The sequence below is a fragment of the Peromyscus maniculatus genome, chromosome 5, assembly GCF_049852395.1.
Source record: "Peromyscus maniculatus bairdii isolate BWxNUB_F1_BW_parent chromosome 5, HU_Pman_BW_mat_3.1, whole genome shotgun sequence".
Classification (NCBI taxonomy): domain Eukaryota; kingdom Metazoa; phylum Chordata; class Mammalia; order Rodentia; family Cricetidae; genus Peromyscus; species Peromyscus maniculatus.
This window is the reverse complement of record NC_134856.1, coordinates 64,060,447-64,132,535: the sequence shown is the minus strand read 5'-3', so window position 1 is coordinate 64,132,535 and position 72,089 is coordinate 64,060,447.

The following is a 72,089-nucleotide window of genomic DNA, read 5'->3' as shown; positions in this document are numbered from 1 at the left end:
GGAAGCTTGCAGTGAGATTTGCCTTTTAGAAACATCAAAGGGTCTGTTCCCATGAAATCTCATCAACATGGCTGCCTAAACAAGACCAGAACAATGATGACTTCAATGGACATGCTAATGTGAAAGGGAGAAATCTCTCAGGGGTATCTACCCTAGATAAAGACAAGTAACTGGAGAATTCTGAGATGAGAAAACCGTTCTTCCTCAGGGAAGAGTGCCCCCTTCAATTGGTTGTCCAATACCAAGAGATCAGCTCTGAGATCATATGCATTCAGGTAACATTATATGGATGAAGCAAGTTATATTTGTGTATTTTGAAGTGTGTGTGTGTGTGTGTGTGTGTGTGTGTGTAACAACAGTTAAAGAAAAAGAGGCTATGAATTTGAGAGAAAGGCAGGTAGGTCATGGGAGGGGTTGGAGGCAGGATAAGAAAGATAGGAAATGATATAATTATATTGTTATAACTCTTAATATTAAAATAAAATAAAAGGTCTCTTAATTTATGAGTATGTTTGTGGGTAGGTATGTGTGTTTGTGCAGATGCTTATGGAAGCCAACAAGAGGACAACAGATCCTCTAGAGTTACAGACAGTTGTGAGCTTTCTGACTTGGGAACTCAGGTCCCTTGGAAGAGAAACCAGTTCTCTTAACCACTGAGTGAACTCGCCAGCTGCAAAAACCTGCTTTTTTAACCCTTGAGAAGCACTGGGGTAAGGGAAACTCCTCACCCACTATTGCATTTCTGTATCAGATTTGAAGGTGAAGGAAAGGGATTTGGAGGTACCAATTCTCAACTATTTTCTTGGGAGAGCTTTTGAAATAGATCGAGTTTTTTCAGGGCTTAGAGAATGACATGGAAACATCAACAACAAAAAGCAAAAACAAACAAACAACAAAAACAAAAACAAAAAAAACAAAACAAAAAAAAAAAACACTGAGCTCTCCAAGGCTGAAGGGAATGAAATGTCCTGACCTGGGCAAAGCTCAGAGATAAAAACCAATGAATAAACAGAGAAGTCAATTTCATTTTCTCTCAGTTGGGTTCAGAACTAAACACAAACACCTTTGTTTGAGTCTGCAAACTCTATTTCATGACAAAGTCCTGACCCTTACCACAGTTTGCCACAAACTGTTTCTCTCCTTACAACAAGCTATAGTATCCAGAACATCAGAGTGGCCTGGGTTTTCTACTAACCTGTCAGTGTTCATCCAGGTCATATTTCTCCTCTAAGATTGAAATGGAAGATGGCAGTTACAGACACTTGGGAGAATTTCAAGGACATGTTTCTGAAAGAAACTCTGACAATGGAAGAAACTAATTCATAGTAAAAGTGTAGGCTCTCTCAGGAACAAGAATCATCATCTACTATATCTTCCTCCCATGGAAGCGCCAATCTGCCAACATCAGCCCACCTAAGGGGTGATCATGGGATGTCAGGAGACTCTGCTCCAGGCTGCTACAAGCCCTTGATCTTTCAAGTAAGGAACCAAGGGTCCAGACCCAGACTGCATTTCCTAAGAGTAAATCAGAGACTCCAGAGCATCTGAGCCAACCTGTGACTCAGGTCTTCCAAGCTCAGTGACCTTGGTTTGAGCCCACAGATGACCCCCAGGCAGAACTCGTGCCCAACTGATATCGGCAGGACACTTCTTAAACCAATAGAGTTTAACCCAAACAGAAGCAGCTTTACCCAATAAATCTACCTGGGAAAGCACTGCGGTTCGTTTAAGCAAAATAAGTACAAATGTGAAGCAAAGTTCATTTTTATCCTCTTAACCAAACCATACTGGTATCTTTCACTGGAATTCATGAGGTTGTGACCACTTCCTGCCAAAGTTACAGTGCAGCCGACGCTCAACACTTAACTCCATTATTTTACTGCTTCCTGCAATAACTTCCCGTGTGCAAACTCTGCCATCCATGGCTTAAAGTTTGCCTTTGATGCTCTGCCTTTGCCTTACAACTTGCCCAGCTAAGCAGTAAATGAAGGGGGTATAAATGTGTGCTGAGGAATTCTGGGGATGAAAAGAGGAGGGACGTTTTGTCCTGATGGCTTCTGCATGTTGGAATTGTGGTTTCTGAACAAATATTTATGAAAACCTAATCCAAACCCTTTCAATCTTCACGCTTCCTCTTAAGCATTCTCGTCCAAGGTCTTAATAAGCTTAGTATTACATTCATTTTTCCAGCTCAGTTACCATTTAACAACCATACAATTAGACATAAAACAAAATCAGATTCTTAGTTTTGATTGTTTTTATATAGATTTTGAGTTTTTTAACAATCATTTCAAGAAAAACTGGAAGATTTGGACATTTTCTATGATTTAATTATGGAAATGTAAAACAACACAAATAAAGTCTGGGCAAATTATTCAGATTGTTATTATACAAAAGATCTACCATTAAGTCCAGAAGTTGACACACATTAAGACAACAAAAGATAAATATTAAGAGAAGCAAGAATCTTCTATCTCCTTTTAATCCGGAAAATATTTCTGGATTAATAGCAGATCTGTAATGACAGGGAGACACCATGGTTTTGTTAGTGTACAGCACAAATCCTTCCCGACTTCGGTCAGAAGTCTTTTCCCTGCCCCTATGTTTATACTTCTCAGCTCTGCCATCTGACTTCCTCTGTGTCCTTATTAAAAGGGAGAGAAGGGATTCGAGAAATAGCTGAGTTAGTAAAGGCTTGCCACTCACACATGAGGACCTGAGATGAGACTCCGAATTCCCCCAGGTACAGTGGCTCATACTCATGGTGCCAGCACTGGGTGCCGGAAGAGGCATGAAAGAGATGGCCAAATGTCAGGAGCCCAGTGGACAGTCAGTCTAGCAGAATGGGTGAGCTCCAGAGCATTGTAAGACATGACCTCGAGGAATAAAACAACAATGGTTCACACTCCTGAGGACGGTCACTCGAGGTTGTCCTATAGCCTGCCCACATGTGCACGTAAATAATGTGCCATTATTCCCAAACGCATGTGCACACACATGCATGAACTTATAAACACACATTCACATCCATTTAAAAAAAAGGAAGAAGAAATGAATGGAACCTAAGCATAAAAGAGAGGAAATCACAGGAGGGAAATTCCTAAAATAAGTGACGGTATAGTCAGCCTTCAAGCTAACTATCTCAGCTATTATGACAGCAAAATATCCCACGTGGTCCCCTAAAACTGTGATGATCCTAGGACTAGATGATTTGATTGACCATGCACATTGCCCTAGGGGGAAATGTCCAGTGATCTAAGGAACTTTGAGCTTACATGCTTAGAAGCCCACATGGAATACCCAGTTTCACTTGGCAATATTAAATGGAAAAATAACCTTATTAAGATAGTCAATCATTGAACAACTGAATGCTTCGAATTTTGACTTTACTTGGCAATCACTTAACTCATTCTTTCCCTTCACAGATACAGAAATTTTATCCAAAATAAGCAGGAGGAGTGAGTTTGGAGCTATTCCATCAGTGAGTACTTTCCATGCAAGCACGAAAACTTGAATTTGATCCCTGGCACCCACATAAAAGGCAGGCAAGGTGCACATCTGTAACCCCAGCACTGAGGAGGCAGACAGGAGGATCTGGAACTTGCTGGCCAGACAGTCTAGCTGGAACAAAGAACTCCAGGTTCACTGAGAGATCCCGCCCCCAAAGTTAAGGCAATAAAGCCAGGCATGATGGTGTGAGCTTTTAATCCCAGCATTCTGGAGGCAGAGGTTGGTGGTTCTCTGTGAGTTTGAGACTAGCCAAGGATACACAGCAAGATGTTGTCTAGAAGAAAAAAACGGTGAAGAGCAATCAAAGAAGATACCTAATGTTGACTTCTGTCCTAGATGGGGGTGAGGGAGAGACAGACAGGCAGGCAGGCAGACAGACAGACAGAAGGACAGAAGTCAGCTGGCCCTTGGGGACATTGCCCCTTAAAGGGTATTTTGGTACCAGCTGTACCCCATAGAACAAGTTCCTCTAGAAGATTCATTGTTCTATCTAGAGAGTATAGTTGAATTGTTCCTGAGCTGTTGTATGTTTCAGTGAAGTTTTTATAGTGATCATTGTAATGATTTAATGTCTATCATTAAATGCATCTATAAGAAATAATATAACATAACTCTGTGTCTTTCCTCAGTTTCTCCAAGTGCTAACATTTTACAAAATTTATAGCATATTACACCCAGGATACACTCCACCAACCTTATTCCAGGGCCAAAGCTTTGTGTCTCTGCATGTATGCACATATGCACTCTACACAATTCTATCACATGTGGATACAATGCACCAACTTTACTTGGATGACCCAGCCATTTGTATCTGCATATGTACATGTATATGCACTCTACACCATTCTATCATTTGTGGATCTGCATAAACACAACCGCAATCCAAATACTGACCAGCTCCAACCAAGCAAGAACGCCTGTTGATTCCCTCTATAATCATACCCATCTCCAGAACATTCTGTGTAATTTCATGTGTCAACGTGAGAGATCACAGAACCCCCAGGCATCTGGTTGCCTTTCATTGGTGTGTTGTGGGGAGCTGACATTGGAATAGATGAACCAAGCAAGCTGGGTGGTCATCATCCACTCCTCAGAGTGACCGAGGAGGCAAAAATGTGGACAGTATGCCCTCCCTCCTTTCATAACTGCTGGACCTGGGAAATGAATTGTCTCCCAACTTTTGTGTCTCTAGTTCACAGGCCTTCAGTTCTGTGCCAGAATCTCTATCATCTCTATGATATGTGGAAGGTGGGGCAGGGGCTGGTGGGTGGGTACAAGAGTACATCTCCCCCTGGATTTGTTTCTCTAGTGGTTCTCAACCTGTAGGTTTCGACCCCTTTGGGGAATGATCCTTTCACAGGGTTGCCTAAGACCATCAGAAAACATGGACATTTGCATTATAATTCATAACAGTAGCAAAATTATAATTATGGAGTAGCAATGAAAATAGTTGTATGGTTGGGGGTCACCCCAATGTGAGGAATGCTATTAAAGAATTGTAGCATTAGGAAGGTTGAGAACCACTGCTCTAGAGACTCCTGATTAATTAACATTAATGAATGAGTGTACACACTCCCTAATTGACACCACTAATTGGTTCTCCATTTCTAAAATTTCCATATTGAAAAAGTTTTGTATTAGTAAAACCTTAAAAATGTGAGAAATAAGCTATCTATCACAGAGCATAATTCCCCAAAGGATGATCCAAGCTGCAGTGTATACAAATAACTTGTCCTTTTTATTGCTGAGCAATATTCTGTTGTACGGACATACCACCATCCATTTAACCATTTGCCTATTAAAGTGCATCAGAACTGTTTCTAGCTATTTGGGGCTCTAACAGAGCTGCTGTGGACACTGGTATATATGTTTTTATATAAACATACATGTTTGTTTTGGAATCACATCTTTAGATTTTCAAGAACTTCCGCGATGTTTTCCAGAATGTCTGTGGATCACTTTACACCCCACAGCAACTTCCACAGCAGTGCAGACACTCAGTGCCATCACTGTTTTGTTTTATCCATTCTGGAGAGAGAATTACTGCTCTGGGTTCACTGTTTCCATGACAAACACCCCAATAAAAAGCAGCTTAGAAGAGAAAGGTCTTGTCTGACTTAAAGTTCCAGGTTCCTGTTACATTGGGGAGAAATCAAGGCAGGAACTCAAGAAGCAGCTAGTCATCACATTCGGGAGCAGAGAGAACAAAAGCATCTTTGTTTGCTGACTGGCTGATTGCCACTCAGGCAGCTTTCCCTATTGTTACATAGTTCGGATGTTTCAGTTCAAGCAGGTACTGGGGTGCTATAGCAAGGTTCTATGTGCTGACAGGCAGAAGCATTATTCCCTTACATGAAACAGTCACACACACACACACCAGCCTTCATCTTGAAATAAGAGATAGTTTATTCTGGAGCCATTTTAAATGACCATGGCCCAAAAATATGAATTTAGATTACCCCAAATTCCATGTTCCAGCATGGAAGCAGTTTAATGACATTTCATAGTTTTACCGAACAAAGAAAGTCATGAATCAAGTTTAAAATATTAAAATACATTAGTGGATTATAATACATCAGAGGGGCAGGTTCAGCAAGATGAGGGAAGCTGTTTTATAGATCCAAGATGCTATCTGATGACATTCTTAGTTTGGGATTTGGTGGAAGTCAGTGGATCTGCTAAGTTAAAAATTCTAAAAGTGTTATGTATTAATCACAGGGTGTCAATTCTGACACAGAGGAACAGCATGGAAAGGCTATTCTGGAGGGCTGGAACTAGCCTGAGATGAGATAATTAGCCTTTGGACCTGTAACAACATCCCAATCTCCCTACTGTACTACAATTCTAACCAGTCAGTCCCTGCAGACACAGCTCCTTCCAAGAAGTCCTCCTTAACAGGGACAACCATAACATGCTAGGAAGCACCATGGCAGAATCACCCAAGGGCACAGGTCCCTTTAGTGAGCAGCCCTATCACACCCTCAGGTACAGCCTCCTCTATATGGTACAGCCTCCTCTACATGGTATGGCTGACTTGCAACACTGAGTCCATGTTCCAACCTCAGGGAAGGAAGGAGAGCCTCAATCCAAGTAGCTTCTCCTCTGGGGAGAGATTTGAAATTGCTCTTGTTAGACCCCTCCCCAGGCTTGTACATTGTCAGATGGCTTCCCTGACGGATGCACAGGGCTGTGAAATGTGACCTCCACTGAGAGGTTGTGTCCCACTGTAGCCAAAGGCTTCTGTTGCTGAAAGGAAAAGTGCGAGAGGCATGCTGGGGACAGGAAGTAGTCTCTGCCCTCCTCACCTCCCAGTGTTCTCTGCAGAGGCCAAAGCTCCTCAGGTATCATATTTTTTAAGGGACATCTGTTGCTCTACCAACTTTCCTTCCTAAGAACACGTGAATTTTTTTCATCTTTAACAAAGTGTTCAGTGGGATCTCTAGGAAAGTCTCCCTTCATTAATTTTACTGAAATGATTTCAATTTAACTTATGTTAGCAATCGGAATTGAACCCAGTACTTTGTGCATGCTAAGCCCATGTGCTCTACACCCCCTGCATGAACATTTTTTGTTGCAGATTTCCTTTAAGACAAGAATGTTTTCTTTAAAACTGGGCCTTTAAAATTCTCCACCATGAAATGAGGAGAGACCCAAGAGACCCACCCTTCCCTGGGGATTAATAGTTGCTGGGAAGAGACATTTTCTCCAGTGGAGTAGCCACTGGGAAGGTGCCCATGCTCCTGACATAAACTGTCACCATATTCTTGTAAGTGACCCTAATGAAACTTCACAAAAAAAGGGGAGGGCAGGAAAATGGGGAGAAACTTGCCAAGAAGAAAAAGGAAATAAACAAGTGAAGGTGGGTGACTATGGGCAAAATGCATTATATACATATGAAAATGTCATAATGAAACTCATTATTTATGCCTAACAAACGCTAATTTTAAATTTTTCTTTTTTAAACAAAATCTTTTCTTCGAAAAAATTCTAAATGTTTTCACCCTACAGAAGTGGTAAATGTTTAAGAATGTCGTCCTAGTTAGCTTTAATTGTCAACTTGAGGTCATCTGAAAAGTGAGTCCCAACGGAAAAATTGTTTAGATCAGATTGGCCTGTAGGCATGTCCGTGGGCAACTGTCTTGATGGTTACTGATGCAACAGGGCCTGGCCCACTGTGAGTGGCGCCATCCCTGGGCAGGTGTGCCTGGGCTGTATAAGAAAGCTGGTTGAGCAATTGAGAGAGCATAAGCCAGAAAGCAGCCTTCTCCATGGTTTCTGCTACAGGTTCCTGCCTTGCGTTCCTGCCCTGACCTCTCTGTATGATGACTGTGGCCTGGAAGTGTAAGCCAACTAAACCCTTCCCTCCTCTGAGTGGCTTTTGGTCAGAGTGTTTCACAGTAACAGCAAGAAAACTAGGAAACATGCCTATCATGATTTGGACACTGAGATGCAGATGTGCTAGAACATCACAAGTCTGCATAAATATGGCAATCTAATTTGTCAAGTAAACGATAAAATAATAAAAGATTGTAAAAGGAGCATTGTGTTTGTTGCTGCCGCTGTTTTTAATCTTGGTTAAACTGTCCCTGTCTCAGCAGCGAGCTGCCACTCTCTCGCTGACTGCATGCAGGGTGAAGGTGCCTAATACCATCTCTATTTGTATTCCTTTACCGTTTCCCTTTTCCTTCCCCACACATTCTTCAGGGGGCTATGTGCTGGGCTGCTGGCTTGATTCTCTTCAGTTACAGTCCTGTGGCTCCATGACTCCACTCACTATGCTCTGTCTTTTCTTTTTCTCTTCTTTCTTTGGTTTTTCCAGACAGGGTTTCTCTGTGTAGCTTTGGCACCTTTCCTGGAACTCACTCTGTAGACCAGGCTGGCCTTGAACTCACAGAGATCCGCCTGCCTCTGCCTCCGCCTCCCGAATGCTGGGATTAAAGGGGTGTGCCTCCACCAGCCAGCCACTATACTGTTTCTTAAATTAACTTTTTCTTTTAATGAATGCAACCATTTTACATTGTTGTTTTTTAATGCATAGCTATAGGCTTTTTCATGTTACCTCCATTCTAGGGATAGCATACCGAGTAGTATTGTCCAATAGTTTGCAAGCTTGCCTCTGCCTCAGATTCCCAGAGGAGAAGAACAAAGACATGAGCTGGTACAAACTGGGTTTAATTTATGGGTTGCTGTTTGGTTGTTGGTTGTCGTTGCTGCTGCTGCTGCAATTTTGGTGACAGAACCAGACACTCATCTACCTACCAACTGATTTTGCTTGAGGAAGATCACTGCTCCTTCATGTTCTCCTTTGTCTTCAGCTGTGGTTCAGAAGATGGGTGTCTCCTGTTTCCCCTGCTGAGCCCTGGCAAGGCTCGCTGTGGACTATGGACTGCTGAAACCCTAACTGCAACAGGGAATCCCCTGCAGGAAGACCCCCTCCCTACATCCAGGTCAAGAAAAGAAAACAGCGGGAACAAACAAGAACACCCAACTGCTACTGGCTCACAGGAGACAGGAAAAGCCCAGGTCCCACTAACCCATCACCACATGCTTCCTGGTATCTGAATGCAGACCTTCATGGGTGTGCCTTTCAGGGCCAGGGGTTGTCTATCAGCTGGGATACATGGTTCCCTCAAGATTGCTATCATGATTTTACTCTTTTTTTTTTTTTAATGTGGTTTGATTTTATTTTGTTCTAATCTTATTGGCAGATATTTGGCTGGAGTTTCTCAAAGCCTTTAGCATGTAGATGAATCACAGACTGAGAAAAAGAGAGAGGAAGAGAGGGAGGGGAGAAGGGAGGGGGAGAAAAAGAGGTGTTTTAGGTTTGTCTGTCTTTTTCTCTCTTTTTCCCTTTCTCTCTCTTTCTTTCTTGTCTTCCTCCCCAACCCCAAATCCTGCAAGACTTGCTGAAATCCACAATGTAGTTGATGGTTTTGAACTTCCAGTCTTCTTGCCCTTACCTCCCAATGCTGAGCTCACAGACATGTACCACCCACCACGTGTTTATACAGTGCTCGAGGCTGAGGCAGGGCCTCCAGCATGTTACCTTAGCACTCTACCAATGCAGCTACAGGAGTTAGTTATTTTATAAAGTCTTTCTAGGTAAGGGAGTAACATCTGTGTTCCTACACTCCCAATTTGCCCAAGTGTCCTGTCCTGCCCTGCTTATAAAATGCCCTAGAGTGCAGTATACAAATGGTCATCTAGAGCTCCACCAACCATTGCCATTTCAGTTTCACCCCACGGCTCTCGTCCCTTCACCCCCACTTTACTTTGTAGTTCCCAGTCCCCACGACTCCAAAACATACAACCTGTGTGCCCTGGGAGCACATGCAGTGTGGCTCCCAGTCAGCCGCTACTGTCCCCCGGGCTCAGCCTGAGTTGGGCTGCGGGCACTCCAGACTGCAATAGGACACCTTGTCTGGCTCCTATGTAGCAGATGTGGGGTGGTTTTGCTCTTTAATGGCAAAACCAGGTCCAGAAATGGTCCAAAGTAAGCAATTTGCCATCATTAGCTATTTCCCTCATACCACAGAAAAGTGTTCACACGGCAGACCTGCAGTCAGGAATCCAGAAACACGGCTCTTTCCACACAAACCACCAGCTGCTCTTATGCTCACTCAGCACCTTCAGGTCACACTCGGGTGTCCTTAGTTATTTGGAAATTGAACTTCCTTCAGACCCAAGGCCCTATTAGAGCACAGAGCCAAGCATTGTGTTTCCACTGCAGAAATTAATCACAGCAATTAGGCGGGAAAGGGAAGTGTCCAGCTCAGGGTAGCCTGAGGCTTCCGGGAGCAGAGCTGGGTTACCACACATATGCATGGCACCCAGCAGGGGGAAGGCAAAAATGAGATCTTGGATGCTCACAGTTTTATTCAGGAGGCTTTCTAAGCCCTGGGCCACTGTTCTCTAAATAGAAATATACCGTCTGAATGTGCATTGAGGACACCTAGACCCCCTCTACGCTGCATTTGTTGATGAAGACAGCCTTACACTGGTCATTTTCAGTTATGCAAAATACACACTGGACTCCAAATATCCCAGTCCCCAGTGTCCTTAATCCCTTAACAATGTGCAGAAGAAGGCTTTTGCCTGAGCTCACTCTCTTCTTTCGCATCTACAAAGGCGCAAGCTGTGTGACCAGGTGCTAAACTATTCAGGAAGTGCAAGAGAAGTTCAGCGAAGGAAGAGGTCCCCAGGGCAGCAAGGCTTTATGAAGAGTTCAGGCCCTGAGTGAGACTCTGGAAAATCAGTGGGAAAATGAGAGGGCTGGGGAAAGTCCAACAGAGGGAGAAACGATATATATGAAGGATGGGAATTGAGCAATCACATAAAATAGACACAAGGCACTGCTCTGGGCTCTGCAGAGTAAACAGTAAAATATGGCCCTGAGGAGTACGGCATGCAGTTGATAAATAGACACAAGTCAGCCAGCAGCATGCAGCAGAATGTGGAGCGGTCAGGAAAGGCATTGACGATGATGGCAAGACAGGATGGCTGGAACCAGAGGTGTGGCTGCAAGAGGAACTGAAGCCAGAGAGGTTCTCACACAGTCTGGTGAGAAACAGAATGGAAGAGGAAGGTTAAGACCGAGCTCAAGGAACCAGGGGTCAGTCAGCATGTGGTGGGGAGAGAAATGATGATGGATCAGCACACTCTCTTCATATTCTTGGTCTAAGACTCTCCATCCGGGAGGCAGAGCTAACTACTACACCGTACCACATGCAGACAATGATTTCATCTCTGTATTCTCGTTGGCTCCCTACAACCACACTGTAAAGAAGGGGGGACAGATATTAAAATGACTTAAATCTAGGGAAATGAAGACACAGGGCACAGCAACTGGTCTAGGGAGATGGCTCAGTCAGTGAATGACGTAAGTGCTTGTCTTGCAAGCACAGAAACCTGAATTCCATCCCATCGCTCACATGAGAAAGTCATGTGTGGTAGCACACACTCAGAATCCCAGCGCTAAGGAGGCAAATTCCGCCAAATCCCTGGGGTTCTGTGGCCAGACAACCTAGCCTACAGGGTGAGCTTAAGGCCAGTGAGAAGTCCTACCTCTCAACATAACAAGTTGGATGACTCCTGGCCAGCAAGGCTGTCCTCTGGCCTCCAGATGTACGTTCACTCACATGTGTGCACACACAAGTGTGCCCTCACACACATGAACACACCACACACACGAGAATACAGCCTCTGTTCTTTTGACTTCAGGTCCAACCTCCTTTCCACTCTTACTTGTTCCTTTGAGGCCGAATTAGATACACTTAGCTTTTAGACATCTAACTGGCTCGCCTTTATTAATTCTTTAGAGCTCCAAAGGCACGTGGAAGTATATTGAGAAGTGATGCAAGGAGATGCTGCGGTGAGGGGCCACAGAAAAAAAGACTGGTGGGGAGAAGGATTCCCACAGCAGAGGAGGCAACAACTGGAGGATGACCGGTCACAGAGGGCTTGGCATCTCTACCTTCACACGCTCCCTCATCCATACACAGAAAGAAGCCCATCTTATTACCATGTTTGCTATAAATGCGGATATATTAATGTTATACATCCCCCCCAAAAAAAGATGTAAAGTTTTTCCTTCCTATTTTAGAAGAAATTAAAACACGTTCTTGGGCTGCTGAAATTACACAAGCCCCAGGCATTATTCTTGCTGTACCCAGTAGCTAAATCATCCCAAACTGAGAGGCTAGAAGAAAGATAAGAATTGTAAATGATTGCAACGCTCCCTGCCAGGAGAACCTGGAAGGATGACATCACTTCTGAAAGGACAACGGAAGTTAAGATGAGACATCAATTTGAAGAAGTAGATAAGCCTGACTGTGGACCTGGGAAATTTGGCATAATTTTTTTTTTTTAAGACCCAGGTAAAGAAGGCCAGTACATCATTTGCAATGTAGCACCAAGCTTTAGGCTATCTGGAAGTCAATAGCATAGACATGTTATTGAAACCATAGGACTTGGGTAGCAGCTGAGGGGTAGAGCAGTTACATAACATCGGTGACTCCTGGGATTCTGTTCCCTGCAATGTCAAGAGAAAAAGAAAACCGTGAGAGTAAGTGACCTTCTGAACAACCTGAATTCTGGAAAGAGGCCCTGCGCATTGTTGTCCAGGCTTATCAGACGGCCACAGGTCAGGAGAGAAGAGGCGGTCACAGCCCCTCCAGAGATAGTAATCCCCTGGGCTCCTGAGCGGGATTGCAGATGGCAAGATCAGATTGTGTGTGTGTTTTCAGTGTCTGCAAAATCCAAAAGGCACAGCCTCACTCTCCAACACTCCCAGCCAAATGCATTGGCTGAATAAAGACGTGCAGATTTGACTGAAGGAAATACCCAAGTGACTCAGCGACCTGAGGCAAGCACAGCAACTCCACAAAGCAAAGACTACAGAAACTACGCTTCTGCTTGGCGTGAGCGGTGGGAAGTGTGGAGTCCACCAAGTTGTCCTCTGGCTTTGGCACACATGTGCTGTAGCATACACACATGCACTAATGATAATAATTAATACATACATTTTTAATTTATTTAAAATTTTTATTTCACTATTTTCAATTTTTAATCTTCAGGCAAATGCCTGGTTCCAGGACATGCAGTTGAAACAGCCATAAAAGCATTGTCACTGTTTTTGCTGAGGGAGGTATGGAAATGGCAATCACATTGCAGCTGGTTGTGAAAACCTTGTTTTCTGTCCTGACATTTCCTGAGAGAAAATTACCACTGATGAGGATTGCAGCATGCTCCCTGTGAGATTGGCCACTGGGTATTTTGAGGCAATTGTAGTAACCTTCGTGGAAACAGATGGGTCTGTGGATGAACAGGGAGGTGTCGCTGAAAGTCAGTCATGTGGATCGTGTCCTGAGAGGGTTCTGAGGGGCTGCACAGGATGGAGAGATCTGGGCTAGCGTTCACATGCCTGGATACTGAAGTAAGAACAGCTGTGTGTGTTTCCACATTCCCAGCCTCACACATGTACTCATGCCAGGGAAACTCGCAGATTTCAGTGGAAGGAAGAAATCACAAGATCACGAGACACAGAGCCGAAAAAAGTGAATCTCCTAGAAATTTAACCCTGTCCCTCAGATCCATGTGAATAAATGACTCTGACAGAGCAAAGACAAGAACGGGACACAGTAAAAGTGATGGAGGGTAACACCAGACGGTCGGCCTGGGGGTCTCATCAGAGTCTAGGAAGGAGTGATGCACAGAGAGCAGGAGATGTAAGTGGTTTTCTAGAATTCAAGTCATGAATCTATAAGTAAAAGAAAGACAGTATAGTGAGCAGGTAAAAAGGAGGGATACAATAACTTCTCGTTCTGAAATTAAGCAACGGTGTTAGTTAGAATGAGAAAGACCTTAGAAGCACCAGATGAGAAAACCTAGAGGACCAGCCAGAGAGCCGTCAGAGAGCAGATTCTCAGTGCCGTAGTAGGAGGAAGAGCGGGTCGTCTTCACACAGTGGGACATTTTCTATTACTCTAGAGCGCACTATTGAGAAAACCCTCCAGAAATGAAATGATAATCAAAGCATTCTTAAACTAGGCATGAAGGTACATGCTTACAATCAAGAAAGAAAGGTGTGGACGCAGCAACTAAATAAATTAATAGATGAAATTCAAAGTGTGATGAGCAACAGTTAAGACATGAAATGTTCACGCTGTCTTTAGACAGGTTCTGATCACGGGAGGGGGTGCAGGGTGGGGGATATTGGAAACACTTCAGGTGGAGTGACCCTTGTATAAAATGCATGAGTTCAGAAACGTCTCTGATGCCTAGTGCTTGCAAATGCCTTACTGTTTGCATATAATGAGATGTCTTGGGGAATGAGAACCAAATCTAAACATGAAACTCATATATGTTTCCTATTCATCTGCATATACATCCCGATAGTAATTCCAAGCAGTATTTTTGGTGTGTCCGCATTTGGCTGTGATGGTCACGGGAGATCAGGTGTGGAACTTTCCACTTGTGGCACCATGTCAGTGTTCCAAAATTGTCACATACTGAAGCATTTTAGGTTACCGACTTAGAAAGGCTCAGTCTGCTTTGCTGAAAATGAAAACACACATCTCTATACAGAGGGCAAACCTGTGCAGAGGGGAAGGGAGGGGAGGCAGGGTGGTGAGAAACTGTATGCAGAGGGGAAGTGTGCTGATCAGTTTTTGTCAACTTGACACACACCTAGACAAATCTAGGAAGAGGGAATATCAATTGACAGATTGCCTCTAACAGATTGGCCTGCAGGCAAGTGGGGGAGGGGTGCATTTTCTTGATTAATAATTGATGTGGAGAGCTCAACCCACTGTGGGTGGTGAAGTCCCTGGGAAGTGGTCCTGGATGGTATACAAGAGCAAACTAAGAAGACATGGGGAGCAAGCCAGCAAGTAGCCTTCCTCCTTAGCCTCTGAATCAGTTCCTACCTCCAGGCAGCTTCCCTGACTTCTCTTCATGGTGGACTCTATGCTGGAGGAAACCCTGTCCTCCTCAGTTTGATTTTGGTTAATGTATTTGTCAGAGCAATAGAAAACAAACTAATACAGGAGGGAAGGCCGGGGAATGCTGTGGCAGGAGATGCAGCCTGGGCTGAAACGTCATGTTCTACTCCGTACTCTATGAGCTTAGGCCAAGAGTTCACCTAAACGTCATTTTCTACAGCAATCCCATTGAGACAATAGCAGCAGAGAGTGGGGAGACAGCTCAGTCAGTGCAGTGCCTGGCCTGCAAGCATGAAGTCCTGAGTTCGGATCCCCAGCTTCCATGTTAGAGCTGGGCATTGCAACACAGGTCTGCAACATTAGCATTGTGGTCGTGAAGAGAGGCAGGGTCCTTGGACCTCACTGGCCACCCAGCCAGCTAGCTGAGTCCATGAGTTCCAGGTTTATCAAGAGACCTGGTCTCAAAATATAGGATGGAAGAGATGGGGGAAGACACCCAACAACTTCATCTGTCCTCTACACTCATGTACACACACCCAAATGAATACGTACATACATATACCACACACACAACTGAGAGATCAAGAAAATAATAATAATAATAATAATAATAATAATAATAATAATAATCACACCTCTTTTGTAGCCTCATGAGATCTCTTGAGAAAACACAGGCAAAGTACTTGATACACAGGCTTTGTACTCTACTGGACACAGAGAAACTGTAGACTTTTGCACAGGGATTGTGCACAGATTTTATCTAGAGAAAGCCCTTAAACTTGAAGAGTCAAGGGAATTGTAGCAGGGGGACATAAAATATTACAAAAGACAGAAAATAAAGAGCCATGACCTGAGGACAAGAGACAAAGCCATGCAGATGATGTGTGATTGGCCTAGGACTGGACAGGGGCAGGCTGACTAGGGACAGTTCCTGCTTCCTTTGTATCCCATTTCCTCTTCACCCCTTGTCTCTCCAGGATGTCTAGCTGGAAGTCGATGGCCACCAAGAGAAAACACCTGTACCTTAAAACAGCTGTGTGCGCATTCGTCTCGTTAAAAATTCTTTCTCAGGGTTTGGATATTAATGCTGTGTTCCCAGCAGTGACATGAGGAATCAGGGAAGAAAAATACAGCCCGTGCAGTCAGGAGCCCCAGGCTACAGAGCTTCTACTTCTCAGCAAGATCAGGGAAGCTCAGTCTGTTGTCAGAGAAGCTGTGTGCATGCACAAATACCACGCACACACACATGCATCCATGCATGCAGGCCTAGGCCTAATGCACACAGATGTGCATACACATATACAATGCTCTCTACACCCTCACAGGACACACTCATTACAAGCACAGTTCACATACACATACACACACATACACACAACTGTGTGCATATACATGAACAAGAACACCTCCTAATAAGATAATTATGTGAGGATTAAAATTAATAACAAGTAAATGGCCTGTCTCTTGCTTTGTTTAGATTCTATACTTATATTCCTTGCATTATTCTCAAAATTTGAAAAATGAAAACAATCCCTATCAATACTAAACTTATTTTAGGATTAATTAAATATATCCTTAAGGGCTTGCATTATTCAAGTAGTATTCTGTGCTTGTATCTGCCCCGAGTAATGAATTTATTTTTATACCTTGAGAATAGAAGGGGGATTGTAACTTAATAGCTATAAAATTCTCTCTAAATGGACAGTAAAATGTTCTATTACATTACTATATTATGTTCATGGTCAAATTATAGCTATATAATAGAAAACATATTTCTGTATAGACTATGGATTCAATACTATTAAATTTGAGCAGGAAATCTTCAGCACAGAAGAATCCAGCACTAATGGAACACACCACAACAATCTGAGTTTCTGCTTCTCTTTATGTTAATATACAATTCTCTGTCTTTTCTAGAATTTTCTCACCTCAAGTATGAATCTAAAATATCTGAACATACCACCCATTCCCTTTGGTAGGACAGTAGGAAGCAAGCTACTTGAGATCTGAAAGTAATTGCCCCCCCAAACTTTGGGGGTTACTTGTTCAACTTGTGTATATGCACATGTGTCTCTATATGAACTGAGGAGCGTGTGCATAGTGTGTGTACTTAAATATTGGAATGTTTCATGTAGATATACATTGGGTATATGGTAGGTGCATGTTGGTGTATGTCTTGGTATATGTGTTAGTATGTGTGCATGTATATGTTGGTGTGTTTGTTGAGCTACTGGTCACTCACATATGTGTGAATGTGCTCATTTGTGGGGGAGTGTGGATGCAATGAAAAAAATGGCTTCTCAATGAGTCAGCTAGCTCAAGAAAGTACACAACCTTGACAACTATGTGTGGATTTTTACACTACAGACTGTATATAATTCATGCACATGAGATAACATCCTTTGTCAAAAGCCTTGCAAAGAGGTTTATATTTAATTGACAAATTTATGTTACATGAAATAAGAAGTTGCTCAACAAAAACATAATGGAATTCAAGAGTTTAACACATGTCATTCCATTTTGAGGGTTTTTTTTTTAAACTTATTTTTTTTCTTTTATTTTACAATAGTATTCAGTTCTACATAACAGCCACAGATTCCCTTATTCTCCCCCTTCCTGCCCCCCTCCCCTTCCCCCCAGCCCATCCCCCATTCCCATCACCTCCAGATCAAGGCCACCCCCGAGGACTGAGATCGACCTGATAGACTCAGTCCAGGCAGGTCCAGTCCCCTCCTCCCAGATTGAGCCAAGCGTCCCTGCATAAGTCCCAGGTTTCAAACAGCTATCTCATGCAGCGAGCCCAGGACCTGGTACCACTGCCTAGATGCCTCCCAAACAGATCAAGCCAATCAACTGTCTCAACTATTCAGAGGGCCTGACCCAGGTGGGGGCCCCTCAGCCTTTGGTTCATAGTTCATGAGTTTCCATTCGTTTGGCTATTTGTCCCTGTGCTTTATCCAACCTTGGTTTCAACAATTCTCGTTCATATAAACCCTCCTCTTTCTCGCTAATTAGACTCCCAGTGCTCCACTCGGGGCCTAGCCGTGGATGTCTGCATCCAGATTCCTCAGTCCTTGGATGGGGTTTATGGCACAACTATTAGGGTGTTTGGCCATCCCATCACCAGAGTAGGTCAGTCCCGGCTGTCTCTCGGCCATTGCCAGCAGTCTTTTTGTGGGGGTATCTTTGTGGATTTCTGTGGGCCTCTTTAGCACTTTGTTTCTTCCTTTTCTCATGTGGTCTTCATTTACCATGGTCTCCTATTCCTTGTTCTCCCTCTCTGTTCTTGATCCAGGTGGGATCTCCCGCTCTCTTTCCCTCGACCCTCGCCGTTCATTGCTCCCACTCATGTCCAGGCTGTTCATGTAGATCTCATCCATTTCTCCGTCATTAGCCAAAACCTGGAAACAACCTAGATGCCCTTCAGCTGAAGAATGGATAAATACATTGTGGCACAGATACACAATGGAATACTACTCAGCAGAGAAAAACAATGACATCATGAGGTTTGCAGGCAAATGGATGGACCTAGAAAAAAATCATCCTGAGTGAGGTAACCCAGACTCAGAAAGACAAATATGGTATGTACTCACTCATAGGAGGATACTAGATGTGGAACAAGGATGACTGGACTGCTACTCACATCACCAGTGAGGCTACCTGTAAAACAGGACCCCAAGAAAGACACGGGGATCACCCAATGATGGAGAAATGGATGATATCAACATTTTGAGGTTTTTTAAAATTAAAAAAAAAATCCTTCAAGAAACCCTCCTCCATCTAACAGGCAAGGCCAGAGAGTTTGTATGTTCCCACCCTGAGCCATGTTACCTGAAACGTCAGCCTGGAACAAAATTGAAATTGTAGAAAGATTACATTCAAGTGCTAAGAAAGCAACCTGGAGCTCTAACTGGTTTTGCCTAAGGGGCTGCTAAATGTATTGTGATCAGGTTCTGCAAGAGGGATCCAAAGACAAGAAGATGGCAGGAAAGGTGAGCTACCCCGAGGAAGCCATCCCAGGGTGCTGAGAAAATGAACTAAGATGGTTAAAAGATGCAAACTCTGGCTAAAGAAGCAATCATGAGGAACTGTTTCATCAGTGCTGATGGGGAGGGTGGGCGACCTGAAGATAGTCATCTGTGCACCTCCGTTACAGGATAGAGACTGGACAAATATCTGTGTGGTAATGATGGAGGTGCTGGTTTGGGGCAAGACCTTGGTAACATGGTAGTAGAAAGCAGCCTTACCACCCTGGGACAGCCAAAGAAAGCATCAGGCTGAGAGTCTGTTTTCTGGAAGGGACAGGTTTGGTGAGGCCACATACTACAGTGATGGGTACAGCATTGTCCCCAAAAGATGAAAGTAGGCCCTGGGGTCTAGAGTCAAATAACCTGGTTAGTCCTCAACTCTTCTGCTTCTCACTGGGTATGGTCAATTTGCCTCACCCTGTGACTCTATTGCTGTATATTAGATGAGGATCATGGTCAAGTGTACCCTCTTTGGTTATAGTGAAATCGGGCGCCGAAAACACTTCCTCAGAACATGACCAGGGAGCTTGCATGATGTCATGGTATTATCCACAGGGAATGGTGGACAAAGTAACCAAATGAAACTGAGGGGTTTCCTAGGAACACCCCGGGAGCTGTTTGGACCAACCATTCATATTCCGCATGAGGATAGGGTCTCATCAGGAGCAATGGCATGAAAGGGGGCCTTGTATTGAAGGTCAGGAAGCATGGGTTTAAGTTCTGAGCCCATCAAGCAGGCAGTGAGGAAAGCATCCCTCTCCCTGGGCCTCAGCTTCCTCTTGTCTGATCTATTTCTCTCAAGATGATGGCATGAATGGAAAAAATACATATCCCTACCTGTGGTGGCTAATCTTGGTTGCCAACTTGGCTACCTCTGGAGTCAACTGAAACGTAAACTGCTGGGCACTCCTGCGAGAGATTTTTTTTTTTTTTTCTTGATCATACTATTCAAAGCAGGAAGACCTGCACAAAATGTCTGTGGTACCTTCTGGTGGCAGCCCAGATAAAAGGGCAAGGAAGAAGGAAGTTGCCTCTTACCTCCTTGACCTCACTCTTGCTCACAAGTCCATCTGTCCTGCACACCTCCACCAATACTAGAGTCAACTTGTTTGGTATTCCAATACAGACTGAAAGCCACCTGCTCTCCAGGAATCTTCCAGGCCTTCAGTGCCAGATTGGGACTACAGAGGCACCCTACCTTGTGGACTGAGCAACTACTGGGTTCTTGGCCTCTCCATTGGACACCACCATTGTTAGACTACACGAGAAATGTCGTATAAGTAACTCTAATAAATCCCTGTTTAATGTATATATTCAGTCTATCTGTTCTGTTCCTTTAGAGAATCCTAATCCATTCGCTGTCCAGTACCATCTACTGTGCCCAGCCTGAGGCTGCCCCAGAGGGGCAGACAGTTGGAAGACCATCAGAGGCCAGAGAACAAAACACCCACATGGATATCCCCACTGCATGTGACAGTGCCACATAAGGTGTAAGGGGTGGTGCCAGTGTGAGGGTTTGCATGTAGATAACAATTCCTGGAGCACCATCACAAGATGATAAGCAGAGAACCGAGAGGTTCAAAGTATGTCCACCCCATATGAGGAAGCCAAGGGCCAAGCCATTGACTTGAGTTTACCTGAGAAACAAGATGTGAAAAACTAGTCGAGGGGTGGCCTTCCTCGGGGTCTCACAGAATTTGAAGCCATGAGAACTTGAGGACTCCTATAACCTCTAGTAAGTTGCCATACGTGCCTTTAATATCCAGCCTAATATTTTCTTTCTAAATTTGTTCTGTTGCTATTTAAGTCACTCCTTCCAACTTGTTCCCACCCTTCACACACATGACCCACCAGGTCACAATGAATGGCAAGCTCACCCTCCTTTCAAGACTCAAGTGTGACATGTATGACTGCACAGAGGCTCAGGCTTGTCCCAAACCCATGTGGAAAAATATCCATGGCCTCAATGTTTCTTCTCTAGAAGAAAATGTATTAATACAGCCACAAGAGAGGAACTTCATTGGTTGTTGAAAATTCATCAAATTTGATAAATAGATTGACCCCTAGAGGCTTCCAGAAGCAAACCAGTCCACATCATATGGAAACATCCTTGTCCCTGATATTTTTATCTCATTCAATCTTGCTCAAAAGGTATATCGTTTACCACACTGATGGACTTATCCATTCATGAGGAAACGGAGTGCACTGCTGTGGAATATGAAAAAAACCTAGCCCAGAACAACTGCAAACATATTCAATGACAGAGCAGAGCTGTATTAAACCCCTGGTTGTCAGATAACCATCAGCATAGTGGGTAACTGAAGCAGAAAAACTGTGCCATCGTTGGTTTTGTCCATTTCTTTTCTGACACAGAAGGAGCAGAAAGGCAGAAATCGAATCAAATCACTTCAGCTCAGATGAGAGCTGTTCTGATCCCACTCCCAAGACCTCCCCATTATTAATGAAGAAAAGACGGGTTTTTTTTTTCCTAATGATGTCTGCAGTTACAGTGCAAACCAACAGCAGCTGAGTGCTTAGTAGAATATTCCAGGGACATTTATCATAACTGGATACAGAGACCAGATGCCTGCTTAGCGCCAGGGTTTAAATGTCAAACACCTGGAGAGGTAATTACTCAGCCTCAGAATACATCTGTGAGTTCACTGCTCTGGCTCAGAGAAAGTCGACTGCCCGTTAACTTTAAGACACTGTTCCGGCTGGGAGAGGTGGAGGTGTAGAAAGAGGGGAGGTAAGGGGAGCTAGCACAGTGGCCCCAAGATCACATGATGAAAAAACATGTGCTTTGCATGGGAAGGACCCCAACTCCCCCTCTGTTCACAGAATCGGAGGTGCAAGTGTTGAAAGTGTTCTTGATGACAATAGACTCTGTTTAACTTTTTTCTGTGAAGAATTTTTTAGTGGGATAGGAAATTTTTTAACTATATTTGAGTTTTTATACAAGATATGTTCTATCTTGAGTATTTACTTCCTCAGCACCTCCCTGTCATCTCTTAATTGTTTTGTTTTGTTTCTTAGGCAGGGTTTTATTCTCTTGTATTCCAAACTGGCCTCAACACTGCTGTGTAGCCAAAAATGATCTCGAACTGATATTCCTGCCTCTGCCTCCCCAATGCTGGATTATGGGAGTGTGCCACTATGCAGTGCTATGGTTTGAATCTGGGGCTTTGTACATGCTAGGCAACATCCTACCAACTGAGCAACAGGCCCACCCCACTTTGTTTTGATTTTGTGATGCTGAGAATGAAACCCAGAACCACAAATGGTAGGTAGGCAAGCTCTCTACCACTGAGTTACACTCTACCCCTAGAAGGCACCTTTGACTTACACATATGCAATAAAACCAAGAGAAGATTAAAAGAGAAACCATCAATGGACATATGCCCATGTACACATGTGCACATACACACTCACTCATGTGCATATACACTCAAAGACACAAAAGCCTTCTCTATGACTGGGATTACAGGTATGCATTAACCCGCCCAGTTTACATGGTACTGGAACTGAACTCAAGACTTCAAGCATGTTAAGCAAGTACTCTACCACCTGAGCTCTATTCCAAACAGGGGCTTTAATGTGGAGAGAGTTTCTTCTGTGAACTACATTTAAATCAGCTGCTGTCTCTAATGTCTCAGACTGGATGGCTTAGACACAAAGGACTATTTGTATCAACACCCATCTAGAGTGGGCCATTGGCTCATTATTTGGGCATGTTGGCATTCTGATTATCTTGGCTTCTAAACCCAACTTCCATGTCCTATTCAGCTACTATGTGGTTTAGCTCAGAGTGTGAATATGTTTGAGAGTACAAAATAATCCTCGCATTAAAGAGAGTCCAGTCAATTCCATGACCTTTAGAAGCTCCCACATCTGAAAAGCTTTCAGAGTGCTGAAGGGCAGAACTTGAGGCAGGCAGGCAGATGGAGATAGTTTATCGACCTACAACTCCATTCGCTTTGGGTAATGCACACACCCCTCATCTAATAAAGCATTGGCAGCCTGAGACCCTTGCCTTCAGATACTATGCACACACCCCGCTCTCTGACACAGTGTACCTAATAACCTAGAACCCCTATCAACACTGAGCAGCATGCACACCCAAAAACAGAGTAGGTTCTTCCTCCCCCTAAGAACCATCAAAATTAGACAGGACCTATGCAGTACCCTGCTTCTAGGTACAAGAGTAGGAAGGCTGAAGCAGCCTGAACTGGTTTGAGATATGTGCCCAATAAGGCGAACTGTGTCCTCTAAGTGAAAACTTTCAGGGAAAATTCCCTAGTTACCACCTAATGCCTGGACTGTGATTGGGCATGCATATGATTGAAATAAGATGCATTATGGGAAAAAGATGTGAAAGATAAATTGTTATATAATAATATGTTAATAAAATTAAAGAGCCCCACTGGGCAGTGGTGGCACATGCTTTTAATCCCTTGGGAGGCAGAAGCAGGTGGACCTCAGTGAGTTCGAGGCCAACCTGGTCTACAAGGAGAATTCCACGACAGCCAAGACTGTTACACAGAGAAACCCTGTCTCAAAAAACAAACAAAAATGATTAATTAATTAATTTTAAAAATTAATAATAATAATAATAATAAAGAGCCACCCAAGCTATATCCTTTAGCAGCTAAATTCTGCATTCTCAGGAAAGGAAGCCCCAAGCTCTCTTTGGAGTCCTCACTCATGTGATCTCCTGTCAATCTTTCCAGTTCCTTCCTTTCTAATATGTACTATCACTTTGCTTTGAATGAAGTTTCTTTGCTCCTTTACAGTCCGTGCTCACCTTTATTTCTTTATTGAATAAGTTGCTAGTAACGTTGAAACTAGCGGAGTCTTCAGCTACCAGTAACACTTAGGTACTTTTAATACACTCTCCTCAGCTGGCCAGAGTCCGGAAGGTGCTGATGCTCAGAGAATGTGAGTTTCTATTCCCTAAGACATGTGGAAGAGATTCCTACCCTACCCGTGCAAAAACTCCTCTCAGGAGAACAGCCCTTCAGATGTACCACTAACCCACAGCAGCCAGCAACTGTCTTCCCACCAAGGGATGCTGACGCTGCCTTGAGCCTTACCACGCAAGAGGCCACGGGTGTGAGTGGTTATTTCAAGAAAGGGAATGTTTACACAGAATGGCGTGTGAAAAACCAAACCTTCCTTAGCTCATCATTCTACCCAATACCAAAACTTGCTGAGTTCTAGCATATTGTATGCAAAATGCTCATGGTTCCTATTATATATGCACACACATGCATACACACACATGCACCCACACACACTCATACACACACACACACACACACACACACACACACTAACCAAGCACGCTATTTTCTTTTCCTAAACATCCAGTGGAAACCTGTCTTGAAACCCAAGTTGCTCCCGGAAGGAAAGATAAGCATTTTGCTGATTCAGCACTCTGACTGAACAGCTCACATGAGACCAGTCAAAGGAATTTTAGCTAATAAAATCCCCATATGTATTTTATGACACCAGTCAGTGCCACACGCCCGCTTATTGGAAAATGAGGAAGCTGGGTATGAGGCGCACGCCTGTAACCTCAGCCCAGGAGGCTGAGGCAGGAAGACACAGGTGCTAAGCCAGCTATATGGGGGAGGGGGACAGACTGGAGTCCCATCCCCTCAACCATCCTGAACTCAATTTTTATGTCCAGCCAACAACTTTAACAGCAGGGGAATTATTGCCTTTGAGGGCCACCTTCCCGATGTGTCACAGCGTTCCCAGCTTCTCCAGATGGCTGACAAGTTGCAAGAATATCCATGGTGATTACAATTATTTTCCATGATGTAAACTGAAGGAGCTGAAAAACTTGCTTTAAGAAAGGGGGTTTTTAATGTTCCCAATACAAAATGCTCTTCCCATTGATCTCCACCACATGCTTGATCATTACACATTACATACGTGTATACACACGTCACAATGTGTCCTGTAAGAGTATGCAACTACTGTGTGGCATAGAAATAAAAATGCATGTACTAATGCGTTTCAAAATTGGAAAGAAGCCTACTGTGTGCATATGATGTACATGCTGTTGAACAGTTTAAAGCACTATAAACTCAAACCTCCATGTGTCTTCAAAGTAACGGGTTTGCAAGCTACTAAAACTAGCAAGCCTCCAAGTCCAGACTCATGTCTTTAAGCTGCTGCTGCCAAGATCTCAGTGTACAGAATAGGAGAATTTCCCTTCAACACTCTAGTTTTAGATATTTTTTCCAGAGATCCTTTTTCCAAGGAATGTTCAAACAAAGGGGGCTCTCAGAGTTTAAAAATGTCAGCATTTGATTGAAGAGAATGGCTTTCCCGGCTTAACCAGTAGGTTGATTTGAATGGTTCATTCACTAATACAGTAAAACACATGTTAAAGATTACAAATTGCTTAACGAGTTTTGACAAACAAGTTCCCCCGGTGGCCCCGAAGTTTCTGAGAAGCAGATGGAAGAGGTAGTCCTACCCCATCCCATTCCACCCCCCCATCTACACAAAGCCAGAGAGGTCAGAAGCTGGATGGTGAGATGGGGGGACACTGTCAGAAGATAAAGAGACACAATTGCCTCTGTTAGCACAACAATTAATTTTGTTTGCAGAGGACCAGCCAATCTATTTGTTACCAGGAACGTGCTAATTATTCTTGCTAATTACATGCAAAACATTCATTATCACCTATAAGTGGAGCTGAACCCCTCAGGTTTCAGTGACAAATTAATTACTGTGTTTTCCTTCTCCCTGTATTTCCAGGCAGTTCCTGGTATTATCGGAAAAAAATAAATTGTTTTTGCAGCCTGCTTGTCTCTCAGAGTCACTCATTAAAATGGAACTCAGGCACACAGAACTCTGAGCTTTCCTTCTCCTTCCCATTAGGTCTCCCGTTCCTCAAGTCCCCAACCCCGCCTGGGATGTATAGATCCAAATCCTCATAAAACTCATGCAGCTGGAGTTCACTAACACAGGGTACATGTTTGTACCAGAGGCCTCAGAGAGGAGGGCAGGCTATGCCAGGGCCTGGAAAGGACAAGTCCCATACCCAGGGTGTACACTAACTCGGCTCACCTCCCTTCTCCAAGGTTGTGTTACATATTGGAATTGGGTTTGAACTGGGGGTTTAGGTTCCACCCCTAGCCCCAACTTGCAACTTGGCCAACCAAAAACCAAAGACTCAATTCCCAACTTACCCCAAAGGCCTCCTGCCATGGGAATAGACCCAATAGTTTGTTTTGTTCCCCATGTGAGATAACCAACTAAGAGCTTTACAGACTGGAAAGATGGCCTATGGCTATTCAGACTGCTCTGATGTGAGGCAGGACAGGCCCACACACAGTCCCCTGCCCACCCTATGGTCTCACTGTAGCTGATTTTTTTTTTTAACTCTTTGGGGGCCTGCTACCTAGCTCCCAAATAAATACATGGAGACTTATTCTTACTTATGAATGCCCAGCTTTAGCTTGGCTTGTTTCTAGACAGCTTTTCTAACTTAACTTATCCCGTTGCTCTTTAAGTATGTTTTGCTCCTGGGCTTTTTACTTTTCTTTATTCTATATATCTTTCTTCCCTTCTTACTCTGAGGCTGGTTGTGTGGCTGGGTGGCTGGCTCCTATCCTCCTCTCCTTTTCTTGCTCATCCTTTCTTCTTTTCCTCTCTATTCTCTGTCTGGCAGCTCTGCCTATCCTTTCTCCTTCCTTGCTATTGGCCATTCAGCTCTTTATTGGACCAGTCAGGTGTTTTAGACAGGCACAGTAACACAGTTTTACAGAGTTAAACAAATGCAACATAAAAGAATGCAACACATCTTTGCATCATTAAAGAAATATTCCACAGCATAAACGAATGTAACACATCTTAAACTAATATTCCACAACATCTCATATCTCACACTATCTTCCAAAAGAATGCACTTCAGGTGAACATTTGGTACCTGGAACAGCAATGGAAGAAGCTACCTGTGGCACCATCAAATTTGCCGCTCCCCAACCCCCATCCCGGGAACCCATGCTGGAAAATTCCAACTAGATACATGAAAAGCTGGTGTTTCCTTAATCCCTGGGACCCAGACTGGTACAGAGCCCAGTCCTGCACACAACACCTTGCTCCACTTTTTTTTTTTTTTTTTTTTAAGATTTTTTTTTTTTTTTTATTTATTATGGATACAGAGGAGGGAGCCAGATCTCATTACAGATGGTTGTGAACCACCATGTGGTTGCTGGGAATTGAACTCAGGACCTCTGGAAGAGCAGCCAGTGCTCTTAACCTCTGAGCCATCTCTCCAGCCCTTGCTCCACTTTTTAAACCGTATTCATCAACCGACCTGGCCAACATGGCCTGACACTTTTTGCAAAGACCCAGGCTCAGGCAGACCCACCTGTCTCTGCCTCTGCTCTTTCCGGCACTTCCTCTTTCCTGGCTCCTTCAGGCTTGTTTGTTTGGCCTCGTTTCTGGGAGTGTGTGCCTTTTCTCTGTCAACATCTGCTCTATCTCTACAACAGTTCTAAAATGCAAATGCAAATAGTAGTCCTTGACCATAAATAAAATAGGAAGGAAGTGTGCAGTGTTGCTTAACCCAGCTTTCCTAGCATTTTCAATTTAAAACAGTGTTTAGAGACAGGAAATATAGGGAGCTAAATAATTCTCCATTTCAGGTGCACATAAATTTCACAGTGAATAACCCATTGTAGTCTTTTTTTTTCTCCCAGAATTTGAGTTCAAGTGCTCAGAGCTTCACGTTTTACAGAGGAAGGAAGGAGTCTCGATCTTTCTTTGTTTTTAGTAAACCTCCTCCTCCTCCTTTCTTTGGTCTCCTGTGTTTGCAATCATCTTGACTGAGATATGTATGCTTAGACGACAGAGGAAAGCCTTGTGTGCCCTGACACTGTGCAATCAGTGTGGCTGCAGCAGGCAGGTCCTGGGCAGAGCTCTGCAGGACTTCCGCTGGGGTGCAGAGAGGAGCTCTGGGCACCAAGGCATGGGGATGCGGAAGTGTACCGAGCACGGGGCAGGGTTCGACCTCCTTGCAGGTAGAGTTTGTCTACATCACCCTGCCTTCCGCCCCCCTCCTTGCCCCTTTCTTGTGCCCTGCACCCTCTCTAGCTCCACATCTACTCACCCTGCTTCTCCTCCCTCACAGCGCTGCCTTTTACCCCTTGGGCTGTGCTTGCTCGGCATGACATAACTTTTACGACTTCTCTGTTTGATTCCCAAGATTTTGCTAATATTTTCAAATACTTGGACATGATTCCAGATGGAGTTCTCGTGTCAGCCAGTTTCCTACCACTTTCAAATTATAAAGGGAGGACTTTAGACGGGAATGTCCTGGGGTGTCAGTGGTGTAGGGGGACACCTTTGCCTCCTGTGGGTAGCTCCACAGTCAAGTCTCTTTGTCTTTGCTGTTGGGGGATGTGCAAGGATGGACTTCTGCCCCTGCTGTCCTCCAAAGTGGCTTGTGACCTGACCCTTCTGCTGGACCACTGGCTTCTTTTCCACACCGAGTTTGTGAGCTCCAGGCTTGCACCAAGGTGCTGTGATTTGTACCAAAGTCTCACTGTGTTCTTCTTTTTAGTTCCCTGGACAAGGAGATGTGAAAAGAGATGCCCAGTTTTCAGACTACTCAGGTTAGATTTCTTACTTCTTTGATTCTGTGGCGTTAAATGAAAAGGCATCCATAGTCTGATGACCCGAGGACAGGACAATGGAGAATGTTACTTAGTGGCACCTGTGAGGATTAGACCGGAGTGATGAAATGCCAGAGTTTTTCTCTTTAATCCTCTCCCTGGCCTGTGATGGACTCCTGTTTAAACTTATGTAGAGAGCAAGGCACATTAGTTACGTTTCTATTGCCGTGATAAAACACAAAGACCACAGCAGAGGAGGAAGGACTCCTTTTAGCTCAGGTTCCAGAGGAAGAAGCGTCCATCCTGGCGAAGCAGCAGGTGTGGGGGCTGAGGTGACCAGCTGGGAGTTCACATCTTGAACAATAAGCAGGGAGCAGAAAGAGTGGACTGAAAATGGCCCAAGTCTCTAAACTCTCAGAGCCTGCTTTAGTGACAATACATTCTTCAGCAAGGCCACGACCCTTAACCCCAAAAATGGAACCATTAACGGGGAACCAAGCATTCACGTGCCTGAGATTATAAGTGATATTTCTTATTCCTACCATCCCACCTGAGACGGGTAAGTGGCAGAACTCGACTGGCCCTCAAGGCCTCCTGGGTGCCGAAGCTTGCTTCTCCTGTGAAGTAACCTTGTTCAAGATCCAGAATGTTCTCCAGGTTGACTTTCCTGGCTCGGTGCTGGGTGATCACACTCGGAGAGCACCAGAGGTACCTGTTCCCATGAAAGGATTCCGTGAGAGGGAGGTTCAGTTAGATACGTGAATGTGTGACCTCAGAGGAAGTGCAGACAGTTCCCCCAAGGTATTCCTGGAGATCCTGTCCCCTGAAGTTCCCAAGAAGAGAAAGTCCCTGTGTGGGGCTTACTCCTTTAGTTGGCCGTGTGGTCATGTACTTCACATAGCTAAAGATGGATGTGGCTACGCATCTCGAAAATAATTCCATCATCCTACTGCCATGTTGTTAGCCATGTCCACTCTTAGAAATCCACCGGTTTCAGCTAAAAACTATCTCTAGATGGGGAACAGACAAGAGATAGTGAGAGACAGCTGACACAGCTCTGTTCCAGGACTGTGTTTCACTTGTGGCAAGGCTCTCGAATACCTCAGCCTCTCTTATTTTTCTGGAGCTAAGTTACCCCTGAAGTTCTACCCCTCCCTCCCAGCTCAGCCCATGGCTACAGATTCCCCAAATCAAAACCATGATATGAATAACGTCCACCTGTCTGTCACTCCTTGCAGATGCACCCACCCCCACTTCCCCATGGTCTTTTTTCTTTTTTTCTTTTTTGCCAATAGCCATCTTATCCAGGGTTTTTGTGTCTGTGGTTTCAGTTGCCTACAATCTACCACAGTCTGAAAAATATCAAAAAGAAGTTTCCAGAATTATGTTACCCATAAGTTTTTTTTTTTTTTTTTTTGTTTTTTTTTTTTGGTTTTTCGAGACAGGGTTTCTCTGTGTAGCTTTGCGCCTTTCCTGGAGCTCACTTGGTAGCCCAGGCTGGCCTCGAACTCACAGAGATCCGCCTGGCTCTGCCTCCCGAGTGCTGGGATTAAAGGCGTGCGCCACCACCGCCCGGCCTACCCATAAGTTTTTAATTGTATACCTTTCAAAGTAGTCTGATGACATTTCAGACTGTCTGCCCCATCCCACCTGGATATGGATCACCCATTTGTCCAGAGTGTCCACAATGTATGGACTAGCTGTTCACTAGTGGCCCCGTCATTTCAGTCGCTGGGCATTGTGGGCTTACATTCAAATGACATGTTACTTAATAATGGTCCTGTTCTACAAGAATAGTGGTGCTGGCAATTTTATTTCAATACATAGTTATGATCTGTCTGTTATTTTTATTATATTTATCTCTTGCTAGACTTAATTATAAATTAGGCTTCACTACAGAAATGTGTTGATAGGCAAGTGCAGACTATACATGGGATTTATTACTAGCTTTGGTGTAGGTCTCCACTAAGGATACACTACCACTGGTAAGGAGGAGTACACTCACTACTGACAAGGCAGGATTGATGACATGTTGACTCCACTCCGGCATGAGGGAGCACTCACTGGACTACTGCCATAAGCCACAGCAAGAATGAGGGAGCACTCACTGGACTACTGCCATAAGCCACAGCAAGAATGAGGGAGCACTCACTGGACTACTGCCATAAGCCAGCAGTAAGAATGAGGGAGCACTCACTGGACTACTGCCATAAGCCAGCAGTAAGAATGAGGGAGCACTCACTGGACTACTGCCATAAGCCACAGTAAGAATGAGGGAGCACTCACTGGACTGCTGCCCTAAGCCAGCAGTAAGAATGAGGGAGCACTCACTGGACTACTGCCATAAGCCAGCAGTAAGAATGAAGACTCTGATATGCACCTTTGTCCCTCTCCAGAAGCCTCCACTGTACCACTGTGCCCCCCACTCTCTCTCTCTCTTTGCAGCCTCCCCATCTACTGATCACCATATTGGCCCCATTTTTTATTATATTTCTTTATTTTGTGGGTGCATACATGTACCTGTGTGTGGACCCACACGTGCCCCAGCCATTGAATGGAGGTCAGAAGACAACGTGCAAGAGTCAGTTCCCCCCTTCTACCCTGTAGACACTAAGGATCCGACTTCTGCCACTGGGCTTGACAGCAAGCATCTCTACCCTCCAAGCCATCTCACCGGCCCAACAAGACATATTTTCTATGGCGTGTTTAATAATTCATTCCCACAGGCAAAGTTCATAGAAGGGTAACCTCAGTGCCAATCCTGAGAACCATTGTGAGCACTGGAGTTCCGATTCCTTTCCCAGCCTGGGTCTCACAGCAAGAAGATTATATTTCAAGCAGTATTCATTGGGTTGTACTACCCAAAGGAGACAATGGTTAGTGCTGTAGTGGACACTGTTTTCTTTTAGGATTTGTAACACAGCAGATTTGAATCTGTCAGATTCACTGAAGTTTCAGCAAAGCAAGTCACCCTGTCCCACCCTCTGGACAGTGGTCAACAAGTAACAGGCAACAACCTAGGAGATTCAAGTTGATTGGCATCTGGCATTGGCACTGGCATCTGGCATTAGGAAGGCCCTCTAGAGTTAAGACCTCTTTCACCTGCCCTGGTGGTAACCAGCAAGGTAAGAGATCCAGACAGAAAAGCTGCAGTGATGAATGACTCTTCTGGCTGCTGCGACAAACTACCCCCAAGAAATAACCACTTACAACAACAGCTCACAGTTTCAAAAGTGTCTGTCAGTCTTTCGTGTTGTGGACAGAGAGGTGGAGCAAACTAGTTTACATCATGGTGATTCAGGAGCAGAAAAGAAAAAGGGACCACAGGACAGGTCCAGGACAACATATAGCCCCACGACAGACATGCCCACAGGGCCTAGCTTCCCCCAAGATGGCCCCACCTCCTACTTACACTTCCTCCCAAGATGCTTGTCATATTAGGTATGATAATATGAAATGATATTAAAAAATGTAAGCTGTTGATTAGGTCAGAACCACAGTGATCTGTCTTTGGAAATGCCCTCACAGACACCCGGAAGTGTGACTTAGGTTAGAATTAGACATCACCCAGTGAAGATTAACTCAGTTAACTCTGCATTTAAGAGTAGGAAGACAACGGTTCAGTGAGTAAAAATGAATGCTGTGAAAGCCGAAGGACCCAAGTTCAATCCCTGGAACCCTTGGGGGAAGGAGACAATTGCTTCCCCAGACTGACTGCTCCGACCTCCATACACACATCTGTCACTGGAACACCCATACACATACGAGCACACACACACACACACACACACACACACACACACACACACACACATACACACCACAGATCACACATTATATCACATATACAATAATAATGAATAAATAAAATGTAATTTAAAAATAAAATATGATTAAGCATATTCCTTCCAGAATGGAACATTGAAACTAAGTAATGTTATTTAGTGAAACAGACACAAATATATTAAGCATCTGAATCTGCAAAGATGAATCCGCTTTCCCAGTTACTCTGCAAGGAAAGGAAACGTCCCAGACTGCAACTGTCTGATACAAAGGTTGCCAGCCAACAACCTGACATAGATAAAACTTATTTGTTCAAGACAAGGTGTGGATTTTTAAGAATTAATCTTTTAAAAAATGGAGAACATTTACACAAAACCTACATTTCCAACTTCTTTTATATTGCCAGAATCTTGTGAGGAGAGGATGAGTGAGGAGTAGAGAGGGGAGAGTTAGGGGGATGAGAAGAATGCAGTGGTGTACACACAGGGAAATATCAAAATGAAGAATGTTATTTTCTGTGTTCACTGAAATTTTTAAAAATCTAATTAATTAAATTAGAGGCTCTGACAATACCAGGCCATACTCAGAGAGATGGCTATAATTGGCTGGGCTGGGTGTTAGCCGCTCCTTTCAGCAGAGGCCTACCCTCTCTGGGTTCTCCTGCTCCTTTACCTTCTGTAGTTTTCTGTCTGGTTTCTGTGTTATTACTTGGCCCATGTTAGGGGGAGAGTTTCTGACCCTGAACTGCAAATAAGAAGCAAATATATTTATGACTAATTTTCTTGTGTTTCTTAAGGTCACTGTTACCCTGAAGAAAACTCTGGCAGGAGGAGGAGGAGGAGGAGGAGGAGGAGGAGGAGGAGGAGGAGGAGGAGAAAGAGGGTCTTTGTTGCAATCTCTCGAGAAGATAAGCTCTCCACAGTTTGAAACTTTGTTAGAAGTCTTGGGAGAAAAGCTACGATAATAAAAAATAAGGAAATCATAAGCACAGAGCTGGGAACCGAGGCCAAGCAGGACCACCTTAGCCAAGAAGCACAGGCTGGGCCTCCTGTGTCCTCCTGTGTCCTGTGTATAGCCAACACATGCCTGTGCAAGGTGAAACCAGACCGCTTTTGAGAAATCCCATGTGTTTGTGGTGTCCAAGAAGTATTCACACAGTTGGCTGAACAATGCAAGGAGGGAACTTATGTCCTCCAGTCTCACAGTGTTGAAGCCAATTGGTTGCTGACATAAATGATCCACTGTGTGTCAGTCAGGTGTCTGTTAATGCAACAAACACCCTAGAGAGTCAATTCATGAAGAGAAAGGTCTGTTTTGGCTCACAGGTTTGGAGGTTTCTGTCCATGAGTGGTTGGCCACACTGAATTCGGGCAGAGGAAGCCATTGACCTCATAAGAAAGACAAGTGAAGAGGGAGAGATCAGGTCCCATGGTCACCAAAAAAACGCATGCCTGCATAACCGAAGGCCCTCTGCACTAGGCCCCACCCTCAGAGGTTGCCCCTTTAAGTAGTGGTACCATGAGCTAAGTAACCAGCCTTGAACACATTTGGAGGATACTTACAATTTCATCAATACTGCAAACTAGACCACCAGAGAGCCCTCGGGGACACACTTAGGCAAGTAACTTACCATTAAAAAAGATTGAGAGTAGGAGCTAGGGAAATGCTTCAGGGAGTAAAGGGCTTGCCTTGCAAGTATGGGAACTTGAATTCAGTTCCCATAACACTCATACATATGTCCCAGCACTGTGGGCAGAAACATGCAGATCCCCAGAGCTCACTGGCAAGTCTTTCTAGCCTATGGGGTGAGTTCCAGAGTCAGTGAGAGACCATCTCAAACAACAAGGTGGAGAGCACCTGAGACAGACACCCAATGTGGACCTCTGACCTTCACATGTAAGTAAAGTGCGCGTGCACACACACACTCCCAGACACAAAGACCAACAAGTGTGCAGACACACACACATACACACAAAGACCCACAAATGTTCAGATACACACACACACATACACACAAAGACCAACAAGTGTGCAGACTCTCAGCCACAACCACAGGTAGCCACAAATCAAGGCTGACCATGATACCGTACACACCACATTTAAATAACGCCTGAAATCATTTCACTGCAGGTCCAAAAGATCGGCCCACAGTACAGCTCAAAGGAAGCTTGGAAAAAAACCTACATTAAAGATACTCCCCTCACAGAAGAGGAAACTGAGGCCCAAGCTCAGTTAGCTCCCTAGGCTAAGCCCAGATAGTCTAGTCCGCACAGCATTGAGGTTTGTAAACAACATGCTTTCCCTGACTGCTTTAGAACCAGGCTTCCTGTTTCTGAAAGAGTGGATAGCATGTCACTCAAAGAAATAAGAAACTTGAAGGTGCTTTTATTATTATTATTCTTTAGAGAAAAAAATCTAAACAAGGCAGAAAGGTAACTGGGTCTTACTAATTGATAAGATGACGTCTTCTAGAAGATACACAATACTGTGGTTCTCCTTCACTCTGCTGTTCTTTGCCTCAAAGTAGAAACCATTTCAAATATTTAACAAATGAGGCTAATTATTCAAATACAACTGAATCTCAACTATAATGCCTGAGAGAATTCCTTTCCTGGCTATTTCTTTGTTTCCAATGTGAATCCCAAAAAGATAAGACAGCCGACAGGTTTGGAGAAAGTAAGAAAAAAGCCCAACTTTATTTTCAGGCCTGCACTTGACTTGGGAAATAAGTTAATAATTAAACCTGTTTCATTTTTTAAAAGCCAATGTAATCATTCCTTCTTTATGCCAAATATGTGCTTTTCTGAGCAGTGGAGATGTCATTCCATTTGAAGGACTGTTTGCTTAAGCTCAGAATTACCCCAGGGCAATGTATTATTGATAAATCCATTTTCTTGTATAATCACTGCTCCACGTTCGCATCCACAGGACCTATAACCTTCGCCCAGTTTCCTAGGCAAAGGTGCTCCAGTCAGCCTTGCCCAGAGAGAGCAAGCTTGTTCTTTCAGGCCCCCTTCAGCATTACCAGCTCCAAGGTAGTGGGACCAGGCTTTCTCACAGCCCTGGCACAATTGAGGTTACTTGTAGCTTTAAGGCTCGCAACATTTTAAAATTCGTATGCTTATCTGCATACATTTGCATGTGCTTAAAGCACCTCCATTCAGAAGTAGAAAGGTCCACTCTGTGGAGATGAATTTGGAGTGTGGGACAGCACAAAGGCTTATTTAAATGTTATTGGTCTCCACAGTCTCTGGTGACAGAAGGGTCAGCTAAGGACCTTTATCTAGAATTCGCCTCAGTAAATCAGCGCTGTGCTTTTCTTCTTTTTATTGTTGAGGGGGGGTTGGTTTTTGGCTTGTTCCTGCTTTCTTGTCCTGTGTGTATTGGGCTTTATTTGCACAGTGGGGTAAAGACCTTGGCCAGCTAGTGTGCAAGAAATGTGTGGTGTACTATTGCAGGTCCTTCAGGAATCTCTCGAGTATTTGAATAAACACATACCACTCCAATTTAAGAAGAGGAGGAGGAAGAGCAGGAGGAGAAGGAGGGGGAAGAGGAGAAGGAGAGAGAGAAAAAAGAACTGTTTAGTAAAAAGACAGACATAGTCTACTGAGCAGATCCAGCATGCAGGCGCATCCAAGCACATTCCTGGAGGCTGAGAAGCCCCTAACACTTCCCTCCAGCCTAATGGGTCCCGAGCCCTGGCCTTTGTCTGCTGATTAACTGCTCTGTTCATTGACCAAGCCACTAATTGCATGTTCCTTATAGTTACCCTACAGTACTGTAAGAATTAATGAGACACAATTACAGCTCCCAGAAACCTCAGACCCAGCCAACTGCTCAGCACTCCAAGTGAATTAGAACTCTCGAGGAGAAAAGAGGAGCCAGCCGTTCACAGGAAGCAGAATGGTTTATGTTTAAATTTTTTTTTTGTATTTGTATGAAGCTGTTTTATAATTAGGCCCAAGGGGGTAAAGGTAAGAGAAAAAGAAGAATGGACCGGTCCAGGAACTTGTGACCTCCGTCTTCACCCTGAAACAGTGATAGATGCAGGGAAATGTGTTCTGCAGATGGACTAAGACTCTGGAAACAGAAGGAACCCAAGTCCACGGCTGCACACACCCCATGAAGCCAATAACCGGTTGCCTCTTTCCAAGGGGAACCACCCAGAAGCAGTGTTCTGGTCATTGCCTGGAGACAGGTTTGCCTAGCTGCAGTCAAACCCCAGATGATACTGACATCCCTTGACTGTGGAGCCTGATATTCATCAGAAGTCAAAGCACATGTGTCACAATTTGTCACATCTGTAGAACTGCAAATGGCCAAAGGGTGCTGATCTTTGGGTAGGCACCAAGGGAAAGGATGGAATTTTTCCTACACCAGCCCTTTTAGGATTGAAAAAATATTTTCTTCTAAACTTTAGAGTGTGAAAAAACTCTAAGACAATTAGTGTGTGTGTGTGTGTTATTAAGACTAAGTTTTACTTTGTAGTGAGGCTAGCCTGGAACTCACTGTGTAGCCCAGGCTGGCCTTGAACTTGGGATCCTTCTGCCTTAGCCTCCCAGGGATTACAGGCATGTACTACTGTGCCCACTTCTCCAGGACACTTTAACTTGCAGTTCTTTTAAAATTCCTCATCAGATTTGTTGACGTGGAAAAACCCCTCCGAGCCATAGGAAAATGTGGTTGTATGCACATGTGTTGTGTTTTTTCATGTGTGCCGGCAGGCAGGAGTGGAGGTGGCTGTCTCCACAGAGGTGTGACTTGTGGCTGAGCACTTTCCTAGTCTATGTGGGGGCTTGGGATCCACTGCAAGCACTGAAAACAAAATAAAGCAATGTAATACAATATAACATAATAAGATTAAATGTTAAACAATCTTGCTACAGAAGAGAAACGGGAGCTCCACTGAGCCACATCCAGGCACTTCTAAACACGCTCTCCTAGGCTCCAGAGATTCTCCACACCATCCATCCCCTCTAGGCTGCCCATTAACTCTACTGCCTTCCTCCCTTACGGGATTCCCTTCCCCTTGCCTGCTGTCAACTCTACTCCACGCCTCAAGTCTCATCAAAGCGAATTTTCCTTTCTGCTGATTTCGAAGGCACATGTTGCTTGTACCAACTTGCACCAAGCATCCATCATCTGATCAGGCACTGCGTGGCTTTTCTCTGAATAAGTTCCTGGGTTTTAGTCTAGACTAGAGATTCCTTGAGGAAAGATGAGATGATCCTATCCCTCCCTCTAAAGTCCTCCACCCTCAGGGCACTTGGTTGTGGTCTTATGTACCCTGTAGGAGCTTAATAAAGACCACGGGCATAAAAGAAAGCATGAACAAATGATTTAGAACTGAAAGGGGAAGACATGAGGAACACAGGTAAGGAAGAATCTGGCCTGGTGAGGAGCTGGGAAGAGATGCAATATCCTGGGCCCAGGGGTAGGGGAATGAACAGGTTGGGCAGGGCTCTGGGGATCCCAGATCTCCTTTCTTATGCTGCAGTCATAGTGGGGTTCAGAGAGCAGGGAGGAGCAGCAGGAGATGAAGGACTCCTACAGGGCAGCGAATGCCCCTTGCAAGGTTAGCCTGCACTTTTTAGAAAAGAGGGGTGAGGTGGAGGAACACTCTCAGAGCCAACAGTTTTCTTGTGTTTATGGAAATGCAGGTGGCCAGTGAAAACACCCGAGTTCATCCGTGATCCTTCTATGTAAGTTATGAGGGAATGTAGGGTTGGAGTTGCAGCTCCGAGGTCCTAGGTTGATCCCCAGACTGGCAACACAATAGTAATGATGATGATAACAGATGTAGAGCTGGAATACAACTCAGTGAGAAGAGTACCCACTTAGTACATGTAAATCCTTGGATTCCACCCCTAGTGTAAACCAGGTATGGTGGAGCACCCTTGTACTCCCAGCACTTGGAAGGTTGAGGCAGGAGCATCAGAAGTTCAAGGTTATCTTCAGGGTATATAATGAGTTCCAGGCCAACCTGGGATTCTTGAGACTGTCTCAAAATTAACAATTAATAATGATGGTGACAGATTCGGAGGCAGCGAGCGTGTGCTTCCAGCTCCCATCTATGTGTGAAATTTTTCCTGATTCTACCAATGCAGACTGGAAGTTTTCAGGGGAAAACTGGATCTGCAGTGAACACATACAAGGTGCTTTTTGTTATTGCTAGCCCTCCATACAAAGCCAGGTGTCATGGCTTAGAAGCCAGAAGCAAGAGAATCTTGAGTTCCCTGCCAGTCTGAGCTACTTAACAAAACCTTGTATCAAAGAAATGCAGAACTTGATAACATGTGAGTCAAACTCACCCTGATGAGTTTTGCTGGAAGTGGCAAATGCTACAGTCCCACCCTGAAGACTAGAAGGTGAGAAGTTCAAGGCCAGCCTCATCACTCTTCACTATAAAACAAGTTTGAGACAAGCAACAATAATAACACACCCCTCAAATACAGTGGAACAACTACTGATATAGTATTTATGTGGTTGGGTATCACGAGCAGTCCAAAGGTGATTGAGGGCATTGAAAAGATGCACACATGTTAGGTACAAATGCTGTGCTGTCTTGTAAGGACCTTGCCCTTCATGGGTTCTGGTATCTGATGGAAGCTTGGCTCCAACTCCCTGTGGATACCACAGGTTATGTCATTTACTTGCTCCTAATAGTCATGGCCTAGAAGAGAACAATACTGTGGCTACAGGGAACTCAAAGGGACTCACACAGAGGAGTAGAGCAGACCCCTCCCCCTGCCTGCCACACACCTCTTGGACAGTGACCCAAAGCACCCTGCAGAGTCTGGGACCTTCACACATTCAGCTAGTTTTCACAGCAGTGGCTCAGGCTTAAGCGACACCAGAACTCTGTTAAGAAATCCACCTGCAGGCAGGGATGCTAGCCCACCTCCATTATCTCTCCAAGTGCAATGCTTAAATACTCAATCTGAGCAAGAAGCAATCAACCCAATTAAACCTGAAATCCAAAGAAGTTTCAGCAAAACCCAAATTTTATGCGGTCTTCCCTGCCAAGCACACAGAAAAGTGTCACAGATAGGGACCAGTAGATAGCACGAGAAGAAAAGGAATTTGGGGGAAAGGCATGCTTTGGGGTGGTGTATAGATTGTTACAGTGAATTTTCAGTCTTCATCCAGATGTTCAGCATCTTGTCAGCACCATCAGAATCTTCAGTTTTATAACCACGGGTATGTCACCTACATCATCAACTGAGTTAAGCTCTGCTAAGTTCCGTTTTTCAAGGAGACTCATTAGCTGCAGGCACTCACAGAGAGGTGACAGCCTAAACCATAGCATTCATATGATGACTTTAAAAAGTCAATTGAGGGCTATAGGGATGGCTCAGTCAGTGATGTACTTGCCCCGTAAGCACAAAGACCTGAGCGGGATCCAGAATTCACATAAATTGTCAAGTTAGGTGGCATGTGCTTGTAATCCCAGTGTCGGTGAAATGGGGCCAGGCAGATCCCTAGACCTCACAGGCTAGCCAGCCTCGCTGGAACAGTGAGGCTCAGGTCAGTGAGAGACCCTCTCTTAAAAAACAAAGTGGACTGTGGTGGGATAATCCTTCTGTACGCTATGAATATACATTACTCTCATTGGTTAATAATAAAGCTGTTTGGCCTATAGCAAGGCAGGATAACGTTAGGCAGGACAATCAAACTGAGGACTGGGATAAAGAAGGGTGGAGTCAGGAGAAATGTGAGCAAGCCACCCAAGAAGCAAAATGCCAGAGGACCAGGAAAGCCATGGGCCACATGGCAATACATAGATTAATAGAAATTGGGTTAATTTAAAAGTAAAAACTAGCTAATAATAAGCCTGAGCTATTGGCAGAGCATTTTGTAAGTAATATAAGCTTTTGTGTGTTTATTTGGGACCAGTAGGTCAGGACAGAAAAACCCCGCCTCTGTTTACAGTGGACAGCTCTCAGGGAATGACATTGAAGCTGGCCTCTGCCCACTGCCTCCCACTTACACAAACACTAGCACGTGCACACAAAAAGTCAACTGACTTCACCTTTTAAAGTTTTAGTAAAGAAGAAAAGAGACAAATATAACACCACTTTTGAAGCAGTTGGGTGGTAAAATACCTAATGACAAATTACAATGTTAAAATATTTTTATTAAAACGAGAATACCAGAAATGCTCCACTGTATTACTATTTTAATTTTCTATAATATAGTGTTAGGACACAAAGCTTAAAAGTAAGGTTGTTTTGTATCAGGTTGATGTAAGCAGACAGACGATAGCAAAGCTGACCTACGAGCAGGTGCATGGAGTTTGCATTGGTGTAAGCCTGTAGAGCGGTGGTTCACAATCTTCCTTATACTGCGACCCTTTAATACCGTTCCTCATGTTGTGGTGACCCTCAACCATAACATTATTTTCGTTGCTACTTCAGAGCTGCAATTTTGCTGCTGTTATGGATCCTTATGTAAATATCTATGCTTTCTGATAGTCGTAGGCCACTCATGAAGAAGAGAGTCATTTGACCACCCCCAAAGGGGTCATGACCCACAGGTTAAAAACCACTGCTGTAGAGGGTAATTTGTAACTTCTCTTAACTCTGAAAACACACACAGCTTTTTAAGTCAGCAGTTCCACTTAGAGAGTTTTATTCCTGAGTGTACAAAGATATTCTTTTCATCATTGTTTCTGGAAGTGAAAAGTCATATCCCACACAGATAACCATCAATAAGCAAGTGATAAGATACAATGTGGTTAGTTGGTAAAATAAGCAATGAAACAGTATAAGGCCTGTTTTCCAGAGCTTGTTACCTGTACAGACTAACTAAAGGTACACAGTGTATCACCGGCAGAAGAGCTGGTCTAGAATATTGATGATGCATGAATACACACCAACAGTAATTGCGGGGTGGCTGGCAGAGCATGTCCCAAGTCTGGAGGAACACATGTAGCAGCAGTAACTGTCCTGAAGGGATGGAAATAATATCTCCAAGAACCTACCAGAACCTTGCGATTCCTATGCCGTGCATTCCTCGGCTTCTTTGAGGTTTTGATTGCAAGCTTATGCTATTTGTGAAATGGGGCGGGGGTTGTAAAGAGTAAACACTTCAAGCTCCTTGAAGTTCCTTCCCAGTAAGATCAGGAGTTCTCCTTCTAGGGAACATGTAACACATTCCTTCCTGGTCAGCATACTACACTGCATCACGGACCTCAGCCATGGGCTGGCCAGGCACCAAACTCCCCAGGTTTCAAATCCCTAATTGCACATCTCTTGCCAGTCTACCCCATCATGCTCCATTTTAAATGCTTACAGGAGATGTCTGTTACCAGACACAGAAAGAAGATGGCCATCAACTTTAGACACGTTTATTACGGAGACTTTAGAAGCAACTCTCTATCTGTCAGCTTCTCTTACTACAGTGGAATTTCTGAGGAAAGTCAAGCAACTTATGGAGGAGAGTTTCTTTTTATTCACAGTGTGAGGGTGCAGTCCACAATGTTAGTAGGCTTTTAGGCTGCTGATCACATCAAACCCGCAGTCAAGAAGCAAAACAAAGCCAGGAGGTGGTGGCACACGTCTTTAATCCCAGCACCTGGGGGGTGGGGGGTGGCATAGGCAGGCGGATCTCTGTGAGTTCAAGGCCAGCCGGGTCTATAGACCAAGTTCCAGGACAGCCAGGACTGTTTCACAGAGACACTCTGTCTCAGGGGGAAAAAATGGGGTGCGGGGGTGGGGTGGAAAGCAAAATCAGATGGATGTTGGTGCTCAGCTCAAGTTCTCTTTCGAGTTCAGTTAAGAGCCCCCAGCCCATGGCATAATGTCGCCCACATTCCTCGTGAGTCTTCCCACCTTAGTTAAACCTTTCTGAAACACCTTCTCAGAAATACCCTGAGCTGTGTGCCTCCTTGGTGGCTGGAGATCCTGTCAAGTTGACAAGATGAACTATCACAATCACTAAAGGTACAATCCGTAAAAGAAATACGTGATAAGCTGGCCTACATACTCTTCTCTGTGAGAGGCAACATCAAGAGAATGAGGTGATGAACTGCCTGGGAGAAAATATTTGTAAAAGGCACATGCGATAAAGGACATTTATCCAAGATAGGCAGAGAATTCTTGAAACTCAACAAGAAAAAGGAGAGCCCAAATTAAAATGAAGCAAAAAACAGGAACAGATAACTCACAAGGAAGGCACACTCCAGGCGTGGAGGAGAAGGTCCAGTCGCACACGTGGTCAGGAATAGCGAAGCAATCAGCGCTGGGTCATCATCACTCACATAGTGAGTACCGCAGACAGTACCAAATGCCAGTGCTGATGCAGATGTGGAGCAAGGTAAAGTCCCCCCACTGCTGGGGAGGTGCAAGACAGTCCGGCCCTCTGGAATACAGCCCAGCAAAGTCCTACAGCCAATCACACACCTCAGCATTTACCCCAAAGAAGCAGAAACTTAAGTTCATACACAAACCACGACTCAGACATTTATAGCCATTTCTTTTTCATAATTGCCCACTTAGGCATAGCCAAGATGTCCTGTGATACAATAATGGATAAACAAAAAAATAAATAAAGGAGGGTGGGGACATGTTAGGGGAGACCTAGGAGACCTAGGAGAAATGGGAGGAGGGGATTGGTGGTATATGTGATCAAGACACGTTGTATGCATATGTGAAATCTTCAAAGAATAAATAAAATTCTTTTTTAAAATAAAAAAATGGCTAAACTGTGGTATATCCTGACAGTGGAAAACTGATTAGCACTAAAAAAGAATGAACAGCTAATTTTCGAAAAACATGAATAAAATACAATGTGTATTTCTAAGTAAAAGAAGGCAACCTGGAAAGGCGAAGTTCTGTTTGATTCCAATCACACAACATTCTGAGGAAGGCAAACCTATATAGACAGCGAAGGTTAGTGGTTGCCAGGATGGGGAGAAGGGGTGACAAGACAGGGTTCAGAGGTCAGGGCCGTGACCCTCTACTGTACAAAACAATGACAGCAGATGCACCTGCAAATCCACAGGATGCACTACTCTGTATGAGCTCTAATGTGAGCCATGACCTTCAGCTAACGATGGCGAGTAGCTGCAGGTGTACAGTGCCAAAAACACAAAGCCTGAGGTTGACCTCTGGCCCCCACACGCTCACATTAAGTACATGCATCTATACACACACACACACACACACACACACACACACACACAAACACATGCACACACACTATTGAGTAAAAGTTGTCAGAACTCACATATTATGGCCCCAAGCATGATTTAAACAAAAGAAAAGAGGCATCTATGTACCACATTATCAAATTGTTGAGCATGTCATTAGATACTTGAATGGCATCGTTAACGTTATTGAAGAAAAATACTTCTGGCTTGTATCCAATGCAATCTCCTTTGGTACCATGCGGAAAGCCAGCCAACTTCCTTCAATCATCCTTGAGCTCCCTGAGCACATCTGTGAAGAAGATACTGCTGTAGCTGAATCATTTCCAAAGCTCAGATGCCAATCCTCATTCTACTCCCAGCTGTCTTTCCTTTCAACATATCTCCTCCTTATTCTTACTACATTTCTCTCTGTTGGTTTTTTCCACTATCAGTTTTGAAAATTCTTACAATATTTCCATCTCCAAAACTGAATTATAGGCCAGTGGATAGATAAAGGTGCTCAATACCAATAGCCTGATGACCCAATTTCAATCTTTAGGACTCACATGGTGGAAAGAGAGAACTGTTATAGAATATTATTTTAAGAGTGTGACATTTGTTTATGCTGTGGAACATTTGTTCAATGACACAAAGATGTATTGCATTTTTTTATGTTGCATTTGTTTAACTCTGTGAAGCTGTGTTATTTTACCTGTCTAAAACACTTGATGGTCTAATAAAGAGCTGAACAGCCAATACTGAAGCAGGAGAAAGGATAGATGGGGCCAGTATCAGACAGAATAAATCTGAGAAGGAAAGGAGATCTAGGTGTGAGAGAAGGAGGCGAACTCAAGAGGCCAGCCACCCAGCTACACAGCCAGCCATGGGTAAGAGTGAAAGGAAAATGCAAAGAAGTAAGACAAAGAAGAGGCCCAGAGGTAAAAGGTAAACAGGATAGTTTAAGTTAATAAAAGCTGGCTAGAAACAAGCCAAGCTAAGGCTGGGTATTTATAATTAAGAATAAGACTCTCTGTGTGATTTATTTGGGAGATGGGTGGTGGGACCCCCAAAAGCGTAAGAGTAGGAAAACAAAAAACAAAGAAAAAAACACTAACTACAAAGAACCAAATCCACAAGTCATTACCTGGCCCCTACACAATAAATAAATAAATACAAAATAAATAAATAGATAAATAGATAGATAGATAAATAAATAAATAAATAAATAAATAAATAAATAAATAAATAAATAAATAAATAAGCAAGTAAATATAATTTTAAATGAAAAAAAAAACAATTTTAACACTTAGTTGATCTTGACTTTCCTAGGTTCGATGACTTCTAACCATGTCTCAAGGCCAAGTCCTTCAAAAAGATAGTTCACATGCACAGCATTTATCTCCTGCAAGTTGATGTCTTCCCCACACCACTAAAACTCCCCTGGCAAAGATCAGCAATGGCATGTGATCACATCAAATCACCATGTCCAGTGTCTGTCTGTCTGTACTTCTGCAGTCTTTAACCTTGTTGACAGTTCTTTTCTGGGAATGCTTCCATCATGATGGCTGTCTGTCTGGCTCTCCTCTTACATGTATGAAATCAGATTCAGTTTTGTTTATAATATTTTCCCTCCTTATCTTCTTATACAGGTGGTAGAAGGACCTACCTGTGAATATGCTACCTGTACCAGAATCCTAAGATGGTAATGGTGTTGGTAAAATAAGAGTATATATACTTGAGTATATATCACATTTTTAAAGGTCGGTGTGTTAAAATCGTAAATTGTGTGCTGTGAGAAAATAGCAAATTCCATTTAGCATGGTGGTGTACAGCTGTGACCCCAGAATTCACAAGGCTGAAGTAGAAGGGCCCTAAGTTCAAGGACAACCTGAACTACATAGACAGGCCCTGTCTCACAAAAGAAAATTTTAAAGAAGGAATAACATGGTAATTCCTTCTTCCATTGCACTGAGTATCACTGATTTGGTAAGTCATATGGAATAATGATCTAACTCACTTTTAAAAGGATGAGTCCCTAGGGGCTGGAGAGGTGGCTCAGAGGTTAAGAGCACCGACTGTTCTTCCAGAGGTCCTGAGTTCAATTCCCAGCACCCACATGGTGGCTCACAGCCATCTGTAATGAGATCTGGCGCCCTCTTCTGTGTACATAATAACTAATAAATCTTCAAAAAAAAAAAGGGGGGGGTGAGTCTCTAGGTGTTGGAGAGATGACTAATGGTTACAAGCAGGTGCTACTCTTACAGAATACCTGAGTTCAGTTCCCAGCACTCTCCTAGTCGCTCCCAACTGCCTGCAGCTAAGGTTTCAGGAGATCTGATATCCTCTTCTGGCCTCTACAAGCATATGGTGCACATGAAGTCATGCAGGTGTATGCACACACAGAAATAGACACACACACACACACACACACACACACACGAAAATAAATAAGCAACTAAAACTTAAAAAGTAGGAAGTTCCTATAATCTAGAGAAAAAGAAAATCATTATGTATTTTTGCTCTTTCAATAACTATAATATTAACAAAAAAATTTCTATTTTTTTTCCTACTAGTTTCTATTGAATCTTTTCATCCTGTTAGTCAGATATCACCTGTTTTAGGGTCTTCACGAGAACTGGGGTCCACTGAAATTTTGTTGTGGTTGCTATTTAGTTTTATCGATATGGGCATCAAGATCTTGTGGCTCCAGGTAGGGTTGTGCTCCAATTTCTGTGTTGTGTTACTTAATTCCATGATAAGCATAACATCCCCTGTACCTGTGTACAGATGTGCTTTAGTTAGACTACTGCATAGTGATCACCTACGGCAGGTGTATAGTTCAATGTTAGAGTCATAAGCACAACCATACAACCACAAACACAGGCGGCCTAGAAGAGGCATTGCCTTTTGTACACAAGCCTGCTACTTGGTTAAATGCTCTGCTGCCTGACCTGCTCTCAGGTACACCTCTGAGTGTGCTGACTGGTGGCTGGCTTATCTGAGATGGTCTTAGCACTCTTTTCCAAGCAGGCTCTTCTCCTCCACAACCTGGCTGAGGGCAGCAGGAGCCCAGGCAGACCGAAAGTTTCCCCTGGCTCGGGAGTGGCTCCTGCAGACCAGGCCGAAATCGGGGAGATCTTTTGCTTAGAGTAGTTGCTAGACCACTGGCCATGGCCTTGCAGACAGATGAAGATAATACTGGGGTCACTTACAGAATCAGTTTAATCAGTTTTATACTCACCCTTATCACTGCAGGTATTTACTGGGTGTTATAAATGCGTAAATATTTAAGATTGCAAATATAAAGCAATAAATATGTTATTTTGTTTTCACCACAGACATTCGACAGATACCTATTACATATGTTCACATACATAAAGACATAGAAACATAAATATATGAATAAGTGGGATTAAAAGCATATAAGCCCACAAGTACATTAGGTACATAAGATTTTATTCTTTCAAGAGGAGATCATTTGTGCATGCCCAAATGTCAAATTTGACCACTTGCCAGAGTGACACAACATAGTGATTTATTTAGTGTTTTCCCTGTGTATTCATCTTGAAGTTACTTTTGATGAGTGTACAACAAAGTATCTGTTCGGTTTGCTTGTTTTGGAAAAGGACTCAGAATGTATTCTGTCACTAATTCATCCACTGTCAGGGTCTGGTTTTTTAGACATCTATGTAAACAGTTGAACACTATCTTAAAATTTTTTAATATTCTAAATTATTTACAATTTAAAAATTATTTCAATATGTGTACATGCCTCTTTGTGTGTGGGGGGCACACATGTGTACATGCACATTCATGTGAGTCTAGGGTTGCTATGTTCCACAGAGTGCAAGGAAAGGTCAATTTCAGATACCATTCTTTGCCTTCCACCTTGCTTGAGACAGGATCTTTTCGTTGTTCATGACTGTGTAAGCCCCAGGCTTCTGGGAAGTCTCTTGTGTCTGCCTCCTGTCTTGCCAAAGGAGCTCTGGGATTACAAATGTGCACTAAACACATCTGACTTTACAAGGATGCTAAAAACCCAAACTCAGGTCCTTAACACTTGCACAGCCAACACTTTGCCCATTGAATCATCTGCCCAAATAATTGTGTTTTGAACTGATCAAAAATATAATTTTAAGACAACAAAATGGTCAGAAACTAAAGCTTTCTCCCAAATATATTTATTATAGTACAATAAGCATTACAGTGATGAGATTTGCACATGTCTTTAAAACACATTAACACAATCATTTTGAGAATTCAGCGAACAAAAAGAAAGGGGAAAGAAATACTCAGCAGTTCCGGTTCCGGTTCAATAAGCTGTGTGTGTTTCAAAACTAATTGCCATTATATGGAGAACATAAGATGAGAAAACTGTCACCATACAGTAATTTAATATACGAAGATTATTAAAAACAGGGGTTGTGGAAGCTAAAAAAAGCAGGTTGTGTTTTTGCTAATGAATAGCTGGGCTCCAGTGAACTGCCTGTGTGGATACTTAAATGGCTTCTGGAATCTTCTTATGTAGCAGACCTCAGTTCATCTCTGAGTGTGTGAGTTGTGCATGATACTTCGTGTCTGAGCATACACACACACACACACACACAGTTATATGTATCCAAATTTAATGAATGTTATGTTTGACTGCTTATAAATATTCTATAAAAAATAGATTTGGCAGGGGTCAGAGGGCTCTGAAAAGACGGCTCAGTGGTTAAGAGTACACACTCCACACTTTCAGAGGACCTGAGTTTTGTTCCCAGCACACAACAACCTATAACTCCAGATCCAATATCCTCTTCTGGTTTTGTGAGCACTGCACTCATGTGTACAACCCTACACATGTGTGAACACACACACACACACACACACACACACACACACACACACACAAAATAAATAAATAAATAAAAAATAAAAACAAATCTTTAGAAAAAAAAGAACAGTTGTTTTCCCTATGGGAATGGAAATACATGCTTCGTTTGAACTATATTATTGTCTTACTCCACATTCTATGTAATGGAAGTACATACATCACACACACACACACACACACACACACACACACACACACACACACATGAACAAATACAAAGCTACACAAAAAACGTGAGAGGAAAGCCCAGGGTTGCAGTCTTTGGCCGCAAATCATGAAAGCTATCTTCTTTGTCTGGGAAATTAGAGATTGGGGGAGCCTGTGTAAACAGTGCTGAACTCCCACTCCAGTTGGGGCTCCTTCCCTCGCTTGTATAATTCAAATGACACAGAGTCATGCTAAAAGCTTTTCCTCCTGTCAGAGGAGCGCAAATGTAAACAATGGGAAAGGCCCTTCAGTTGGTTTAATCTAAACAAACAAAAAAAATTAAGAATTCAGCCTTGTTTTACTTTTCCCCAGAAGATAGACTCATAATTAAACTTTTCACCTTTCCAAATTACTCAGTCTGTACCCTGCAGAGTGGGTGGTTTTCACTCCAAACATTTTGACTCTAACAGTGGAGGAAGCAGAAGCCGCTCTCTGAGTAGAATTTACAGCTAAATTTAACCAAGCATATTTTAATAAGATTAGCATATCTTTGTCTTTCAACACCAGGTATCTTACAATTAACTGAATTTAGACAGCATATTGTTTCATCAGAAGCAGGATTTGAAGTCTTCATTTCCATATTTATTGATGTCGCATGTAGGAGTAAGTCTGAGAAAAAATGACTATGCCTACCCTGGACAAATCTCAAGTGTATGACTGTGCTGACCTTTCTAGGGAGCTCCAGCAGACACAGCAGCTTCAAGACATGGCTTTTGCTGGGGACAGATCAAGGCAGGAATGTCTTTGCACCACTATGGGTAGTCTACCAGTCAGTATCAAGACTTGACAGACAGAACCGTAGCAGCCCCTCCCAGAAATGCCTGGGATGAAAAGATGTTCAGAGCCTCCTGCACTCCTTGTTACAAGAACCAGATGAAAACTGCCAGAGTAAACAAATCCATAGATCTTGTTTTCAAAGAGTCTAAATACAGCCAAAGATCCTTAAGGACATCTCAGAAACAGGTTTTTATTATTTTGTTTTGTTTGCATTTATGTGTGCCTGTATCTCCTTCTACCATGTGATTTCCAGGGATTGAACTCTGGTCCTCAACCTTGGTGACAGGCTCCTTTATCCATAGGACCATTTCATCAGACCCAGAAACAGGTTTTAATAAATCATAGAACTCAGTCCCAAGAGACCAGAAAGATGGCCCTTTCCCATCGTGGAAAGAAGTCATTCAGTGGGGATTACGGACACCTAGGTATTGCCTTCTGTGAACTACCTTGGAATGGGGAAAACCAACGTGGCCAATCTGTCAGTTCCTCACTAGCTGGGAATGCAGCCACGGGTGGCCGAAAGGACGGACATTGTTTGCTAAGGAAATTGAAGGCAAAGCCCCAGCATGGATTTCTCTTTACAGGCCCAGTACTAAGGGAAGCAAAGGGTTGATTCTTTGTGGATAGTAACAAGACTGACAACTTCTTAGACTAATCAGTGAGGAGAAAGAGAAGACTAAAATCAAACCAATTAGAGACCAAAGAGAAGATATTACAACCGACACCAGTGAAATCCAGAGGATGAAAGTTATTTACTTCCAAAACCCTTATTTTACCAATTTGGAAAAGTCTAAAAGAAATGGATGAATTTCTCAATACATGACATTCCAAAGTAAAACTAAGAAGAAAACCCAGCACTTGGGAGGCAGAGGCAGGCGGATCTCTGTGGGTTCGAGGCCAGCCTGGGCTACCAAGTGAGCTCCAGGAAAGGCGCAAAGCTACACAGAGAAACCCTGTCTCGAAAAAAACAAACAAAAAAAAAACCTAAGAAGAAAATTTTTTAAAGTTAAGCATATCCAATATAAGCAATAAGATTGAATCAGCAATACAAAAATCCTCCAAATCAAAAACAAAACAAAACAAACAAACAAAAAACAGGTAAGAAGGGGGAATGAGGAATAACAGAGCAAGAAGGGTTAAGTGTGGTGGGGATGGAAAGACAAGGTAGAGGAAGGAGAATGAGAAGGGACAGCTAACAATAAAGACCTCTGAAATAACCATATGGAAACCCACTACTACAGGAGCTTCCTAAATATATATACACTTTATTTTTATTTATTTATTTATTTTTTTTTTTTTGGTTTTTCGAGACAGGGTTTCTCTGTGTAGCTTTGTGCCTTTCCTGGAGCTCTCTTGGTAGCCCAGGCTGGCCTCGAACTCACAGAGATCCGCCTACCTCCGCCTCCCGAGTGCTGGGATTAAAGGCGTGCGCCACCAACGCCCGGCTACACTTTATTTTAAAAGTATGTATATTTTTATTTATATATGTATATATGCTTTATAAAAAGTGTATATATACTTTAAATAGAGTTACCCTACAGTAGTGATACAATTCCTCTGCTAGATATCATATGCTATCAAACAAAAATCCCAGTGTCAGGCTTGAGTTACCCCTTTTTGGGTTGCTGATCAGTGGGGGTCAATAGACCACCTAAACATTATAAGGTATTACCATTGCTCTTTGATACCCTCCAGAAATTGATGATAAACCTATTGCTAACAATATCACATACTTGAGTCATAGGACATGGAAAAATCAAGCTGGTACTGACCTGTAAACCTCACCCATACTGGCTAGCTTTCACAGTGCTGAAAGAGCATGGTACAACGTGGGGTATAAATCCATAAGCAGTCTTACCCAGCTATGAACTCTATGAGCTACAACAGTGAGTGAACTGGCAAAATATACCCACCAGGGAAGCAGTGATACCAATAGTGTGGGAGTAATGAACCATTTTTTTATTGGACTTAACACCAGCTCCACAAGACAGAACTCCTATTTGGCACTTTTAATTGGGCCAAGAACCCATGGCTGGAGATAGATCATAGGCCCTAGGAAAGAGCCTACTACTACTATTCTGCTACGTGACCATAGTATTAAACTACCCCCTAAGTACTTATCTTTATGTCCATAGAGTAGCACTTCTCTCAGCCCTCACCAAATAAGTTGTTGTTTGTTTGTTTCTGCGTTAGATGATTATTATCAAAGACACCCAATACCCCTAGCCAATCAAAGTGCACAGAATTGGAGTCTGTGGAGTGCTCAGCCCTAAGTGGAACATCTATATTATATCCCCTTCTCCCACGACTCAGGGATCACCATGCAGGAGGGGATGGAAGGTGAAGAGCCACAGGAAGTAGACAACTGAAGCAAAGCAGTGTTGCCCACACAGTACAGGGACGCTGCACACATGAATTCACAGTGACTGTGACTGCATGCCCAAAGACCTGCGCAAAATCAAGCTAGCCAAAATTCTACCACGGAGGGGAGAGGGGACACACAGTCCCAGGCCTAACTGAGGAGCTATTGGAAACCGGTGACTTCAAGAAGAGGGATAGTCCGTTTGCTTCAGAGATGTAGCCCTTGAAATGACCCTAACGGATAGCTCTACACTCATGCGCATATGAGTAGCATCAAGTAGACACTGTGGGGAGGAATTTCAGGAAAGGGAATGGGTGGTGGATTTCATCAAAACACATTATACACGTTGTCTTAGTCAGTGTTCTATTGCTGTAAAGAGATGCCAGGACCACAGCAATAACTTTTATAAAGGAAAGCATTTAATTGGAGATTGCTTATATTCAGAGGTTATATTATCATCATGGCAGGAAGCATGGTGGCATGCAGGCAGACATGGAGTTGGAGAAGTAGCTGAGAGTTCTACATCTGGATCCACAGACAGCAGGAAGAGTGAGAAACTGGGTCTTGCTTGAGCATTTGAAACCCCAAAGTCCACCCCTAGTGACACACTTCCTCCATCAAGGCCACAGCTACTCCGACAAGGCCTCCTAATTGCTATTACTCCTCCTAATTCCTGTCAAGTAGTACCACTCCCTAATGACCAATCATTCAAATCTGTGAGCCTATGGGGGCCATTTTTATTCAAACCACCACCAACATGTAGACAATTCTCAAACAATAAAAAAATAAATAAATGAACAGTAGGAGAGGAGAGCACCAAGACTTTAAACCTGTGGTTTGCACATGAGAGCAGACAATTTTTGTGTTTCAAAAGTTTTTACATTAAGTGTTGAAACAGCAGTTTTAGATTTTCTGTTTGAAATATCAATGTAATAATATACTGTACATAAGCACATTAACGTGGTGCAGATATCTAGCACCAACAAGACAATGTCATCACATCATGACTTGTGAGTGGCATTAGTGCTTTCTGAAGGGCACGTCTCTGCTAAAGTCTTGACTGCTCATGTCTGTTTCTATTTTGATTAGTCAATAATGAAGCACATCTTGCCTCCCTTTCCGTAAATGACATGGACACAGCAAAGAGATGACTTTGGTATTTTGGCTGGCATTACTCCTTTCCCATAGATCCACAAAATGTTGGTACAAACAGAAAGATAATAATTAAACTGTCAGTCAATTCCCATACTGAAATTTTTGAAAGATAAAGATTTAGGCTGGAATGAACAGGAAAGAGCAGTGATTTTTATCTGCGTATTTGTTAACCTCAAAATTACAGCCCAGGAGAATCTGAAATTTTCACAAAAAGAAGTTGATAACTAACTCAAACTGTATTGAAACTAGTTGAGGGGAAGGATTCTACACTATTTGGCGTGGTGCTAGCAGACAGGACACTGACGCTGCATAAGTTTGAATTCTCCTGGTTGGCCTCTTAGACCTCTTAATGGCTGGACTAAATGCTGTTCTTTTGCCAGTGTAAATCCCAGGAGCCTACCCTTACTTGGATCTACTTTACTAGCCTTTGAAAACTCTTTCAAGAAGCACATGTAACTATAAGTGTGTGTCTCCATGCTCAAGCATGATGTGGTCTCCACTTAGTCCAAGGAAAGGCTGACACCAGAGCCTGAGATTGAACCAAGTACATTCTTTTCTTCAGTTTGAATTTAAATTTCATTTAAACACATGACATGTGATTGCATTTTGTAAAAATATACCAAAAAAGCTCAAACATGTTTTGACAGTCACTCAACCCAGAGCTTTCTTTTTTGTTGTTTTGTTTTTGTTTATTTGTTTTGTTGTGTTTTGTGGAAGACTTTCACTATGGAACCTTGGCTGCCCTAGTACTCATTATGTAAATCAGGCTGGTCTCAAATTTACAGGGATCTTCCTGCCTCTGCTTCCCAAATTCTGGGATTAAAGGTGTGTGCCACTGTGCCCACCTTAATCCAGCACCTTCTAAGAAGGCACTGCTGATATGCATCCAGTGGCCGTTGCTCTTACATAAAACACTGTGTGCCTGGGGAACCTGGGGGCTTTCAAGTTTTGTATATCTGTTGGGATCTATGGAATGTGCAGAGCTCAAACTAGATTTTTTTTTCACTTGAAGAAAAAAGTCAGGCTAGAGAGATGGCTCAACTGTTAAGAACACATACTACTCTTCCAGAGTGCCAGAGTTCAAATCCCAGCACCACATTAGGCAGCTAACAACTATCTGTAGCTCCAGCTCCCGGGACTGCAGGCATTCATACACACATACCTTACACACACATAATTAAAAATCTCTTTTAAAGTCTTTGTAGGGCCATATACAAGAGTCCATCCTCTTCTGTTTTGTGTACTTAGGAACACCAGTGTTTTGTTGGAGTTGCTATAGATCCTCAGCAGCACATAACAGCAGTTTCTACAGTTAAGAGAGACACGGACATAAACCTTGTGTAAGATGCTTCTTTTCCCCCTCCCCCTCTTCTGTCTCTTTATTCCTATTTATTGTTATTTTTAAGATTTATCAACTTTGCTATTTTATGTGTATGAGTGTTTCATTTGCATGTATGTATGTGCATCACATATGTGTCTGATGCCCTTGGAGGTCAAAAGATAGCACTGGATGCCCTTGAACTGGAATTACAGATAGTTGTGAGCCACCATGTGGGTTCTTGAAATCAAATCTTCTTGGTCTTCTGCAAGAGCAACATGTGCTCTTACCCACTGATATAACCCCATTTTCTGACACAGTCTCATAACTGCGCATCTCAGGTTGACTTCCAACATGATGAGTTTGAGAGGGACCTTCAGATCCTCCTGCCTCCACCTCCAAAGGGCTTGGATTGCAAGCATGTGCCACTGCACCCAGTTGATGAGGTGCTGGGAACTAGACCCAGGGTTTTGCACATGCTAAGCAAGTTTTCTACCAACTAACTGCAGCACCAGCCCACCTCTTGTCTATGTCTAACACACAGCAGTCAGTACGTGCAAGGAAGGATCCACTAATATAGACGTCAAGAATATACATTTTATGTCATGGTGCGTGAGAACAGTGGCCAAGGAGTACTCTGTAGCTCTGCATACACTCATCAATGAGGCTTGTTGTTCCATCAGTCAGTCTTCTGGACTTAGCCTTGCCTGTGAGGCATGAGCAAGGACATCTTGCCTCCTCTTGCTGCCTTCAAAAGGCTGGCCCTGTGTGTTTGGAATCCAGCCTAAGCCCCTAGGGAACAAGAGCCCCTGGGGCAGAGCACCAAGCCCACCAACACCGCTGCAAGCAAAAGAAAGCACCCTCTACAGCCTCAGCTGAGCTGGCCTGCACTGCCCAGCTCACTCATAAGGATGTAAGCAATGGGCATTTTTATGTTTTGTTCTGATTTGTAAATGGGTAAGTCTGGAAGTTGTCCATTACACACCAATGCCTAGCTGAAGTCCAGAGTCAAGCCAGATTCGCCCCATGGTATCACACCAACTGGCTGTGAGGGCATTGATATCCTTCACATCATGTCAGGGAGAAATCCGTAGGTGAGGCCCTTAAACGTTAAGGAAACAAATACAGCCAGACAGCAGACAGACACAAAGGGATTCTATCTGTTTTCTACATACTGTAGAACTATATTTGTCCCTAAGGACATCTTTTCTTCCCTACTCCAGCTACAAGCCAGTGGCTGACAAGTGGACTGGCCACAGCTACCCTGGGAGGATGACTTGACGTCAGCAATGGAGAATGACTTCTGATACCTCAGGTTAGTACCTGTAAAAGAATACAAGCTTCCACAGGAAACTTCTAACCACAGTCTGTCTCTTCATAGCAGACCTGGGATCTCAGACCAGAGCAGTCACTAGCAGGGACTTTGAGGCCTGTGCTAGTACATAGACTTGACAACCATATTTTACAGGTATCAAGGATTTCATGGGAAAAGAAGTTGAAAAAAAAATCACTAGACTTTCACTTTTTAATATAGTCCTAACTATCTTAAATATTAATTCAGTCAACTATTTTAAATATTTATAAAATATATTGCAAAGAGGAAGCTGTAGCATTCTCAGGAAGTCCACGGAGAGACAGAACAAGACAATGCCAAAAACATGCATAGAATCCATCTAGCACCTCAGAGGGGAAGATGGAAATGTAATTCAGACCTAAACTCAGAAGACAGAGAAATCCCCAGCACCCAGCAGCCAAGGAGAAATGGGAATCCAAAGAGGTTAGCAGGAAGGGGGGCTAGGTGGGCCTGTTCCACACGTCAGTGGGGAGAAAGATCCTGGAGAGGTTTCTTTTGTCTCAGTAAACAAGAAATGAAAAACATCCCTCCCCTTATTGAAAAATGGTGGCAACTGGAGGCCCTTGTGTTAAGTGAAAAGGGCCAGACTCTGAAAGTCAAATATTAGGCATGTTTTCTCATAAGCAGAATCTAGATTTAAATATCCTTAAGAAAACCACAACTGATCACAATGCAGAGGACACATAACTACCATGTGATGCCCTGATACATCTACAAGAGAACTGCTCCTAAGGCAGGAATCCATGCAGAAAAGGGGGCAGAAAGATTGTAAGAGCCAGAGAGACAGGAAGTTTGCTGTGAGAATATAAGCAAGTTGTGTGTGTGTGTGTGTGTGTGTGTGTGTGTGTGTGTGTGTGTGTATGAACATATCACAACGAATTCCATCATTCTGCATGCTACTAAAAATATTAATTTTAAAATAGTCTCTGAGGCTGGAGATGTAGTTCAGTTGGTAGAGATACCTAGCATGCACCAAGACCTGGGTTCATTCCCAGCACCACACAAATGGTAGCACACAGCTATAATTCCAGTACTTGTGCGGCCAAGACCAGAGAATCACAAATTCAAGTAATCACCCAATACATAGTAAGTTCAAAACCAGCTTGGAATACATGGCACCTGCCTCAAATAAAACCTAAATAAAAGAAATAAATGTTTTAAACTTGCTGCTTGTCTGGACAGAGAGCATTGATAATGGCTTATTTTTAATTAATTTTGTTCTTTGATAATTTCATACATGTGCATGACTTATTCTGATTACCCCCCCCCTCATCTCCTTCCCTCCCTATCAATTCCCCTCCTCATACCTTCTAGTCTGGTTCCCAGATTCGTGACTTTTGATTTTGTTTTGTGGCTCATTTAGTTCAACAAGAGCCATCTGTGTGACCAAAGGGAAGGCAGCGACTCCCCTTATCCTTGACTATCTCAGTAACAAATAGTTCAGGGTGTGAGACAGGGTCCCTCGAAGCCCTTCTCCACCCATGTTCTACTGCTGACAGGTCTATTTTTGTGCAGCCCCAGTAAGCATTCTTTCCATCTCTCCTTCTACCACATTCCCCGAGCCTGAGAGAGGATGACATAGATGTCTTGTTTAGGAATCAGCATTCATCCATCACTGGCCACTTAGTCTCAGCATCTTGGAGAGCCATGAGTCTCTGCATTGACTATCATTCTCAGGAAGGAGAGGCTTCTCTGGTTAAAATGGAGTATAGTATTTGTCTATAGGTATAAATGTAGATGTTTAGAAGACAGTTTAAGGCTGTCGATTTAGCTAAACATTATTCAGTTTCCACCCACTTAGGACCTATGACTGTGGATTTTGAGAGTGTTTATAGTACCAGGCATGTTTTTTTTTTTTTTTCCTATGGGTCAGGCCTCAAATCCAGTAAGAATTTGGTGTCTTGGTTACTTTTCTAATGCTGTGATAAAACACCATGACCAAGGCAACTTATAAACGAAAGTCATTAATTGGGCTTACAGTTCCCGGAGTTAGAATCCGTAACAACATAGAAAGGTATGCCAATAGAAACAGCTGAGAGCTCACATCACAAACTGCAAGCAGGGGGCAGAGAGAACCAGCTCAAAACAGAGTCTTTGGAGACCTCCAAGCCCACTCTCCCCCCATGGGCTGGAGATATGACTTAGGAGGTAAGCGCACTTGTTACCCTTACAGAGGACCTGGGTTTAATTCTGAGCACCTATGTGGTAGTTCACAGCCATACTTAACCCCAGTTCCAAGATATCTGATTCCCACTTCTGTCTTCCATGGGCTCCATGCACATGCTGCATACATGTAGACAAAACATACACACAAATAAATTATCAAATCCAATAAAAATGTTTTTTTTTAAATACCTGCCCCTGGATTTTCTCCCCCTTCCCTAGGCCCATGATATCCCAGCTAGTCCCCAGCCCTGCTGCTGGGCCCTGTCCCCAACCCCAAAGGACTTCTATCACTGATGCACAGACCACACCAGCCAGAAACAGTGAGTGACCTTCCTGTCTTGTGGCCTACTGCCTCCCATCTCAGCACCAGGACCACTGCTAGGCCCTGCCCCCCAACTCCAGAGGAATCCCACTGCTCTGGTACAACAAGCATGTGAGTGGCCTGCCTTCCAGTTGGACCGCCTCAAACCCCTGGATTCTGCTCCTCCAAGGCCTACACCACTGTCCAACCCCTCCCGCCTCATTATTGTTCCCAAGGCCGGTCCTTCCACACAATTCTGGCAGACTCCATAGGCCTAGGTACAGTCCACACCAGTTGAGAGAACAGCCCCAGCGGCTTTCCCAGAGACCAAGCTGATCCTAGGTACCCCCAGAAGAAGACTCAGGCTTTACTGGAGGCCAGGCTGTATCTAGAGACCCAAAAACTTCAGCTTTACTAGAGGCAAGACCCAGCCAAGGAACCCAAGGCCCCAAGCTCCAAGAGACACCCTACTGGACATGAAGACTTACCTGTCACCAGAATCCTTGGCCACAAAGGCAAGAAGATCAGAAAGGAAACCAAAATCATGGAACAAAACACCCATCCAACAAAGACAAATACAGGAATCAACACCTAGATCTAATCATCCCAAATCCAGATAGCTAAATGCCAGTGTAAGAACACAGTCAAGAACAGTAAGGGCAATACGTCAACACCAGAACTCAGCTATCTTATGATAGCAAGACCTGAACATTCCAACACAGCTGAAGCACAAGAAAATGACCTTAAAATAACTTTCTGAAGATGATAGAGGTCCCTAAAGAGGAAATGAAAACAAAAATCTCTTTAAAAATTTGAGGAAAAGGCAAACAAAAAAATTTGAGGAAGTCAATAAATCCCTTAAAGAATGCCAAGAAATTAATCAAAAGCGATTGGAAAGGACACTTCATATTCATCCACCAAGACATTGTCTCAATTCTGAACATCTATGCCCCAAATACAAGAAAGAAATTAAAGACTTCCTAGAACTCAAGGAAAATGAATGCACAACATACCAAATATACCATTATACCAGATATAATGAAAGCAGTGCTAAGAGGAAAATTCATAGCACTAAGTACCTGCATAAAGAATTTGGAAAAATTTCATACTATTGACTTAACAGCACACCTGAAAGCTCTAGAACAAAAAGAAGCAAACTCACCCAGGAACAGTAGATAGCAGGAAATAATCAAATGGAGGGCTGAAATCAATAAAATAGAAACAAAGAGAACAATACTATGAAACAAAGAATTGTTTCTTTGAGAAAAATCAACAAGACAGACGAATCCTATCCAAACTAATGAAAAGCCAGAGAGAGAATATCCAAATTAACAAAATCAGAAACAAAAAGGGGAATATAAAAACAGACACTGAGGAAATCTGGATAATCATTATGCCATACCTCAAACACCTGTACTCCACAAAATGGGAAAATCTAAAAGAAATGGACAAATCTCTTGATAGATACCACATACCAAAATTAAATCAAGATCAGATAAACAACGTAAATAGACCCATAACCCCTAAGGAAATAGAAGCAGTCATTAAAAGTCTCCCACCCCACCCCCCCAAAAAAGCCTAGGGATAGGTGGTTTTTGTACAGAATTCTACCAGACTTCCAAAGAAGAGCTAATACCAATAATCCTCATATTATTTCACAAAATAGAAACAGAAGGAACATTGCCAAGTTCTTTCTGTGAGGCCACAGTCACCCTGATACCCAAAACCACACATAGATACAACAAAGAAAGAGAATTACAGACCAATTTCCCTCATGAACATTGTTGCAAAAATACTAAATAAAATACTGACAAACAAAATCCAAGAACACTTTAAAAAGATCATCCTAGAGATTCAGGAATGGTTCAACATATGAAAATCTGTCATCATATAAATAAACTGAAAGGAAAAAAAAAACACAATCATCTCATTAGATGCTAAAAAAGCCTTTGACATAATCCAATACCCCTTCATGATAAAAGTCTTGGAGAGATCAGCAATACAAGGAACATACCTAAATATAATAAAAGCAATATCAAATTAAATGGAAAGAAACTCAAAGCAATTCCAATAAAACCAGAAATCAGACAAGGCTGTCCACTCTCTCCACATCTATTCAATATAGTACTGGAAGTTATAGCTAGAGCAATAAGACAACAAAAGGAGATTAAAGGGATACATATTAGAAAAGAGAGGTCAAAGTATTGCTATTTGCAGATGACATGATAGTATATATAAGCAACCCCAAAAATTCTACCAGGGAACTCTTACAGCAGTGAAGTGGCTGGATATAAGATTAACTAAAAATAATCAGTATCCCTCTTATATACAAATGATAAAAGGGCTGAGAAAATAATCAGGGAAACAATACCCTTCACAATAACCACAAATAATATAAAATATTTGGGGGTAACTCTAAAATACCTACATGATAAAAATTTCAATTCTTTGAAGAAAGAAATTGGAGAAGATATCAGAAAATGGGAAAATCTCCCATGCTCTTGGAGCGGTACAATTAACATAGCAAAAATGGTCATCTTACCAAAAGCAGTCTACAGATTCAATGCAATCCCCATCAAAATCCCAACACAATTCTTCACAAACCTCAAAAGAACAATACTCAACTTCATATGGAAAAACAAAAAACCCAAGACAGCTAAAATAATCTTGTACAATAAAAGAACTTCCAGAGGTGTAACCATCCCTGATCTCAAGCTCTACTACAGAGCTATAGTAATAAAAACAGCATGGTATTGACATTAAAAAGACAGGTAGATCAATGGGATTGAATCAAAGACCCAGACATAAATCCATACCCTATGGACAGCAGATTTTTTACAAAGAAGCCAAAACTATACAGTGAAAAAAAGAAAGCATCTTCAACAAATGGTGCTAGCATAACTGGATGCTGACATGTAGAAGAATGCAAATAGATCCATATTTATCATGCTACTCAAAACTCAAGTCCCAGTGGAGGGATGAAGGACATCACAAGAAAACCCACAGAAACAACTAACCTGAGTTCATAGGAACTCATAGTCTGAACCAACAACCAGGCATCCTGCATGGGACCGACCTAGGCCCTCTACATATATGTGACTGTTGTGTAGTTTGATCTACTTGTGTGACTCCTAACAATGGGAGCAGGGCTGTTACTAATGCTTTGTCTGACTCTTGTGAACCTATTCCTCATACTGGGTTGCCTTGCCCAGCCTCAATACAAGAGGAGGTGTTTAGTCTTACTGCAATTTGATATGCCATGTTTTGTTCATATCCCTGGGAGGACTTCCCCTTTCTGAACAGAAACAGAGGAAAAGTGGATTGGGGTTATGGGGAGAGAGGGAATGTGGGGGGAGGGAATGAGAGGAGAGGAGAGAGGGGAAACTGCAGTTGGGATGTAAAATAAATAAATAAATTTTAAAAAATACCTACCCCTAGTGACATACCTTTTCCAACCAAACAGGTCCACCAACTAAAGACCAAGTATTCAAACATACGAGCTTACGGGCGGGGGGGAGGGGGGGAATTGTCATACAAACCACCACAGTTGGGTAACCCCATAACCACTGTGTCACTATTGAACAAGTGGATGCATCTTTCCTGGCAGCTTGGTTTCATAGATCATGGGCTTCACAGCTGGGTAAGATCACTGATAACTTTTCTCCCCCAGCAAGTTATACAGTACCTTCCATTACTACAAGATCTAGCCAACAGGAAAGTTCATTTGTACTTTAATTTTTCCTCCATCATGCAGCCAAGGTGTGTAGTGTCTTCATAAATGTTGTTTTATCTAGTTCTGCAGGGAAATCAAGAGAAATGTCAAAATCCTGTGTTGTTTGGGGGGCCTCTGGAACCTCCCCAAGCAATAACTCATTGGGAGGAATCCTATCCCTGGCATTAAAGTCTTTGTATGGTAACTCACAATTTCTAGGGTCATTTTCCCCAACCCTACAAGGCATGTCCCTTCAAACTCTTTTAAAAATATGTAAAATTTTACTTTTTAAATTTGTGATCAAAATAATAAATTTCCAAATGTCTTTTTCATAACCCTTTCATTTTGGTTATCCTGTCTTCCCATCACTCTGTATCCTTTACCTTTCTCCCTTAAACCACTCCAGTCCCTTCATATTGCCTATATTCTACCAACATCCTCCCTAATGAACCCTGCCATGGCCTCTTTCTAGTTTCTTGACTTCCACAGGAATTGCAAGTTGAGCATGCAAAATTAGAGATTCAAAGTTAGGATACACATATAAGGTACAACGAGGTATTTGCTTTTGGGGGCTTGGGTTACTTCACTCAATATATTTTTTCCAGTTCCATCCATTTCATAACTTCATTCATTCTTTACTGCAGAATAAAATTCCACTGTGTATACATACCCTGTTTTCATTGTCCATTAATCAGATGATGGACACCTAGGCATAGTCCATTCCGTGGGTATTATGACAAGAGCAGCAAAGAACATGGATGACCTCGTAGGATACAGTCTTTTTGGTATATGCCCAAGGGTGGTATAGATGAAACATGTGCTAGTTCCATTTTAAACTTTTTGGGGACTTTCCAAAATGGTTTCCATAGTTACTACACCAACAATGAATAAGGATTTTCCCTTTCTCCATATCCTTACAACCATTTGATTTCTTGATGATCACCAGTCTGATTGGGGTGATCGTGATGGAATCTCAAAGCAGTTTTAACTTTCATTTCCCTCAGCTTTTATCTCCTTCTTTTATCTTGTTGCTCTAGGTAAGATTTCTAACACTGTACTGAATAAGAGTGGAAAGAATGGACAGTCTGTCTAGTTCCTGATTTAATAGGATTGCATCAAGTTTCCCTGCATTAGGATGCTGGGTTTGTCATATATCATATATAACCTTTATTACATTGAACTATGTCCCTTCTAACCCAATTCTCCCTAGAATTTTTGTCGCAAAAGAATGTTGGATTTCTACATCTGTTGAAAATCATCAAGTGATTGTTGTCATTTAGTCCAATAATGGCCTATTTCTTAAATGTGTGTCACATGTAGATTTAGACTCAATTTATGTCGTAAACCTGTTATCAGAAATCATGAAGCCTTCCCGTCACTTTTTTCCCTAGGCAAGGACTCCATATCTACTTAACCTACCATTTATAAGTGAGAGCTTAAAGAAGACATTTTCTAGCTAAATTATGTATCTTGGGAAGAAAGGAGCCAAACCCAGAAGAAGAAGTGAGATATAAAGAACAAATTTAAGGAAAGACATTGACAGGCATATAGTTAAATTTGAGCAAATGTTGATCATAAAAAGCATCACGATGACAATGACCAAATCGGAAAACAACAGTAGAAAATGAAAAGGGAGCAGTGTCTATGCCGTTAGCTTGGTGAATTACAGAGACATAAGAGAAAGTGATAACCGGTCAAATTAAACACACGTGCTAACATGAATTCCATATGAGAATAAAATATGCAGCTCAGGTCTAGGAATAAAGACTAAAAAAAATAATAATCAATGTAATAAAAATAGGAAAAGATGAGCAAATAATCCAAAAATAAAAAGGTTGTCAAAGAAAATGCAGGGAACGCATAAGAAATATGGGAAAACTGGGAAGCAGGTTGTGGTATACAAGCCTTTTGTCCCAGCACTCCAGGAGGCAGAGGCAGGAGCATAAAGAATTCATGGCTAGCCTGGGCTATATGAGATCCTGTCTCAGAAAAGCAAAAAGTTCTTTAAACATAAATAAGCTTCCTATTTTATGTGTAAACAAACCATAAAAGCACTTCATAGATTATAAAGGGCATATTTATTCACATTTGAACACCTCTAAAGTCAAAATACTTGTCTAGCTTGCACAATGCACTGGGCTTCATCCTTAGCACCTTATAAACCAAGCATGGTGGGCAAGCCTATAATTCCAGCACTCTCAAGGGAGATCTCGCGGGAAGATCAAGAGTTTAAGATTATCCTCAGTTACGTTATCAATTTTGAGGTCAGCCTGGGCTACAGCAGACTTTGCCCCCCACAAAAAAAGGAAAAAGAGTGGAAGTGGAGGGAGGGAGGAAAGGAAGGCAGGAGGGACAGAGGGAGGGAGGGATGGAGGGAGGAAAGGAAGGAGGGAGAATTGGCAGCTTGCAATGGTGAGCTTGGATTTTAGAACCATCAGAAACTGTTGGGACAGTCTCCTAGGCACTGAAGAGGCTTTAGGAAAGTCATTCTTTCTCTAGATATCTACTTTAGGGATACTCCTGAAGCTCGCTCGGGATGGTGGTCTATCCACAGATGCCCTGCAGCCCTGGCTGCCCTGGGTGGGTGAAGAAACACTCCATCTTCTCCTCAGTTGCAGAGCCGATGATAAAGGGTGGAATACCATGACAGTTTAAACATTTAACCACATTAATATTGAGTTTATAAAGTTGCCTATAAAATGATAGGTAATAGGTATGAAATCCCTTGTAAATATTTCAAAATCTGTTCAAACAACATCACTGAGAGCAGACAGTGTAGCTCAGTGATAGAGCACTTGCCTAGCCCAGCATGCCTGAGGCTCTGGGATCCATTCTCAACTCCACAAAGGAACCTAGAGAGGCTGGAGACATGGCCCAACAGTTACAAGAGCTTGCTGCCTTTTCAGAAGATTCAATAAGTCCCCAGCACCCAGGACAAGTGACTCACAACAGCTTTTAACTCCAGCTCCAGGAGATGCAATGCCCTCTTTTGGCCTCTGTGAGCACTTGCACATATGTGGACACACACACACACACACACACACACACACACACACACACGATTTTTTAACATCATTTTAAAAAGGCATACAAGAATAGAGTTTAAGTACACATAAATATACAAAATTACCCAAAGGTCCAATTCATAGAGTATTTGAGATAGAATGCATGTCTGGAGATGGGTGATGGTGGTGGTGGACAGGATTGCAGGATATTGGCTATACTTGTAAAGTTTTATGTAAAGGAAGATAAATACCAAAAAAACTATGTCAAAATATTTATACCTTAAACATGGCTTGTATAATTTGTTATAATTTCTTTATGTTTGAGATTTTTCAGTTGTTCTGTTTTGCATCCTATGTATATGTGTGTGTTTGCAGGGGCACTTATGCAAACACACATGCAGTGAGCATGCATGTGACTAGAGATCAGCCTTAGGTATAATTCCTCCTTAGATGCCATTCACCTTGTATTTTTTGAGACTGTGTCAGAGTAGGGTGAGGACAAGCAGGGCCTTATAAACCCCAGGTTGTAAAACAAGATATGAGACATCTGGTAGACTTTTTGTCAAAATTAAAAGCTTTTTTTTTAACCAATGAAGCTAATATTAGAAAATGTGGCTTTTATCTGCGGCTTGTGCAGCCCCTCATTCCGACTGCAGAACTGAGCAGGCCTATTCTCAGCCACTGGCAGTGCTGTGTCTGGTTCTGAGAAAACAGAACTCCCAGAAGAAGAGCAGAGTGGGCCAATGCACTACCAACGGCTCCTCCCTAAACCACAGCCTTCCCAGCCTACCGTACCAGCAGAGCTGGAAGCTGCCAGGAGCTCATGCCAGTGGAGATGTTTCTTCCAGAAGATGGGTGGAGACACTCCAAAATTATGTGCCCTGTGCTAAACCAAAACCCTCAGCAGTGGCTTGTGGTGAGAGATCGGCATTTGTGGGGATTCCTCCAAATAAAACAGCTATGCCATGCCTGTGGATAGCTGTTTTCTGAGACCCGCGTGAGAAAGCGTAAAGTCAGTCTTTCTGACCTAAGAAGCAGATCAGACGCTACAGAAGCCATCCAGGCTGATGTGTTCAAAAGTCTGTGGCATCAGAATTGCTCCACCTAGTCTTCAGAGGTTCATTTCCTAATCTGAATTTAAACTTTGTTGCTTTGTGTGTCTATGTGTTGTTTGGCCTTCAGGGTTTCCTTTAAAAAAAAAAATGGAGTCACGCTGCAGGCAAGCATTATATCTAAAGCCACCTTCCTCCAGTGTGGGTGTCATCCTTCATATGGGGTCACATGACTGAATGTCAGAGTTGCCAAAATTTGGCAACCTTCTAAGGTTTCTGATTACATAACCATAACCCAACACATAATGAATCTGAACTGTTTCAGCAGCACTGGCCTATGACACCTCTACATGAGGGGACTGCAGCCTTGGTTGTAAATACACAGCCTTCATGCTTTACACTGCACGAGCCATCACACCACACAGTATCAACCAACGCCATCTGAAACAATGTTGCTAGATGTGAGGCTACTGTACAAAAGGCATCTGAAACAATGTTGCTAGATTGAAGCTATTTTCATCTATGACTGCAGGGTGTTTACTGTGTATACAAAGTTTTTTGCTCTTATAGAAACAGTGGTTTAATCAAGGAAAACAGAGACATCTAACATTTATCTACAGCAATAACATTTATTCCTCAGCACATAAGTATCGAACCAATCAAAATACCTTTGAGTGTATGGTGTTACACAAACAAGCAGATCCATCTCATTAGCACACATATTTTATTCCAAGTTTAATAAAAGAAAAGGTGTGTGTGTGTGTGTGTGTGTGTGTGTGTGTGTGTGTGTGTGTGTGTGTGTGTTAGCTACTCATATGTCAACTCACAAGCCGGATGCAGAGAGCACAATAGGAATAGCTTGGGCTTTTGAAACCTCAAAGCCTGCCTCTATTGACATACCTCCACCGACAAGGCCACACCTCCATATCCTTCCCAAACAGTTCTGCCAATTAGGGACCAAGAGCTCAAACATATGAACCTATGGGGGACATTCTCATTCAAACCACCACAACATTTATAGCAAAACAAAACTGTAACATACATTTCTTCATGATCTGTTACCACTGTTTTCTGTGTGTATTGGCTTTATATAGCTCTATACTTTTGTATACACCCTTGAATGAATGAAAATCTCTCCAGCAAAAGGAGTTTACATGTGAAGAAAGTTTTAGGTCTCAGCTAATGAGTGTTGGTAGACTGTTTCATTTGTAAACCTTGACTTTTGTACTTTTGTGTGTTTGTGTGTGCAGGATATGGAGGTCAGGGGATAGCCTTGGGTTTTGTTCCTCAGATGTTGCCTCCCTTTTTTTTTTGAAACAGGGTCTCTTGCTAGCCTGGAGCTTATCACGTAGATAAGACTGTGCAGGAAAGCCCAGGGCTCTTCCTGTCTTGCTTCCCTACCACTAAGATTACAGCTGTGTACCACCATGCCTGACTTTTTAAATGTGGTTCTGGGAGTTGAACTCGGGCTCTCATGCTTGGAAAGCAAGCACTTTAGCAAGTGTGCCATCTCCCCCAACCCTGGTTTCCATACTAATGTGCATATGTTCTGTGAGGCTTGGATTGTATACATATATGTCAAGCTGGAGGTGGGTTAGAGATGACTATAAATCTGCCATACAATGTCAGCTGCCAACCCAACATGAACTTCACATTCCTTCTTTCTTATGTACTTTATCTCTATTCCAGTGTTCACCTTTCTCTGCCTTCTCTATGATTGCCAAGGCAATCACAAGAAGAATTAATTACCACTTCATGGATAGGATAACCTGCTGTCTTTAAGACAACTGTGATAATCCCATTTGTGCTGGCAAATTCTCTGTCAACTTGGCACAGGCTAGAGTCATCTGAGAGGAGTGAACCCCAACTGAGAATTGTAGGCAATCTTGTAGGGCATGATTAGTGATTGATGTGGGAGGGCACAGGCCATTGAGGGTGACGCTACCCCTAGGATGGTGATCCTGGGTTCTGAGCAAGCCATGAGAAACAAGCCTGTAAGCAGCACCCTCTATGGCCTCTGTATCAACGGCTGCCTCTGGGATTTGTCCTGTTTGAATTGCTGCCCTAACTGCTTTCAGTGATGAACATAGGGAAGTGTGAGTGAAATAAGCCCTGTGCTCTGGGTTGGTTTTGGTCATGGTGCTTTATCACAGCAATAATAATCCTGAGACATCCTTCTGCTTACCTGCGTTTGGGTTCAAAATGCAGATTTGGGGTAATTTAAGCAGCAAAGCCTGCTAGGAGACTTCTAGGAAGATGCTTAGGGATGCTGCAGCTTCCTTATAACCCCGACGGTCGTCCCTATAGACACCTTGGAGAGGGCCCTGGCAAAGAAATATGAAGAAACTTAGTCCTTGATGATAGTTTGGAAACTCTTGATCCACCAACCCGGGAGTCGGCCCTATTTCTGTACTTCTTGTTGCACAAGGCAGTAATTTACATCTTCGGGAGCCAGTGTGAGCTGGGATAATACCCGGGACTAGCTCTGAAATGATGTTTAAAAAAAAAAAAAACTAGGGTTGAATCCAGAGCCTGGTATCAAAAAGGCATGCCATAAGTGGAGGTTCATGTTACTCTCTTCCAGCCCAGCCCAACAATCTCCTCTCATACTGTCCTTCAGTATGTTAACGATCAAACATGGACCACAGTATCTTCCTTTCTTATTCTGGTCACTCTTCTTCTTACGCAAAGTGTCTATTCCCTACAGGAACTATTAGCAGAGAGCTCAGACTTAGCAAGACACTCTGAGTACAGGTTTCAGTGCTCATGTGGGAATTCAGGAACAAGGCTCACACTCATCATTCTGCTACTATGAATTACATGTTAGAATCCACTCTATTTAATTATTCCTACATTTTTCTTCTAATCAAAAAACTCTGGATGTATAATTTCAGTAGATTACCTTCCCACAGAAGCTTTGGTGTCTTGTTACTGCAAGGTATCAAACCCTAACAGAATCCTAATAGAAATGAATAGTTTCAGATTTTTACAGATAAGATATAAAGGGAGTCTTTCTGTTCTGTGAATTTTAAAACTGAAGGACAAAGGCTGTGAGCATGCCTCAAGTGGTTGGGAGCACTGACTGCTCTTCCAGAGGACCCAGGTTCAATTCCTAGCACTCACATAACAGCTAACAATTGGCTGTGACTCTAAGATCTGACATCCTCACACAGACATACATATAAGCAAGGTGCCAATGTGAACGAAATAAAAATAAAGAAAAAAGTTTAAAAAAAAATGAAGAACAAAACCCAAAAAGATCAGAGTGGAGACTGTGTCACACAGTAAGTATAAGAAGTACATTTTAGTGGGAGTGTGCACCGTGTGTGTGTATGTATGTAGAGGCCACAGATCAGCTTTAGGTGTCACTCACCAGGTGCCATCCACCTTGCATTTTGAGACAGGGTCCCTCATGGACCAGGAGCTCACCAATTCCGCTAGGCTGGCTGGCCAGTGAGGCCCAGGGATCCGTATACCTCCACCTTCCGAGCTCTGGAATTACAAGTGTGAACCACCATGCCAAAATGTGTGTGTGTGTGTGTGTGTGTGTGTGTGTGTGTGTGTGTGTGTGTGTGTGTGTGTGTGATGGATAGAATTCAGTCTATAAAGATCCTCACTTTATAGACTGAGTTATCTCCCCAGCCATAGAAAAGCTATACTTTCTGACAAGAGCCTAGAGATCACAAGGATTCCACTGGGAAACAGAATGACTAATAATCAACAAGGTGACCCAAAAAAGGTGACACTTTGAATTCTTTCTTCCGATCCCTCAAAACAACACATCCCCCTAAAACCCACATTTCTGAGACAAGTCTTCTCATGGGAGGCAGCTGCTCACTGCGGCCCTAAAATGGGGGTGGAAACAAATGTGTGAGTGTGAAAATCCCCCTTGGTTTTGGTCAGCTCACCTTGTAGGAAAGGGAAATCTGGAGGAAAAGTGCACCATAGCAAGCCCTCAAGCACATTCTCTGAAGAGACAAGACTTGGTAGCAAGTACTCTCCCAAACCAGGAGGACAGAAGGAAGATGGCCCCTGAGTGCAGAATGCAGGCACTGTGCCATAAACCTTTTCCTGAAAACAGAGAGTGATGCTAAAATAAGAATACAGTGGGGCTGGAGAGATGGTTTGCTTGGTAGAGGGCTCTCCACATACTCATGAGGACGTGATTTTGATATCCAGCACCCACAGAAACATCCAGGAGTAGGTGGCACACGCCTAACAGATATGCATGGGTCCCTGGAGTTCACTGGCCAAATAGCCTGACCTAATCAGTGAGCCATAAGTCCCAGTGAGGAACCCCCATCTCATGAACCAAGGTGAAGGGCTCCTGAGGAACAACATCTAAGATTGATCTCTGGCTCCCACATGCTCGAGAGCGTGCTCCGGCATGCATACACATGCATGTGCGCGACACACACACACACACACACACACACACACACACACACACACACTAAGGGGGTGGGGATAAAGAGAATAAAATATATTGAAAAGATAGAGACTGCCGGGCGGTGGTGGCGCACACCTTTAATCCCAGCACTCAGGAGGCAGAGGCAGGTGGTGGATCTCTGTGAGTTCAAGGCCAGCCTGGTCTCCAAAGCAAGTTCCAGGAAAGGCACAAGCTACACAGAGAAACCTTGTCTCGGTGAAAAAAAAGACAAAGTGTCAGAGGACAGATTAGGAATAAGTGAACCCCAGTCCTTTTGTGGGGCATAGTCCTGTAGAAATCTGTTTGCTTGAGGGGCACAAACTGCAGGGGTTGGATGTAGCCACAGCCTGAAATATCCGCATGGTGTCTTGGTTCTGCACACTGCAGGAGATTAGAAGCTATTTATTCCTCAGCCCATGAGTTTCTGGAAAACACACGGGTGAGAGATAACCTTTCATCTCTGGCAGTGCCTCCCCCCTGCATGCTTCCTGGCTGAGGGATGAGCTAGTCCTCACATCACTATCCTACGGGGGAATAGGTAGTGTGGGGGAGCACAACCCATCACTGTGCTCACCCTGGTCCCTCTGCTCCACAGGCCTCCTTGTACCTGGTCCAGCTTCACCACCCCATACACCTTCATATTTCTAAATCAGGGATATCTTCTTACACAAACACATCATGCTCATGAGATAAACAACCAGAGCCTTATTAATAGAGAGCACCTGCACATGGTTACAGGGAGGGGGGGAGAAAAAGGATCTCAGCCTGGCTGATAATAACACACTGGGGGCATAAAAACCTTCAAAGACTTCTGGGCTATAAGACATCTGGCCCTGGACAGAAAAGTAAGACCCAAAAAGGGGCTGGCCTCTGCCAATGGCTGCAGCATGCCTTGGCTCTGAGCAGACACCATGGTTACTACTTAGAGCCAACCCACCACCCTTCTTCCAGTTAAGAAAGTCATGTTATCCAAATGATGCCCCCATGGCCAGGCCAGAGCTCACTGATGCAGCCTGCCATCCCATTCTGGCCCATTAGAAGTGGTATGAAGTCATTTGACACTTAAAAAGAGGCCAAGGAACAACATGGGCCTCTCCCTGCCTCTGGACATGGACACGCGATAAGATGAGCCTTGACCTTCAGCCACAGTGGAACCATTAGAACAAATCAAACCCACGGAGGCAGACAGGGAAATTATGGGGAGAATGGGGTCTCCATAACTCAGGACAGCAGAATTAACAGCTCTGCAGCCATCACCCAGTCAGGATGGAGTGCTCTAGGGCCTTTAGCCTTGTTACAGATGCCGAACAGTCACCAGAGGAGCTCAGTCAAGGACATCAACTCAGCCAGGTGCAAACACACATGCTTCTGTCCAGGGAAATCCATTGCTATCATATGAGTGCCCTAGATAAAAGCCAGTTTATCTTCAGCTGCTCCCCCACACACCTGGGCCTCTTCTCCCTCAATGCCTGAGCAGCACCCAGGCCTGATTGGACCCTGTTTCAGCCTCTAGGAACATTGACTTGTTTCCTGATATCTTTCCTATGAATGACTATCTAACAGCCGTGTGTCTGTGGCTATCCCATATAAAAGAAAACATCACAGCCACTGGACACTTAGCACCAGCCTGATATCCAGTTGGTGTGGTGGTTTTAAAATACGGCTTCCACTTCCACCCAGCCTAGCATGGAGGCACAGGCCTGACATATTAGCATTCAGGAGACTGAGGCAGAAGGATCATGTGTTTGAAGTCAGCATATACCACAGAGTGAGACCCTGTTTCAAAAATTATAACAAACAAACAATAAATAAATCTAGCCTCCTCCCCATGTTTGGGCAATGTC